Source organism: Sphaerodactylus townsendi, linkage group LG02 (assembly GCF_021028975.2).
Source record: "Sphaerodactylus townsendi isolate TG3544 linkage group LG02, MPM_Stown_v2.3, whole genome shotgun sequence".
Lineage (NCBI taxonomy): Eukaryota > Metazoa > Chordata > Lepidosauria > Squamata > Sphaerodactylidae > Sphaerodactylus > Sphaerodactylus townsendi.
Genome location: NC_059426.1, coordinates 129003587 through 129075500, shown reverse-complemented (window position 1 = coordinate 129075500; position 71914 = coordinate 129003587). Strand labels below are relative to the sequence as shown.

The 71914-nt window shown below is 41.6% G+C and overlaps 2 protein-coding genes across 3 annotated transcripts; both read left to right on the top strand.

Moving 5' to 3' along the window:
* The first annotated feature begins 20749 nt into the window (after positions 1-20749).
* Positions 20750-42756, top strand: ARHGAP11A (Rho GTPase activating protein 11A). 2 transcript variants are annotated; one of them, XM_048484287.1, is made up of 12 exons: positions 20750-21172; positions 23434-23504; positions 23962-24058; positions 27994-28247; positions 30520-30680; positions 30774-30920; positions 32589-32663; positions 34034-34201; positions 35896-36022; positions 36628-36733; positions 39088-39232; positions 40228-42756. In XM_048484287.1, the coding sequence occupies exons 1-12, from the start codon at positions 21032-21034 to the stop codon at positions 41730-41732; spliced, it is 2997 nt and encodes a 998-aa protein (XP_048340244.1). In that variant the 5' UTR covers positions 20750-21031; the 3' UTR covers positions 41733-42756. The 2 variants fall into 2 exon arrangements, with proteins under 2 accessions (XP_048340244.1, XP_048340245.1); XM_048484288.1 differs by lacking the exon at positions 32589-32663 and having other exon boundaries at positions 20756-21172.
* Positions 42757-47074: 4318 nt separating this feature from the next.
* On the top strand, positions 47075-66511 carry SCG5 (secretogranin V). The gene is made up of 6 exons (XM_048484289.1): positions 47075-47313; positions 49202-49441; positions 56006-56155; positions 59322-59434; positions 61793-61846; positions 65773-66511. Exons 2-6 carry the CDS (start codon positions 49228-49230, stop codon positions 65866-65868), a joined length of 627 nt encoding a protein of 208 aa, XP_048340246.1. The 5' UTR covers positions 47075-47313; positions 49202-49227; the 3' UTR covers positions 65869-66511.
* Positions 66512-71914: the final 5403 nt, after the last annotated feature.

Genomic DNA, 71914 nt, shown 5'->3' with positions numbered 1-71914 from the left:
TGGCCCCTCTCCAGCTGTAAAGGTTCAAGAGCCAGATCTGCTATAGCCTCCTGAGCCACTGTGTGCAAAGCCCTAAAAGCTCAAAGCTCCCAGTGGCAACAAAATCAAGTCAGCACCTCAGGAGAGAGCAAAATCTCAAATCAGAGTTACCCAATCCTCCCTCAAGAATTTACACTTCTATATGTATTGCTCTGTATGCCTATGTCATGTCTCTGTATGTCTTGCCCCCTTTCAAGAGACCCCTAAAGTTTTCCCCTCATAGGGGGGATTTTTCCTATTAGCTTCTCTAAGCTATGCTCTTGTGCTTCATTAAAGTTTTTCTCCTTCTGATTATGTGTGCCAACGCCTTGAAAGGCTTCGCCCATTACAGCATCCGCCTTTAAAGCGGGACACAGCTTGGAGATGGGTGTTCCCCAGGATACCCGATGGGACCTGCTTCCAAGCCGCCTCCATCTTAGTTTTAAACAACTTCAAAACTTTTCTTCAAACCTCTCCCTTGAGAACCTTTTTCCTTCTGGTCCATCTGAGGCCTACACTGCACATTGATGCGTGAGGCAAGGATTTAGCATATGAAGCCAAAATCATTACTTTCTATGCTCCCACATTCTCTGCTGAGCTTCCCTGGCTAGTCATAGTGCCAAGGGGGGTCTCTCCTAGCCACACCTATCTTACACAGCCTCCGCTGTGAAGGTAGGAAGCGAGCTCAAACCGGCCAAAGTCCCCTTCACGTGAGGAGGGGAAGGTAGAGCTGACTTCCAAACTCCCCTTCCCCTGCCTTCCTTTCTGCACACCCTCCCTCTTTCTAATGGGCTGACAGCATGCCCCACCTCTAGATCTAGGGATCTGATAAAGGGTTTTGCAAACCCCTCTCCAATTTGCTCCTGTGGATCAAACCCTCAAGCCCAGGAACTGTTTTTTCTTTGCATCTTCTCTATATATCTTTCCTATAGATGTGCTATATTACGATAACTTGACTATAATTGTGAATTGTTCAAAGATTGCTGCTTTGCAAAAAAAACCCACACCTTAGGACGGGGTGATTGGGATTGTTTTTTTCATACAAACAAACACATCCGACCTGGATATGACCTCCTCCCTTCTCCTAAACGCCTTTGGGCAATTCCCTGCCTTGTATCTCTTAACGCCTTGAATGTTGCAGAAGTGGATCATTGTCGGAATGGGCCAACTAAGCTAACGTAAAGCTTGCTTGGCCAAAACGAAAGAAAGGGGAGTAGTTCCCCATCGACCCTATCGAATCGGTAATCAAGGTCTCATCCAGCAGACCATATCCAAAGTACTCTTCTCTATTCCCTCTATCTTATCAAAAAAATTGCCCGCCCCCCCACTCAGGGCTCTGGGCTTTCCATCGTCATCTATAAGGACTAACTCAGCCAGGCACGCCATAAACCCCTGGGGGAAAAGCGTTTGCTTGTCTTTTTCTCCCTTCCATACAGGAGTCCAGCGCTTGCGCCATGCCAGGCCAGCCCCATCCACGGAGATGGAGCCCGGGGGGGGGGGGGGGGGGGGGGGGGGGGGGGGGGGGGGGCCTCCCTGGAAGGATCCGACCCCGCCGCCCTGTGTCGAGAGGGGCCCGATTGCTTCCTGTGCCTGGGCCGAGATGGGAGGGATCTCTCTGGAGCCAGTGCACACCCATTCTTTTCCACAAGGATCACAGCCCCCGCTGGGGCTACCCCCCTGGGGGCGGAACGGGCAGCCCTGGGCCAGCTGTGGCTCAGAGGTTGATGCTGCTGTAAGTTGCTGCTCCTCATCTACAATCGCTATTCTCCTCCCTTCCCTCTCTGCCGCCCCCTGGCTGAAGCTTGGAGTTGCAGCCAGGGACATTCCTGGATAGATTAACCCTTGGAACTCCTCCGGCTGTTTCTCCAGCGGCATTGAATATTGTTGGAACACGCCTTCTCTCACCCAACCTTGCTGCTGTGAGAATCCACTGAACCTGCAATGCTAAAGACTATCAGTAGCTCTCCCTACGCTCCTTGAGAGAAATCCATGGACTCCTAAACGCCATGCGGCTCTGCTGTAGCTTCTTGGTGTAGTCAAACAGCAAGAAGCCATGCATTGGACAACTAATGCAACCACGGGTTGCCTTCCTTCCGCATACATCATCCAGCCTATGTATCGCTTTAGGCCAAGTGTTTTATTGGGCTTACTGTGGAACTTAAATCTATTGCTGAAGTTATTGCATGCGCTTAATTTTAGAAGTTATGTTATTTGTTGTTTGGCTGCATTTCCGCCTGTGTCTGCGGGAACTCTCTGCCCTACCGCCTCACCATGCGTTCTGCCTCAGGCTTCACCCCGGAAGCTTAAGCACAGCTTCACCGCTCCGCCCTTCCCCTCGACCCCCCCCCTTGCCGGACGGCCATGACGGTTCAAGGCTCTAGCTATAGGCGGAGTGTGTTTCCCTCGCCCAACTTCCCTTGTGGGAGTCCCCGGACTTGTTTCCTGTAACACCAAGACTATTGGCCGGCTGGCGGCTGTGCCCTTGCGAAGTCCATCAACTCCCACCTCCATTGCTTCTGGATGCCCTGGCCTCCGAGGCAGCAGGAACTCTGGCTGTCAAGCAGCGACTTTAGATAATCGTGCGCATCATTGATTATTTGTTGTTATTGCATGCACCAAGGTTGTGAGAATGTACATAATATGTGTTGTTTTAATCTCTCCTGATAATTCCCAATTGATCCATAAGGGAGAAATGCGTGAGCTGCAAAGAAGTTGTATCCTAATCTGAAATATGATGTTCTTTGCTCCCATTGGGTGGTCAGCCCTCTGGAGCTGGGCTGCCGGGAGGATGGTTAAAGTGCTATTGTGCAGCTCCTGCATTGGTTTTAATTCGTTATTGCCTCGATTATCGGATCTTGCTTCGGGTTTCAGTGTGTGTCTAATATTATTGCCTGTAGCGTGTGTAAGAAGCTCCCTCGAATTCCTTTCCCTTACCCGCAACCAAGTTCTAATCGTTACACAAGCAGCTTTCTGGTCGAAAGCTTGACCAGACGGGCCCGGAGGAGACAAAGCGTCCCTTTAAATCACCCCTTAGCATTTCGGTCCCTCTCTTCACAAAATGTAAAAAAAAGGAGGAGATGTAGTAATGCACTGCCTGACCCAGCAAGCGCCCGTGGTAGAAACGTTGGGAATAGCTTAAGCGGGGACCCTAGCTGACCTTCTGGTCGCACCGCACCCCCACTCCCTCATCCCCCCTATGAGTCCACGGGTCATGAACTGTCTGGCTCAGTCACCGGGCGCAGGGACAATGGTCTTGCCCCCAGGTGAGGATTAGGCTCAGACGCTTACGCTCCTCTCCGCACGTAGCCAGGTGAGATCATGCATCACATGATGATCTCCCAGGTCTCCCGGTCATCCCGGCCTCATCTCCCTACCCACCTCCTTTGCTACACGCCCACAATGAAACTCCTAATAAAGGTGCCAGAGACCAGCACAGGGCAGAGTTGTCAGGATCCACCGAAACTCCAGCGCTTCACTGTTGCTGACGCTCCTCCACCAGATGAGAACCTCACTCCGGCTGGTCTCTGGGCCTGTTCGCTGGCAGCGACGACCCTGCGGGGATGACTACACTCAGCAATGGTTTTTACTCCACTAGGTTGGCAGTCTTTAAATATTTCTTCTTCAAGCACTAGTTATTCTCACTTAACATTTAGGTGGCTGGCACCCAGGCAAGGCTTCCACAGCTTTTCTCAGTGCATGGAAAAATTCTGGAGAAGGTATATGCCAAGATTCATGAGTGAGTATATAAGACAAAACTTCTTTCCACATACAGGGTCTCTATATCTTTTGGACAATCATGTTTCCAGAAAGAAAGAAAAATTAAAGTCCAGAGATCTATTACCTATGTCCAAAAGCACCAAACTATATCAGATCAGGGAAACTGGCTAATTATTCAGTTTTTCTTTTAAAATAAAAATGGCATAACTCACTGATTTCTTAAGAGCAGAAACTCTTTTAGGATCACTGTGCCATGAATTAAAAATTCAAAACGTCCCACTTTTTTTTTTTTTACAATGAGTCACACACTTAATGTTTCAACAACATTCTGGTTGCTAGGGTACGTGTAATCTGTGTGACATCTAAATTTCCTGTTAAAAAGGATTTTAGGTTTTGGAATGCAAGGAACAAAGCTCCACATTTATTACCTTCATAAATACCTCTTAGTGTTTAATTATGCAAAGCAGCTTGACATTTAAAGTCTTCAAGTAAAATAGGTCTTTAGAGTTCACAGTACCTGATGTATGCTTTAAAATTTTCTGGATGGTTTTCCAGATCTTGTTGTTTTTGATTTGGACAATTCCTTGCAAAATTTCATTTGGGAGTTTAAATTTTTTTAAATTTCGCTATAAGCAGAAAAAAGTAACACTTGTCTCTTGCTTACAAAAAGATGACCTAGTATAATAGATAACTGGAGAACAATCCAACCAAAGGTTATTTCCTTTGCTTTTCAAACACAAAATGACATAATTCAATTATTTCTCAGATACACTGAGTTCTCTAGGACAGAGCTAAACACATCATTATCTCTCCAATTGAAACAGTACAGCTTAACCATTTAACAGTAGTTTATTTGGTATTTAATAAGCACTAGCCTGCAACCTGCAGCTAAAATGTACAAAAGTTGTTTTCCTCACAGGAACAGGTTTATGTGATTCCCTAGTTTCTGCTGTAGCAGCAGGGAACAGTCAATGGGAACCAACTTCTACAGGGCAGGTTTTCCCACACTTCCGCTGGCTCAGTCCCCTGCAGCCTGCATTTCTCTTCTGCCACAGGGCATTTCCATTTTTCACAACTGGCAAATAATATATCATTATAGTGTTGCAACATTGTAATAATCTGTTGGTCAGCTTCTCTGAATTCTGAGATTTCATTTTTAAACAGTACATCTCTAACCATTTTCTGTTGCAGAAATATATAGAAAAAAGCACAGGGGTTTTCCAGGTTTTCAGAAAATGGTACCCAAGTCTTTGATAATCTGCATAGTGGACCACTCATTGTTCTTAGATGTATGATGGTATGCATGCACTTCTTACCCCACAGCTGAGCAGTAGCTGATTCTCTAACTTTGATCCTTTTCACACACGGGCGGAAACGCACCTCTACCAGCATGAATCATGCCGGTGGAGGCTCAGGGACCGTTCTCATGCTAGCACGCAAGCGGCACCAACTTCCCCTCAGCCAGAGAGGTGGCTCTGTATGGAGCCGCCTTCGGTCGCCCCCCTCCAGTCACCGTCCCATCCAGCATCAATCTGAAGGGATGCAGGGACCCACCCTCGCTGCCCTCCGACCTCCAGGGGTCAGAGGGCAGTATGGGCGGGGCTCTGCAGCCCTCCAGAGCAACACTGGATGGGACGGTGAGTGGAGGGGAGGGGGAAAGCAGTGTCTTCTCGCCGGTGCTGTTCACACCGCGCCCACAGGAAGACGGTGCTTTGGAAGTTAACAGGGACGGCTTCACGCTGCTCCTGGGTGGCCAGGATGGCGCTGCTGCGATGCAGCAGTGCCTCCTGTGCAAACAGCAGCCCAGGGACAGTGTTTTTGCCGTCCCTGGGCCGTTGTACCACGCCTGTGCAGAAAGGGCCTTTGGTTCACAGTGGGTTTTTCCTGCTTATACCATTCTTCCCCCTCCCACACACAGGGTTTTGTTTCCCTTCTCCAGTTGATTTGCCATTTTGACCACTCCCACCTTTATCATGCAAACTTCATTTGGAAGTTGCCTGCCACCTCTTTTACTTAGCAATAGATTGATGAAGCAGCCTTGTCAATTTCACTGGGTTCACTGATTCAGTCTCCTGCTCCATGGATAGACTTTAAATGCAAAAATAAAAAGAAGCCAGTGGGGATATTTCCCCAAACCTTTTGATCGTGCTTCAATTGTTGGCCAGAAGAGTGGAGGAACTACTGTGAGGTGGGAGAGGAAGATGGAGAGAAGCAAGAAAACTGAAGGAAATGGTATCACATTGGGATCTCATTCACTTTTCCTGTGAAGGGAAAAAATATCACACTTAAAGAGCTTTTGGAAACTGCAGGAATTCTCTGATCTGAGAGCAGAGTGCTAAAGAGGGGTAAATGTGTGTGTAAGCAAGAACTAAACCCAAAGGAAATGTACACTCAAAGACCCCATATGTATAAGTAGCCACCAATACTGAGTATAGAACATTTCAGATATCTGAAATAAAGTCAGAGCTAATTTAATTAACAGAAAGACACAATCTTTTTGCACTGCAGCTATTTTAGAATAATTTGAAAACAAACTCTGGACATTGTGAATATTAATCAGGATGGAACTGTCTGTCCTTTCAATCAGATCAGGAGGTTACAAAAATGATCAAGAAGTAGCTTTCACATCTAATCCATGCAGATAATATAACAGGAACACCACATTTTGAGTTGCTTTCAGCAGCAAATAACCCCTCCCCTTCCCTCTGGCAACAGAAAACTTTGCCATTTCCACACAAGATATTTGCTAAAATACATACGTAAGTGCCATCACATTGCATCCAACTTATGTTGACTTCAGCAAGGGGTTTTCAAGACAAGTCAGAAGCAGAAGTGGTATGATGTTGCCCTCCTCTTCAGAGACTTCCTTAGTGGTCTCCTTTCCAGGTACCAACCTTGCTTAGCTTCTAAGATCTGACAGGATAGGGCTTATACTATGCTGCCTTCCCTCCCATATTTGCATAAATACACAGAAGAAAATAAAAACAAATATTGTGAAAAACTGTACCCCCCCGCCCCCGTAATCTTACCCAAATAAATTTTCTACCAAATAAATTTTCTACATCAATCCTACTATTTTCCATTTGGAACCAACTCTGTCTCACACATTCAGCAATCGCTCATAGGCAGATTCTGAGGAGCAATGCACATATAACATTAGGCGGATAGCAAAAACATGTCCCAAAGTGGTTTTTGATCCCTACCAACAGTCCTACTTTTTCATGATACACTGAAAAGCACAGGCTAAGCTCTAATTATTATTATCTGCCAGTTTGTTCAGAGCTATAATTTTCATACATTTATTCCCTAATTTGAGGTCATGAAAGTTCAAGATATCTGAAATAGCTCCACAAATCACACATTTAAAAAATTCCATTCTGAACTGAACTCTAAGTTTTCCTTTCCCCCTTCCTATACATGCCTTTGGACTAGAGGGAAGCAGTGTATTGAGTCATATGTGAAAATGTCCTCCCCTGAGCCTTAGGATTCTTGTAGGTGTTTCCCACACTGCAACTAGGGAGGCAGGAAATGAGATCAAACTTCCTCTTCCTGTTGCTGTGGAACTGCCCCTTCTGCAGTCCTTTCCTGCCTGCAACGGGAGAAGCAGCTAGTACTCCGAACTTTTTTTCTTTCTCCTACTCAGATTCTTCACAGGTAAGTACCAATGGTTGGTCTATCTGGGCCTCTCATATCTAATCCCCTCTTCCTGCCCAGTGCAATTTAGAGATGCTCCATATCATGTGGAATTTATAATGTGAGCAAGGACTAGATGGGCAGAGGGGAAGATGAAAAACCAGGAAATCTTCAGGCACAGGTACTGAACCTATGCTCTTATTGGATTTATTTTTCTTGGTGGTTTTTTCATTTTTATGTATAGATAGCATTGTTTTGGCCGGCTGGATATTTTACACTGCATCCCCGCCCCCACCTCTGCCACCACCAAAGCTTCCCATCAGATCCTGTGCAATATTAATCAGCCTCTACTGAGGTAATGTTTCTGGGGCAAAACATTACCCACCCACCCTCCATCTGCATAATACCTTACAGATATATGTGTGCCCATAACTCCCATCTAAAACAGATGGGGAGCAGATGCATTTGTATTTACAATTATTTTAATATAATGATGACTTCATGTATTGGAATGGGCAAATAGGCCCTGATGAGAGAATAACAGGCCTCTGGATGGCAGATCCATCAAGTAGGAGTAAAGAGTGTTCAAAAGCTAGTGTTTATGGATGTGTATAAGCAGATTGGCTAAACTTTTCTATTTTAATGGAGTCATGCAACATCTTGATGAAGCGTTGTCAGGTCAATGGACAAAAAAGGAGTTGGAAGCATGAAAAGAGCTATTAAAATGATCTCCTAATTCCTTAAATAGAAGAAGAGGCACTCATATTGAAGTCTAGGGAATATTCAGACTGTTTAAATGCCATAACTGAACTTTTTTACTGGAAACTTTTTAAAACCAGAACCAGAGTCATTATATACCATTCCTGTTACTGAGGACCCAGTTATCTTGTATTGCACTTTTGTAGAATCTAGTTCAGAAGTAAATCTGAAGGACTATCCTCAAGAGGAGTTTCTTTTGTGTAGTTGAAGAACAAGCGGGAAGATTTACAGCAATGATTCTTCACTGCAATTAATATAGTTCTATATCCCCATTCATATCCAACACAACAAGAACCTAAATATGTTTACTCAGGAATAAATGTTGACTTACTGCAATGGGACTAAACTATCTTATCCTGATCTGGGATCCTCTGCATGCAAAACCTGTGCTGTTCCACTGAGTTGTTGCCTTTCCATTTAGCAGAGCTGAAAACAAAAATAAAAATTAATTATGAACTTATGTTTTCCTCTCTCATTACTTTAATTGACCTTTTAACAGAACATGTCCTGATGGCCTGCTTCTTACTCTCTTTATAATCTCAGCTGTTTAAAATATAAACGGTAAATGGACCATATTGCAGAACATTTTAAAATGGCAATGCAACCTGAAAATGGTAGATCGACATTTCCTCTTACTGGGTGCATCTGTAGCACTTTGCCATTCCATATCATTATGTTCAAAGTTAACAAAAATCACTACACTTCAAATCTTTAAAAAGACATGAGGACATCCCAAAAAATACTGGAATGCATTGGTTTGACAATAATGTTTTCTAAATACCATGTGAATAAATTATGTCAAGAACAGGCAGAACCATTAGTCTGTCTTGGGACATGCCTTGATCAATTACTAAAGTGGGCAGAAACTCCTCTTTCTTTGAGGATATTTCTGTATCTGTGCCATAGATACAAGACCAAGGAAACTAGGACCTTCAGAGGGAAACCCCTAACATACAATGCTGAAAGAAACTGTATCCAGGTGGGGATCCAGGGGTCCCCTGAGTGAATATCCTCTGCAATACCTATCATTACCTCTGTGGCCCCAAGAAGTGATAAGTTGAGCAACAGTCTAAACCATAAGACAGAGTTCACATCTAGCAAAACCAGGCATGCCATCTCATAGCCATGCTCCGGAGCAGAGAGTTGACTCTTGCCAAGATCAGGGCAATCTCAAGTCAATAGAAAGCAACTACTGTGTAGTGGGCTGAGGTGCTCTTATTCCCCACCCCTGTATTGTATCAAGTACCAAACAGCCCCACACCCCAGCAGTGTCAGCACCTGAAAAGGCTCTGGGGGAAGGGGGAATAAAAATGCTGTGGTGCAGCAAGCCCTCTCAGCATCTTTAAATGACTGTTAAATGGCAACAGTGTCCTCATGGTGGCCACAAGAATGCTGTCACATCTAATTTGGCTAATGGGAAGCAGGTTGCTAGTTCCTAGGAGTGTCTTTTTTTTCATCACCTTTTGCCATACTAATCTATGCTTCTATAACATCAAGCCTGGTCTATTGTAATGTGCTCTACACAGGGTTGTCATTCAAGATTGTTTCCAATAGTGCAGAATGTGGATGCCTGTCAGTTTAGAACTAGGGGCTATGCATGTATCTATGTTATAACAGCTGCAATACCTACTGATGTTAGAAGAACCTCGGTATGAAATGGCTCTCAAAATGTGCACAGCGGTTGTCTATCAGATGTGGGTCTGAACTCAGTTGCTTCAAGAGCAGAATCTCACTAGTGTTTGTTTTGCAGCTAGCTCATTATTTTTTAAAACAGGAAGTACATTTCAGCATAGTGGTTTTCTTTAGCTTGACATAGCTACTACAGGCCCTTGATTCGCTGTGTCAAACAGCAAAAAACCACCATGCCTGAAGAGGTTGCGCTGTTGCAGCTGCTGAACTGTTCTTGCTGCACAATCAAAGAATGGTTTTGCTGTGCTCTAGACAGCTCAATGCAGAACGGCTTCGGAAACTGACAGAAATGAGATGGCATTTCAATGACATCTTGCAGAAAGCATGTCTTTCCTCACTGCACTTAGTCTGCCAAATTGGCTGTTGAAAAACGTTGTAATAAAATAGAAACATGTAGAAAATTTTGGTTTTGATTAACATATCTATATGCCTAATGTTTAATCTTCTGTAAAACCTATGAAGGTTTAACAATGATTTTACCTGCTAAGTATGGTGATATTCAATGACACATCCAGCCACAGAGAGGAAGGACAGCCCTGTGGTTAAAACCTGTTACTGGGAAAGAAACTAAAAGTAAGTTATTTACACTGGTTGAGAGTAAGAAACTTTCTGCTACAAATGTTCTTGTTCCCCATCTTACTAATTCAGTGATTTCCCTGCTTCAGTTAGTTAAGGCATGGCACTCTCTTTATGAATTGAAATGGGAGACAGGTTTACTTTAACTTTTCGCAGGGTGTTAAGTATGCTATCAATTCATAATTAAATAAAATGATTGAATTCACTAATTGAAGAAAGTATAAATATTCACCTTCTCCATGCATTCAGTGCTGAATTCAAACTTGCAGCTTGAGCCTCAGCATGTTTGGTAGGAAGTAATCAATGTTCATTGATTTCAGTGGACTTGGTTCAAAGTAAGTGTACTTCAGACTGCTATCTTCATGAAAGAAATGCTGAGAAAAGGTGTACATCTGATCCTGTTTTAATTCATATTTAATATATAGTCCTATATTTCCAGGAGAATAGCAAGCCCAAAAGGCAAATTTACCTTACTTACTTACATATTTGGCTTTACTGCTTCAGTGAAGGATTAATAAGTGAGTTTAATTTTATTAGATCCTAGTGTTGTCTGCTGAAGGCCAAATTAAAAATGAAGACAGATGATGGCTTATACATGTGTCCACCAATTTCTTTTTAAACAAAAACCGCCAACACAAGTGAGGGGAGCTGAATTGTGTCCCCTCAGTAGGACTATCAACTCTTACCGGTAATTCTTTTTTCAGAAGTCATTGTAATCAAAGGAAAAAGGATTGAGAGGAAAAGATAATAAGTATACAAACACAATAGATGGATCTGCCTTGATTGTCAGTTACATTAGAAAAACACAAATACAATCTAATGTACAATCTGAAGTCTTGATACATAAATTTACCCAATCTTTTCTGCAATCACATAATTACTACATTTGAAAGTAATTATAAATATCTGTACATATTTTAAAAAAGAAAATTTGAAAGTGAATGGAGAGACAGATTCTAAAGTCGAAAGCTTCTCACACTGACTGATCCTGGATGTTTTCAGAACTAGAAGATCTAAAATAAACCCTAGCTAGTTCACCTGTCAAACTTGAAGGTCTCCACAATTTCTGGAGAGGCTAGAGTCAGACTCAATCTGCTCTGATGCTGGTGACCACTCCTTTCAGTAATGTGCAGCAGGGAGCTTCTGCAAGCTCAAACCAGTCGAATCATCACGTTCCCTAGAAGTCCATCCCAAGATATGTTAGGCTTTAAAGGTTATAACCAACACCTTGAACTGGACTGGGACCAGATTGGAAGTCAGTGTGGTTGCTGTAATATTGTGGCCACGTGATCCCAGTAACTGGCACTGACCAGAAGTCTATCAGCAGCATTCTGCAGTACCTGCAGCTTCAAACATTCTTCAAGGGTAGTCCCAAATAGAGTGCCCTGCAATAATCTAGTTTAGATGTCATAAAGGCATGGATCGCTGCAGCTAGATCAGACTGAACCAGGAATAAGCACAACTGGCTCACCAGCAAAAAATGGGCAAAAGCACTCTGAACCACAGCAGCTAAAGTGTCCCACAGTGCTCCCAAGCTGCAGACCTGATTTTTCAAGGAGAGTGTAACCCCATTCAAGACAAGGGTTGCCTCATGTCCCTGGTCCTCCTTTCTACCAAGCCAGAGCTCATCTGTCTTGTAGGATTTTCATCTTCATCCAGCTTACTAATGACATCAAATGCCAGTTTAGAACATCAACAGCTTCCTTGGAAGCTTCCTTAGAATTAGATGTTAAAGGAAAATAGAGCTGGGAATCATACTTATTGGTGACAACACAGCCCAAACCTCATGATTACGTCTCCCAGTGGCATCATGTAGATATTAAAAAGCTTGAATTTATGCACGTATATTTTGAAGCCATAATAACTTTTAAGCTAGGATGGAACTTTACATTTAAAAAAACAACAGGTTTTGTCCAAAAAGCAAAACTTCTTTTAAATGAAAGGTTTCTATAGCAGAGACTAGTAGAGTTAGGCCTTTTCCACACAAGTTATTTACAATATAGTTTGCTGCCAAATTCTGTGCTTTTGCATTGAATTTTGCATGATTTTTCCTCCATTTGGTTCCAGAAACACTTTCCCTTAATTTTTTCTCCATTATTTTCCTGAGCACTACTGTGTCTGTAGTAGGACCAAGTGAAATTGACAAGAGAAGTTGTTTTTGCAGACAAAAAATGACAAGGAGCTGCCACAGTGCCAATTGCTGCCCTTCTGATTTGGCTGAAAATTGTTTTTTTGTGTCAATGGTTGGGCTACATGTTTCTGTTCCTTAAGGTTACAGCACCTGCTCCAGTAGGGGGTGGACTTTTTTGGCTTCTATTTTGTGCAATCTTTTGGCCCTTATCCATAACCTGTGTAATTCCCAACCTCCCCTTCAGCCAGTTTTCCTTTCCCTCCTCCTCCATTTTCAAAAGGAATTTCTTTTTTCATATCAAACTAGTGATGTAACACTGAAGCAAAAATAGAAACTAGTATGGTTGTTTAGACCAGCTTTGTCAATTACATATAGAACGTGCAATTATATTGTTAGGTTAGAAAGCAATTTTGAAGTTGGTGGCAACTGACAAGAATATTAGGAGTAATTGCTGCATGTAACTTGGGATTTTTTCCCTGCAAACTTGGGGCCCTTTTCAGGTTTGTAGAAAGATATCTATTGCTCATGTACAATCACTAGAATTAAGAATCCAAAGATTTGGCCAATTTTGCTATTAGAATATAACATAAAAATAGTAATAATGAAATAATATTGGAATAATTTAGTATAGCCTGACTTGAGACCTGTGGTTAAATGAGCCAACCAGGAAAGGAAGGGAAAGGAAAGGTAAGATCAAACTGCTGAACACCACAGGTCAACAGCCTTGGGGCAGAGCAGGAATCCCTCAGACCATCTTCTGGGACTGACCCCTCAGATAAGCCTCAAACCACTATAATTAGTTCCAGTGCCAACATGCAGCTTAGTAGGTTACCATGGCTGAAGGTATCAAAGACAGCTGAGAGATCCAGCAGGACTAGCAGGGCCACACTCTAGTTTTTGATAGAGGACATCAATAAAGGCAATCAAATCAGTCTTGTTCTATATACTGATCTGAAGTCAGATTGAAATGGACCTACCAAATCATCTCTTCCAAAAGCCCCTGGAGCTGAGAGGCAACCACCTGCTCAAACACCTTGCCCAAGAATGGAAGATTGAGACTGGCCAAAGATTTTTCAACATAATAGGGCTCTGGGATGTCCCCCCCCCCCCCAGAACAGGTATAACCACTGCCCTCTTGAGCAAGGAAGCTTTTATCAGCCTGGAAGGGCAAGGGTCAAGAGCATAGGTAGTATGGATTCACCTCTCCAAGGTGAATCCACATCCTCACATCCTCAAGTGTAACAATCTGAAAGGTATCCATATAAATCAGGCATGCAGACAACATACGTACATCGTCTGAACATGCATCCTTGTAAGTATCTAATTCAGTGTTGATCAAGGCAATGCAAAGAAAGTAGCAAATTGATCATAGCCCACAGTTGGTGGTCAGAATCCAATTCTCTGGGACTATGATGTAAGTCTGAACCACATGGAACAGCCTCACCTATTTTCCTTTTTAAAAAAAGTCTTCAGCAGGAAAATATCTCAAAATTCTAATAATTTTCATTGTCAGGTCTAGTTGAAGAGTAATTTTATAGCATAATTATTCTTAAGTGCATAATTTGGACATGCTTTTATTCTCACTAGAACTTTCAGTGCACAGCTCACTTTCCTATCTTCTGATCCACGCCTACTGAAAGGATAGAATCAAGCTTTGAAAGTACCTGTCTCTGACAAAACTGAAAGTTCTGTAAGAACAGATATTGTGAATAGCAATACTGAAATACCAATCAAATGAGAATCTAAACGGACAACATGTTGGCACATTATACACAAGACATTACAATGATAGAGGAAAAGAAAGTGACCATCATCGACATAGCAGAACCCGGTGACAGCAGGGTCATTGTAAAAGAACATGAGAAGTTCACCAAATACCACAATTTGAAAATCGAGCTTCAGTGTCTGTGGCACAAATCAGCTGAGGTCGTCCCAGTGATAATTGGCACACTGGAAGCCATCCCGAAAACACTAGGGCAGCACTTGAAACATCTTCAAATCAACAAAATTGACATCTGTCAGATCCCTACTGGGATCCGCATGAATACTACATCGCTACATTACAACTTCCTAGGCGTCTGGGTGAGGTTCAAATTGTAATGAAAGGCCAACAACCAGCTAAAGAACTGGCAGCTGTGAAATCAACTAATAATAATAATTGGCACCATTGGTGTTGCTTTTCAGCAAAATAGTACATACTTCTGATTCCATTTAATGTCTGGTAAGTGTAGTATCCAATCACTCAATATTTCAGTTGCCATAGCAGTTGAAATTCCATTTACTTCCAATCAGTTGCCTAAAAACATTCAGGGTGGATATTTTATGTCCACAATGTATGAAAGGGTAGAGACCTCAGATCAATTGATCTGCAGTTTCTCCTTATCAGTCATCTTGAGTACAAACATGAACGGCGCCCCAGAAGGCCGTGCTCCTGCTGTTGCATGCGCATGCGCACGCAGTGGCAGGAGCACGGCCTTCTGGGGCGCTGCTGTTTCCCGCCCTGTCACAGGGTGGAAGCGGCAGCAGCATGAAAGGCAGTGCACTCGACCCCGTATTGGCCGTGCATCTTTGACCTCAGAACACTGGCCTTCTGGGGTGCTGCCGTTTCCCGCCCTGTCACAGGGTTAGTTAGTTAGTTAGTAGCAGGTCAGAGCCTACCCACTGTGGAGATTTTAGTTGGGCTAAGTTAGGAGTTAGAGGGGGTTAAGTCAGAGGATTGAGGGGGGTTAGGGAGAAATGGGGGCACCTAGTTTGGGGCTGGGGATCCCAGTGCTGATGGGACGGGGTAATTATAGCGGTAGGCGGTGGCCGTACAATAGACAGCGGACGAGATATGGATATGCTCGTTCGCTTTCTGACCTCTGGCCTATCCCTAGGAACAAGGATGGCTTGGTTCAGGGATACCCTGCTTCGTCCCTGGTGTTGATCAATGCCATGTCCATAAATAATAAGACCGCAGTTCTCCGGGATTTTCTTGGGGAACTGCAAGTGGACCTGGCTTGTGTCACCGAGACCTGGGTGCGTGAGGGGGAGACCGTCGCCTTGGGCGAGGCCACGCCACCAGGTTTCGCGTGTCTCCACCAGTCGCGAACACGGGGCCGGGGTGGTGGTGTGGCAATGTTCGTCCGGAATTCTATTCCCTTCAGGGCAGTCCCCGTCCCGGAGATCACCGGCATGGAGTGTGTCGGCCTGGAGTGGTTGGCCTTGGAGAGGTTGGCTGTCCCTACTGGTGTACCCGACGCCCTGGCATAACCGAGGGACAGCCTGCTGCGGCTGCTGGAGGTGGTGGCGAACGGGGCGTTGAGGTTTCCCAGGCTTATTGTTCTGGGTGACTTCAACGTCCATGTCGACACCGCCTCATGTACAGCGGCCGTGGACCTAGTGACTCTGGGCCTCTCTTTACTGAAATCTGGCCCCACCCATGAAGCTGGTCACACGCTGGATCTGGTCTTCGGGTCGGGGGTTAATTTGGTCGTATTCTCTGTTGACAGAGTGCCATGGTCCGACCATTATGCTCTGACGGTTCGGATGGACATGCCGCGCTACCCCAGTCTAGGCGACGGGCCGATTTATGCCCGCCCGCGGAGACTCATGGATCCACTTGGTTTCCTGAATGCTCTGTGGGACCCTGAACCTGCCGGCACACTCGATGAGCAGGTGGAGGATTGGAACTCCCGACTCTTCAAGGCCATCGAGGTTGTTGCCCCCCGGCGTCCTCTGCGTCCCCGTTCACGGCAGGTTCCGTGGTATACCGAGGAGCTGCGCCATATGAAACGGGCACTCAGACAGCTAGAGCGAGTGTGGAGGAAATCTCGTGACGAAGCTGCGCGAACATCCTATAGGACGTTTATGAAAGCCTATGAGATGGCGACGAAGGAGGCGAAGAGGGCTTTCTTCTCCTCCTCTCTCGCATCTGCTAGCTCTCGCCCAGCACAATTATTTCGTATAATTCGAACGTTGACCAGATCCAAGTATGTGAATCTTACTCCTTTACATTTACCCAAACTCCCCGATTTATTTAGATTACACTACTTGCTGGACAATCCTGATCCTTCTCTCTGTATGATAGTGGCAGACTTTCTCCTGGAAATTACTAAATGCCAGTAGATTTCCCTCCACTTAACATTTATTTCCTGTACTGAATATGTTTTTAATCAGTTTTTTTCTATTGTTGTACTGTTGTCTATGCCAATAAAGGCTTGCTTGAATAACAGCACTGACTTTTTTGTTTAGGGAAATCTCTGAACAATCTAAAGGATTTTGGAAACCATGTACCTTCAAGATCACCATCCTACTGTTCTATAGGTTCAGAGTTATCTGACAAGGATAGTGTTTTAGTTGCATCAATACATCACATAACCACAATGTATCACACAAAAGAAAGAAAATAAATCTAACCCATCAGGGAACCACCATAGACAAGTTTGTGATAAAAAACCCAGCTGACTGGAAAAAGAGGTAGTGATGAAAAGATTGCACAGTTTATGTGACAAACTCTTCTTTCTTTCTGTGGTGGGCATCAAAATGCAGGGTTCGTTTTTGGGTATTTTTAATGGTTTTCCGTTTTTGGCCTGCAGGGGACGCAGTTTTAAGGCTAGCGGCACCAAAATTTCAGAGTATCTTCGTGAGACCCTACTGATGATACCAAAACAAATACCTCATAACAGACAATACATTGGGCTATTTGTGACTGAATTTTCCAAATGAAGTTTAAATCCACATTCAGCTGCTTAAAGTCCCAATCCAGATGGGAGCCACATAGGAAAGAGAGAAGGAATTTAAGCCACTTACATAGTTTTATCTATCAAAAATGTCATGCTCACACACCCCATGCTACTGTTAGCCTTGGAGATGGGCCGGGGGGGGGGGGGGGGAAATGGTCACCCATTTTTTCCCTTCCAAGGTGAATAGTCACTGTGGCAAGAAGTTTACTAGTTGAAACCATGTAAGAGAAGAATAAATAAAATCCCTCTCTTTAAAATCCACCAGACCACGGCCACACAGCCCGGAAAACCCACCAGAACCAAAATCCCTCTCTACTCCCACATGACCCTATCTGAATTGTGTGGCCAAAATGCAGCTCTAAAAGATGCTGTCGAGTGCCAAAATGTATCTCCTGGTATTTTGTGAAACCTTCAGAATGCTGCAAATCAGTGTTTAATCCATGTGTCTTCACCTTGAAAGTCAGAATGTTCTTAGGCCTTGCAGTCCAGCCAGTTTGGACCAGCAGTTACCAATTCCTGATGAAATCTATCAGGCATGCCATATGGATCCCATATGCCAATTTAAGAACTGGGATGCCAATTACTCACTTTTTGGATCACAATTTGTTCATAAATTGTGAATGATACAAAAAGGCTACTGCCAAACTACTCAAAATATTACTTGTGAGTCAGTCATCAAGGTGATCAAATTATGTTTGACTATACCTAGTTTACTTTATTCCACAATTCCTCCAATGGTTCTCCCCTCCATTTTATCCTCACAACAACCCTGTAAGGTAAGTGAGGCTAAGTGAGAGAGAGTGGCCCAAGATCACCCAGTGGACTTGATAACAAATGAGGATTTTAACTCAAGTACAACACTCTAGCCACTACACCACATTGATACAACACTCAATGTTGATCTCTTTTTGGGTGACAATAGCAGCGTCCTTACAGTTGAGACAAAAAAGAGTGGATGTACAGCGTATGTGTCAGTGAGGTCTGACAGTGTGATGTCTGGGGGCTGGAGCTAGGGCCTCGGTGTGCTACTCTATATTTCTCCAAGTGGTCCTCCAACTATTCTAGTTGCTGATCAAAGGCATTCATCCATAAAAGTGAATTGATATATTCTAAATGATAATGAAATGTGTTTGGTTGAATCCTCAGACTTCCTTAAAGTGGGCATTGCATTTAGAGATAACAAAAAAAGAGAAGGCAGAGAAGTCTAGTGGGCTTACATTAAATAGAAGTATTCAAAACTACCATTAATGTTATTTTTCTTTTTTAAAAATCCCTAGCTAATGAAAATAACACACACACACACACACAAAAACCAAAACAGGCCACTTTTAAAACAAATTTTAACCACTGGTAACTCTGGGATAGTTTCAGCAGTTTCAATTAGTCCAATCAAAGGATTCCATCTCTTTTATTTATATTTACAGAGCAGAAATACCAGTAAGAAGTTGAAATGCTCCCTGCTTACCTTCAAAAGAAGTAACATAAAACGGCTGTCTTTGAAGTTAAAAGTGGCAATATGTTGAACATATCCAAAGGCATTAGAATTATGGCTTATTGGGTAATATATAAAATGGTGAACAACAAACTGTAGCTAAGATTAGTACAGCCAGAGCTACATTTCTATATTTCAGACCAGGGCTCCCCCTTGTGTCTCTGTGCCTTTTTGCAATATTCGGGAGAAACTTCTCAATATTATCTATTCCAAAGGGTAACTCTCTGTTGCTCGGGTGCTTAAAACTCAGTTCAGAATTTCTACCCCCTTTCCTCTGAAGACTACCAAAGTGCTTTATGAAATTGAAAACACAATGAAATTAATAATGAAAACAATTTACAATGAAAGCATTCCTTCTTTGCCTGTGTTATAACGAGGACAAATGTTAACCAAAATGGTAAAAGGTCTGGAATCCATGCCCTACGAAGAGAGACTTAAGGAGCTGGGGATGTTTAGTCTGGAGAACCAAAGGTTAAGGGGGGACAAGATAGCTATGTTTAAATATTTGAAGGGATGTCATGTCAAAGACGGAGAAAGCTTGTTTTCTGCTGCCTCAGAGACTAGGACACGGAGTAATGGATTCAAGGTGCAGGAAAAGAGATTCCACCTAAATATTAGGAAGAACTTTCTGACTGTCAGGGCTGTTCAACAGTGGAATTCACCGCCTTGGAGAGTGGTAGAGTCTCCTTTGGAGGTTTTTAAAGAGGCTGGATGAACATATGTCAGGAGTGCTTTGATTGTCTGCTCGTGCATGGCAGAGACTTGATGGCCCTTGTGGTCTCTTACACCTCTGATTCTAATCCCACTCAAAAGGGATTTACTAAAACAAATGACCAAGATGTTCACTGGGGAAAAAGGGAGTTCACCCTCTGCTTGTTTAGCTCTTAATATACAGAACCTAATTACACCAAAAGGGTGAACCTTTTGCTCGTTTCTGAGACCCTTATATGAAACACCTGTAAAAGTACCTCTCTGTAGTGTTGTAAGGTGACATGTCATGCCATCTCGTTGCCTTCCTTAGCATTTCTTACTTATTTTTGTCATCATCAAAGGCGCTTGCCTTAGACTTCTTATCTGGATCCAAGGAACAGGATGGCTTTGTTACATCTGGCAGAATGACAGCAGTTAGCACATACAGGCAGCTATGAGATAAGCAGGGATCTGTTACTATAAATAAAACTTGTTTTCTCATAAACATTTATTTAGAGTCTAGCATAATGCTTTCAGCAAAGTTCATAAGCATAACAGTTTCAGATAGGTATGGTTCTTCTATAAAATTCTTCAAACCGACAGAGCCACGAAGGCTTACTTTCTCAATGAATTGCCTGACTCGCCACTTAGGCTAAAAATTTCCACAAAGAATACAGATTTCTCTCCCACTCTGCATTCTTCATCCATTTAACACAACAAACTCTCTTTCTTAAAGATTCCATTCCACTCCTTAGAGCACATCCAGTCATAACAAACTTCAAACACCCATCCAGCCCCTCTTCTTTCTACAGAGGGCTATATTTTAACCCATATTAAATTACAAAAACAAAATAAATTTTAAAAATCAAAGAAACAAAATATACACACATAAACATATGCACAAAATTTACATAGTGAACTGTCACAGGGGGTTTCCAGTTAACAAAAATGTTTCAGGCGTGGAACGGTTCCTTCGTTGAAGGAATGTTCAGCCTTCATGAAGGCTAACAAGGAAATTATTAATAGCGTCATTTAAAATTATAATGAGATTTATGATCCAGCTGATCTAATGAGGTCTGCACAATCCCACCGGTCTAAATCGACTAGATTTCCGCACAACTACAGAGAAAACACCAGTCACGCGCTCCACAGGAAGAACTGCTTCTTGGATTTGCAGCGCCCTGCCTCACGTGACCAAGACGAGCCCTCCATTTCTTTTTGTTGTCTGCCACCGTATTTGTTCTAACACAAATAAAGGGAATGGCCTTTTAGGTGTCTTAGTGATTGCCTGAATTTGCGACCAACTGTTCCGTTCCCATTAGGACAAAGACGTCCAATGTTCGAATAGCAATTAAGCTCCTGCTCCCCCTATCTTTATTTTCCTAGGTCACGGAGCGCAGGCTCAAAAGCCAAAATAATTCGTTTTAAGTGGTGGCCAGCCGTTGGGAGCCGGCGGGGTCCTGAGATTTCGAACTAGGGCGTGAGCCAATCAGAGAGGAGGAACTACAGGCGGGGAGTTCGAGTTGTTGTGTGGCGGAAGCTGTCGATGGAGACGTTGCCGGGTCGGAGGATGGCGGCTGAGCGGTGAAGGCGACTGCGGGAATGGCGACTGCGGGGGACCGCAGGAGAGGCCTGGCCCAACTGGCGGTACAGCAGCAACTCCGAGCCGCCTACGGGATCAAGGTCAAGAGTCGCGCAGCGAGGGGGAAGCTGACGACAGCGGCGGCTGCTGGGGCCGAAGGGGTGAGTCTGGGCCAAACTGCGATGCGGGAGGGCGCTCCAAGAAGAGTTTTGCCGCGGCCAGAGGAGGTGGCGGGTGAGAGCTGGGCGGCCGCATATCGAGAAATTTGCGTTCCCCATCTACCAGGTGGGGGTAGGAGGGGTCCAAGAGCCAGATCCTGTAGTGGTTATAATGTTTGGCCAGGACCTGGGAGACCTGGTTGAAATCCCCACTTTGCCATAATGCTCGCTTGACGATGTCTGGCTAGTAGTCTCTCTGTGAAGATAAGAGGAGCGTTACTAATTTGAGCGCCTTGGAGTTAGGGATATCTGTGTATTAGATAAGTAGATAATAGAAAGGAGGGCTGGTCCAAAGAAACTGAGTAAAAAGGTATCAATGCTTTTGGGGGTGGGGGGTGGGAGTGCGCATCCGATCCTCTGTACTGAAAAATCAGTGAGGGCTTTTGCCCAGGGTTGCAGACAAAGAGAAGGGTCACTGCAGACGTTTCAGTGGCTTTTCCCATGGTGGTGATAGAGATATCGTGGAACACCAGGCATGGTCTGAGTGTGTAAGACACAGCTGAAGATATGTTCACCTTGCATGACTTTTGAAAAAGGAAAGCCTTGTATTCATGCTGGAGAAAATGAAACTGTACGTCATCTGAGCTCCAAAACATTTTCTGTACAAACAGAAGTAATTGACTTTCCCTGCTGTGTTAAGAGGTCATGGGAAAAGTCAGTTGCTTCTGCTTGTACAAAAGGTCTTTTAGTACCCAGCTGAAGTGCACTACCTATTCTATTCCTGCTCCAATCTGCTGCAAAAAAACAACAACAACAACAGATGTTTAAAGTGTATCAGTTTCTTTGATCCTGGTTTATCTGCAAGTTACATGTTACTTCAGAAATGTTAAGTTTCTACTCTAGCGTATTATCAGTTTATCCCTGAGTGATTCTGTTTTATAATAAAGGAAAAGACCCCCTAAGACTTCACTCTCCACAAAGGCATAACTTGAGAGTAAGTGGTAGGACAGTGAGGTCTACAGACCATACAAGCCACATCAATTTTAAAATATAAAATTCCAGCCTCCCTGGAACTTTGGAAATGTTTTGCCTAACAATCTCCTAAAAAGTACAAGAACATCAGTTTAAGACAAACTAGAGCCACAGTACTAGTGCCATTGTTTAACTATTTTAGGACAAAAATAGAATTTATGTTCTAAAAGACAATTGAGCATTCGGTTATCTGTTCTTGATAGACTGACCAAGGGTCATGTTAGGTTACTTAGATAAGAGAGGCCTGCAGATAATGTTCTTAGATACACACAACTTGTAATGGGGCAAGCTACCTCTTGTGAAATTTGATTCACAATAAACCAGTTAGTAGCTTGGGAGGTTTCCATTACATATTTAGCAATTTTCCTTTTCTCCTTAAAAATGTAAAGAGGTATTATATGCAAATAATTGAGAACCTTAGGGATAGGGTAGTATATAAATGTAACTAGTTTCACATAATAGGTTCAGTGATCTAGGGGGGTCTTATTGCTGCCCCAGCACTCTCTGAAATTCATATTATGTTTTGGTTGCACTTCATGCCCAGTAGCAGTACAATTTGATGCACAGTTTTTTCCACTCAGTCAGGGCACACAAGGAGGCAAACAGAAGAAACATTAAAACTTTAAACAGTTAAAAATGGTTAAAATTATGAAGTTCAGTAAAAACACATAAACAACACTAGAAGGAGAGCCAGTAATCATTATTCCAGATGAAACAAAAACGTTTTTACCTGATGGTGGAAGAAACCGATTGATGGAGACAGACAAATGTCCTTGAAGAAGGAGTCCCAAAGATTTGGTGCGATGATAGAGAAGGCCCTTTTTCAGATTGCTACACATCTGACTTAACAAAGTTTAGTTTTGACAGGAAAGTAAGTGTTGCTTATATTTCAATCCCCTCCCTGCCCAAATTTTTGGGTTTTTTTCTGGGGGGAAGTCCCCACCTCATGGGCTCAAAATTTCCATGGACATTTTTACATCTCTGGATCCTACCAGTCCTTTAAACAAATGAGCATCCTCCTGCTGATGGAGTGATAGTATCCAGCAATGAGGAAGCGATTTGTAAATTGCTGTTCGGAATTTATGAATGGATAATAGTGGTCCACATTTTTAAGAATGTTTGACATAGCTTAAAAGGATTCATCATTGGTCAATAATTCTAGCCTTCTATGCCATTTATTGAGAACATATTGTTTTTGCAATGTGCTATTCAAATGTTGCGTTATTTCTCAGGGTAAAGTCTTTGGAATAGCTCTTCTTGAATTACCTCAACAAGTGGTCCCTGAATATGGAAGTATACCTTGGTATGTAATGCCCGTAATCCATTGCTCTAAAGTTGTGAGCAGAATCTTTACAGATATGTTATCTTTACTTTAAATGATATACTTTGTTCCTACAGAAAGACACAACTTTATAGTTAGCAGGAACATGCTGATTACCTGGAGAAGAACGCCAGTCTCATCTCTGTACATAAAATAGTGGTCAAGTTAATGTTCTTGAGGTCCATGTTCATCTTCAGTGCCTTACTAGCCTACTTATTAGAAGCTGGGATATGATACTCATGCCTGGTAGTGTAATACAAAGAAAAGTGCTGAAAATTGTGTAATACGAGGGAAGTATTGAGGGGGAAAGATGTTGCGGACATTTGGTTATTCAAAATGCATGACTGCTCTGTAGAAATATAAAAGGGTGATTTATCAGTTTGGATATAACAATTTTATGCAGTAACTGAATTGTAAATATTAAACACTTTTTGTTCAGCTTTTTAGTTGAAGCTTGCAAATACTTAGAAGAACACATTCACACGGAAGGACTCTTCAGAAAATCTGGATCGTTCGTTCGTTTAAAAGCATTGAAGGTACTGCTTTTTTCCATGTTTCCAGTTTTTGTTTTTATCATGTTTTTATCAATATAGCCTATTTTGTTTTTATCGTGTTTTTATCAATATAGCAGTGGTTCTCAACCTGGGGGTCGCGACCCCAGGGGGGTGACAAATGACCGTTTCACAGGGGTCGCCAGGCTAGGATAAATTTCTCAGATGCGTTTTAAATTTTTAGTTGTTTTTTCACGTTTTGGCCTGCAGGGGGCGCAATTTTAGACATATCGGCACCAAAATTTCAGGGTATCATCAGGAAACTGTCTTGATGACATCCTCCAAGTTTGGTGCAGTTTAGTTTGGGGGGGCCAAAGGTATGGACCCTCAAAGGGTCCCTATCCCCCATTCTTTCCAATGGGAGCTAAGGAGATGGGGGCTACTACTTTGAGGGTCCATAACTTTGGCCCCCCTGAACCAAACATCACCAAACTTGGGAAGTATCACCAGGACAGCCTCCTGATGATACCCTGAAATTTTGGTGTCACTAGATTAATGCTTGCACCCCTGACAGGCACCCCCAAATTAGCCCAAGATTCTTTGTTCTGCATTGAGTTTGTTGCAGTGCTGTCAATGGGGAAATTCTGGGGGTGTCTGTGGCGTGCACATTTCTGAAGGCACAGTCACAAAACTTTCAGGGTGTCTTCAGGAGAGACTCTTGATGACACCATCCAGGTTTGGGGGACTTTGCTTCTGGGGGTTCAATGCTATGGGTAGGTTGATTGGTCACACAAGTCTCTTACTGTTGCCGGCTTAGGTCACCTAACCTTCAAGCACCTCCAGAGATGCCAGCCACAGGTACAGGCCAAACAGTAGGAGCAACCAACTGCTGCAAGTGTTGTGTATGTTTTCTAGGCTGTGTGGCCGTGGTCTGGTAGGTCCTGCTACTGTAGTTTGGCCTACACCTGTGGATCCTAATGATTTTTTCACTTGGTCACCCCAAAATCACCACCACATCATAGCTGGCATCTTCAGAGGTACATCACAGAGAGAAGTCTGTTATACATTGTGTCTATTGGGAACGAAGGCTTCATGCCTACAATTGTTACAACGGTGGAACCCAGCAGGCTTCATGTGGAGGAGCGGTGAAACACACAAACCAGTATTTTTAAAACTAGTGACACCAAAATTTCAGGGTATCATCAGGAGACATACCTCCCCCCCCCCCCCCCAGTTTGGTGAAGTTTGGTTTGGGGGGGCTTCCAAGGACAGGCTGGCTAAGACTAGTCACTAGTCACTTTTTCCTCACCTCCCCATCCATCTCACCGCCTCTCCACCTGCAAACTCGTCTTCCACACAGCCCGTCCCCTGCCTTCTGCCATTCCTACTTTTAAACTTTCCCATCTGTTTCATGCCCTCCCACCAATCCCCACTGCTTGCCTCTGACCCTGCCTTTTTGCAGTCAGCCTCAGGCTTCAGGGGGTGAATGCCGGGACATTTAAACTGTGCCCCGCCCCCCGCTTGAAGTTGTGTCGCTGCTGCGCTGCAGGTGTGGGGTCAGCAAGGCATCCTGGCTCCACCCACCTCGCTGTCGGTGGGCTCGTAGCACCACCATTTCTGCTGGCTATCCCGGCCACTCCTGAGCTTTCCCTGTCATCTGGGCACCTTCTCACCTCTTGGCTCTCCCAAGAGGCCTACCCTCCCACCCCTTGCTATTTCCCACACCCCTTGCCACCCTCCTAGCCACTCCTAGTTGGCCTGGTTCTCATTCCCCTCCCATGGTGAGGTTGGGTCTGTCTCACCTGGCCCCAAACAGGGGGCTTGTGATTTTTATATCATCTCCCCCCTTCTCTTCCCCTCTCTCTCTCTATCTTATCTCTCTCTCTTTCTCTACTTACTTACCTATCTATCTCTCTTTCTCTCCCTCCCTCCCTCCCTCCCTCCCTCCCTCCCTCCCTCTCTGTCTCTATCTATCTTTATCTACCTCCCTCCCTCTCTCTGTCTCTATCTATCTTTATCTACCTCTCTGTCTCTATCTATCTTTATCTACCTCCCTCCCTCTACCTCCCTCCCTCCCTCCCTCTTTCATTTCCATGGCCCCTCTGGATTTGTTAGATCTACCCCCTCCCCCTACAGACACACTTGTTTATGTCTGATTCCATAGTGAAAAAGCTGCTGGGTTTCCCACAAGTCAGAGTGGGAAACAGAAAGGGAACATCCAGTGGGTGAGGGAAGAGCCTCCATCCTGTTGAGATACATAGAAATAGCTGGGGCAAGGTGATGAAGAGGGGTGGGTGGGGATGGAAGGCTCCTTTTGCCCAAATGCCACATAGACCCCTAACCTTGGACCTTGCAGGCTTGTATAATATCAATATTTTGTTCATCATTACAGAAGCACCTTTGGTGTATAAAGGAGTTTTTGTTTGGATTTTGTTTTTGTTTGGATTTTGGGCCAGTCTCACCGCCTTGACTTAATTAGATCTGTGGTGGTGCTCAAAACAGAATCCCTTCCTGAAATATAGTCCATGTTCCATGAGTTACTTTCCTATTCATATCTTTGCAACAAGGCTGAAGGGAGGGGGGCAGCTGTTCCAAGCACAAGTAAGAGGTCGAGTCTAAGGGGTCTGCTGCTTGGGGCCCCTGCCTAGCCAGGTCCCAGTGCACCAGGCATGTCACTGGCCCTGTTTTTGAGAGGAGGTGGAGGGAAGAGAAGAGGAGATCCAGGTTCCCTTTTTAGAATTAATTCATTTCATGCTGGGTCTTCTTTTCCTGATGCCTTCTGCTTTTCCTAGTATTGTCTTTCTCATCTTTTCCACTGAGTCTTGTCTTTTCATGATATGGCCAAAGTCAATCACTTCAGCTTGGTCGTTCTTAGCTGCTAGAAAGGATTCAGATTTGATTTGATCTTTGTGTGCATTATATGCAGCCAAGTATCTTCCAGTTTATGTCAACCCTATGAATTAACCACCTCCAAAACATCCTGTCATTAACAGCTCCACTTGCGTCTTGCAAATGGGGTGTGTGTGTGCAAGGCTTCCTTGATGAAGTCAATCTGTCTTGTGTTGGGTCTTCCTCTTTGCCTTGGGGGCCCACCAGAGGCCTTCTCTCTCCCCCCACCCATCCCAAAAGGCCAGCTGGGTCATTGAGGGCCCAGCAGAAGTCTTCTGTCCCCCCCCCCACCCACCCCAAAGGCCAGCTGGGCCCGCGGGGACCCGGCAGAGGCCTACCCTCTCACCCTTTGACACCCTCTGCCACTCCTAGCCATCTGCAGCACAATTTCCTGGGCAGAGTATCACCCTATTTTGGGAAAATGTGTCTGTCTGGGAGTGCCTGAAGAGCAGAAATAAACAGTGGTTAAGGAAATTATGATATTTTATTGTGTAAAGTTAAACATTCACTTTACATATATATTTCTATTCAGCTATGGTCAGGACACAAGCATGGGACCATGAGAGAAGACAAGTGCATTTTACTGGGAGGTGGGGTATCTGGCCTGGGCAGCAAGCATATCATTTTAAAATTTCCAAAACAACACAGGACTTTTGTTCGTGGTTCATTGGATGAATGGAATGGAGTCAGGCTGAACTGCAAGCTTGTATTGGTCCCTGGGAAATGATTGTAATATTACAGTACAGTGGAGGCCAGTTTCTCTGGATCTCAGTAGAATTTATGCTCAAATGCCTTATTACTAATATGAAAATTGTTGGTATTGTATTTTATATGACAAATTACACTTATGAAGTAGCAATGAAAATAATTTTATGGTTGAGGGTCACCACGACATGAGGAACTGTATTAAAGGTTCCTGGCATTAGGAAGGTTGAGAACCACTGCAATATAGCTTATTGAAATGTTCCTTAACAGATCTGAGCTTCTACACAGCTTTCTTTCAACACATGTAATTTCTAAAATTTTATGGCTCCTTTATATAACTTTGGTTTACAGTGGCTGTATCCCCCCCCCCTTTTTTTTTTTTAAAGAATAAACTTGATCAAGGTGAAAACTGCGTGTCTACTGCCCAGCCCTGTGATGTTGCCGGACTACTCAAGCAGTTCTTTAGAGAATTGCCTGAGCCCATCCTCCCAGGTGATCTCCAGGAAGCTCTCATCAAGGCTCAACAACTAGGCAACGAGGAGAAGAATTCTGCCACTCTGCTGCTGTCTTGCCTTGTGAATGACAGAACAGTTAATATTCTGAGATATTTTTTCAGTTTTCTCAAAAAAGTTTCTCGGAGGTAAGCAGAGGCATCCAGCTGCCTGCAAACAAGGTATATTGATTTCATCTGCATTCGTCCTCCTGCTACAATCCTTTATACCCTGTTTCCCCAAAAATAAAACATCCCCTGAAAATAAGACGTAGTAGAGGTTTTGCTGAAGTGCTAAATATAAAGCATCCCCCGAAAGTAAGACGTAGCAAAGTTTTTGTTTGGAAGCATGCCCACCGAACAGAACACCAGAGCATGCAGCTGTGGAGCAGAAAAATAAGACATCCCCTGAAAATAAGACATCGCGCATCTTTGGGAGCAAAAATTAATATAAGACACTGTCTTATTTTCGGGGAAACACGGTAACTTCTGGAAAGATGATGCCGGAAGTTGGAGCACAGAAAGCTATGGGTGTCAAGAGGCTACAAGTGAGGAATAAGAGTTAGGTAAAATCACTTCCCTCTTCCACTTGTACACAACAAAACAATTAAAAGTTAGGTGGAAGGATATAAAGTGGTGAAGTCAAAACACTATCATACATTCCATTTATTCTCAATTGATTCTTCCCTTGTACAAAGTGGTCACAGCATTCTAACTGACACACTGAGGTGAAATTCTGGAAAAATTTGTTATGCCTTTTAAAATTTAGCTTGTAATTATTTACCCCTTTATTAGAGATCACTGGAAAAAAAGAGAATATGTCAGCTAAGCTGTTACAATTTTTTCATTTAAAAAAATTGACACAAACATCCTTTATAAGCACAGGAATACTGTAAAGAAATATATTTGAAAATATTTCATGAACTATAATTAAAAGTTAATTAAATATTTTCCCAGCTTTTTCAGCTCGTAACCTGAAGGCAAGGAAAATATTAAAAGGCATTAATTTCTTAATGTAACAAAAAAAACTTCAACTCATTCATAAACAATAGTAATAAAGCTTTCTGAAATTCTAAGAAGAAATTTCAACGCATGAGTGTTCAGCGGAAATACTGTTTTCTCTTAAATACCATCTTATAACGTTTTGTTGTAAAATATTTATGTTATCTCCCTTTTTGCAAACAAAAACATCATGGTCATTTCATGAGTTTTGCACATAAAGTTCTGTCCTCGCACAAGAGAAGGAAGGATTGGGTTTTTATTTGCTTGCCTTTAGGGACCTCCCTGCCCTGTGGTACAGAGTGGTATGTTTTGCTCATGGCCTGAGTTTGATCTCACCAGAAGTCAGTTTCAGGGAGCTGGCTCAAGGGTGACTCAGCTGTCCAGCCTTCCAGGGCTGGTAAAATGAGTATCCAGCTTGCTGGGGGTAAAGTGTAGATGATTCTGGAAGGCAATGACAAACCTTTCTGTAAACATCTTCTGTCTAGTAAGTGTCGTATGTGATATCGCCCTATGTGTCAGTAATGACCCTGTGCTTGCATAGGGGACAACCTTTACCTTTTAAGGACCTCCACAAACGATCATATCTAATTTTACTCAAAAGGTTCTCTTAAGAGGCCAGAGAGAACCTTTTGAGTAAAATTAGATATGATCTTTTGTGGAGGTCCTTAAAAGGTAAAGGTTGTCCCCTATGCAAGCACAGGGTTATTACTGACACATGGGGTGATATCACATATGACACTTACTAGGCAGATGTTTACAGAAAGGTTTGTCATTGCCTTCCAGATTCCTTATTTTGTCCTTAAGAGGAAATCAAATAGCAGGTTTCTTCATTAGTCAAGAATCCTCCAGAATAGCAAAATATTCACTCTCATTCCTGCCTCCTTTGTGTTGGGGGGGGGGGGGGGGGCATAATTTTCCCCATTTCACTCTTTCTGTCCCTTCCCCTTTTTCTCTTGAGCCCCAGTAGCAAATAGTAAAGCCTCTACCTTCCTGATCGCATGTCCACAAATGAAAAACAGTTGGGAGATATCCATTATGTTCTCTGTACTTGATTCACACATGACACTGAACTCTTTAGCTTTTAGGAAGGTGGGCATGATGGTGTTCCAGCTGCACCAAGTCTAGGCCCTTGCTGTCATCAGGAACTTTGGTCTGGATTTCTCTTCTTTTGCAGGGATCTGATTTTTCTTTAGTTTTACATTTTACAGCTTGTTAAAGTTATTGGTGACCTTGAGAAAACAGTGCTACTTTGAAGGCTAGATTCTGTTCTTAATTAACTTGTAAAGCCAGAGGAGAAAGGAGAAAGTTGCTGATCAGGATAGAGGTGAATAGAAAATGCAATATTATTTATATAGCACTGAGTATTGAGATTGAAGATTAAAAGTATGAAACTTCTGAAGTTACCTATTCATGATTTCAGATCCACCGAGAACAAAATGGACAGCAGTAACTTGGCAGTAATTTTTGCTCCAAATCTCCTGCAATCCTGTGATGCTGACAAAATGTCGGCTCACACAGACAGAAAACTTCGATTGCAAGCAGCAGTCGTGCAGACGCTTATTGATCGTGCAGAAGAAATAGGTAAAGTGACAGTATTTGTCAATGCGATTTAACACTTTTATGTAGCTGTATTATTTTGTATATAACACACACATTAACTGTTCCCTGATTCAGGACTCATACCAAAGTTTATCCTAGAAAAGACACCTGCTATATTTGACATTGATGATTCTGTCTCTACTCCTTCACTGAAAAATTATGAAGAAAGTGAAGGTGAAACTCCTGGGGAACCCAAGAGAAGGAGAAGGCAGAGCATCGGAGGTAGGCACACTGCCCTTCTGAAACTGCTTGCTCAAATTCCTTTTTCTCTTTGATCCGTTTGATACTGAATGACAGAACTCCACAGTGGCTCTTTAGTAATAAGGTTGTTTGGTTCTAATAAGTACCTTGTGTATGTTTTGGCTGTTTGACATGAGCTTACAGGCATACACAGTCCTATGTATGTTAACATGAAAGTAAGCCCCACTGTGATTGTGGGGCTGTGGACAATAGAAGATAATAGCTTGGTCTCACCCCAGGATGCTCTCCCAGTGACTTTTTATTAGCTTGAATTACAGATAGTTGGGCATGATAAACCATCAAAACATTTTCAAATGTTTCTGTGTTGTTTCCAAGCAGCCCTTGACCAATAGCCAATCTGTCTTTTGAAGGCAAAAGCATTTTCAAACTAATCCTGAACTTGGTGATTGAACATACCTTGGTAAGAGTTGATCTGCTCAGTTTTTAGCTCTTTGATCAGGCTTCTAATGCAGTATCGGAAGTCAGGTATATGTCATGAGAAAGACAACAGGAATTCTCTCTTATTAAGTGTACTATGTTTGTAGGGATTCAGTATGCAGCGTAAAGAATATCTTTTATCTGTTGTTAGTTTCACATTATGTATATTAAAGGTATTCCTGGGAATTCCCAAAGAACAACACTCTGGGCATTTTGGACTACCATGGGAGGGGAGAATTGGCAAAGGTTGCATGAAAATTTTTGGCAGAATCCAAATCATCTGTTCTACTGCAGTGGGGCTCCAGATTGAGCCCCACTGCAGTCGAACATCACCTTGGACTTACCTGAGGGTATATTCTCTTCAGTGGGGTAAAGTCATCCACTTTCCCACTACCACCCCTTCCAAAAAGTAAAAGTATATCCATGTAGATGGATATAGGAATGGAGTGCACAAAACAGCAGAGCTCTTAAACGGAAGGACTAGCCTTCTAATGTCCAGGAGAGCTTTCCTGTGGCAAAGGGAGCATGACCCAACCAGTCTGGATGACTTCGCCCCACTGAAGAGAAGAAACTCTCATGGTAAGTCCAAGGAGTTACTCTCCAGCCTGCCAGACAGAGTAAGGATAGTAGAAGGGATAAAATGACTGAATTTTCCACTTCTAGAGGAATCAACAAAGGAGCTTCTTGAATAGCAGCAATTTCTAACCACACAGCCTGTGCCAAAGACCAAATGGCTCAACTGTATAGTTGAATGACGAAGTTTTAGTGAAATACTACATTCCATCTTGTTACTTACTATATGCTAAAGCAGAAAGTGGAACCTTGAGTTGACACAGATGTGCTTGTCTTGCATGTCTTATGGGAATCGATCAAAACTTTGAACTTCTTACCGAAATTTTGTAAGTGATGGTTCTAATCAGCAATACTTTAATTGATTTTCCTGTTAATTGGAAATACAGAATTGGATCCTTGGTCAGTTTCCATCATCAGAAGACAGGGATAACTTTGTCCCTTGTGATGCTCCCAAGGGTCTTCTGGCAAGGAGCTCAGTGGACTGCAGGAGGCAGGAAGAGGCAGGAAAGTTCTGTTCCTGTGACAGAAGTCTAAACCAACTTTTGGGTCCAACTCCTTAAAACTTATATTCTAAGAGAGAAATCATGGGATCAGTTTCCTGTTCAGAAGCTTCACTGTGTGGTGTGTCTTCAATTTCAGATATTGTTAGTGGGGCTCTGAATAAACTTAAATCTAATAGAACACCCTGTGTCACACCTCAAGGAGACGGCAGTGGTAGGTATGGTGTATTTGCATGATGCCCTTATTGCATTAGTCTAACAAGACTGTGAGTGAGTGATATATTTCCCTACAAGCAAGTCTGTAATATTGATTTGCTTGAATTTATCCTTATGCTTTCTGTCGCGTTGACAATAGTTGACTGAAGAACTGTTTAAGTGGAACTTGGACTACATTCGTTTGCTGCATACTAAAGCATGGGTGCAACTACTATAGATTCATATGCTTGAATATGTGCTGCTTTGGAAATATCGCTCTTTCCCCATAAGTTTACTGAACTCCTTCCTTTGGTTACCGGAAGTGCAGGTTTAATCATTTACAGGCAGAGATTAAAGGTTTTTTTCTTTTCAAAAAATGGCGTTTAGGAAGGAAATTTGGAGGACACAAAAAAGATTTCAGATATTGGCTGCTAATGCTGAAACTAGTTATAACTTTTGGGATCAACAATATATATTTTTTAATTCCATCCAGCAGAAGACCTGTTTTGATAGTGAAACAGCAGAGAAACCAATGTGTGTGTACCCAAATAATGCAGTTATGAATATCAAAATATAGTAGACATAATGATTTAGATACCATGCTGCTAATGCTCTGCAAAATGGATCTTAGGATACATACCCATGTCATTGAAAGTATTTACTATAGCCAAGGCACTTAACTCAGACTGGTCTATCTACTGGCATGCAAAAAGGGTTGTCTTTCTTTAGCAAAAGGTTTTGAGGCCCTGTAACAAAACCAGATCAGCCAAAGTTAACTTGAAAGTCTAGGGCTGTTTCCGCATGGGCCAAAAACAGCTGTGTGAAAATGGTGTGAAAACAGTATAAACCCTTTTATACCATTTTAAACCCTTGTACACCATTTTCACACCGTTTTCACACTGCTGTTTTTGGCCCATGCAGAATCAGCCCAGGATTCAGATATAATACTACTGGATGCGGGGGTTTTACAATCAAGCATTTGATTTGTTTGTTTGTTTTCTATTTCCCCATGTTCACTGTCATATGGGATGAGCTCTTAGTTAGCTAATTTTGATAGCTAGTCAAAATTACCTTAATGACTAGGTAATTATTTTTCTTCCTTTGGGGAAGTTTCTCAGTTGATCAAAAGTTTCCAGTTTTTCCATTTTTAACGAGGGCAGAGTTGTTTTGTTTTCCCTTATAATTTTCTTAATCTTTCTCATGGATATTCACATCACTAACTGCAAGGAGAAGGCAACTATTACTTAAAATCTTTGCTCTGTCACGTGTCGGGTTTTCACATCTGCTTTAGCTACTGCTGCATATATAATATGGTTTCAATTGTGTAACTGTCATGGCTTTGTCTTTGTCTTTGTTTTAAGGCTTTGACAGCTGTTACTTTCTTTACAGTATTTTCATCAGTGACCCCAGTGATTGTTACTCCAAGTATAAAGCGTAAATGCCCCGCTGATTCCTGTCAAGGTTTCTCTAGCAAGAAAAGGCGATCTCTCAGGCATAACCTGGCTCTTGAATTGCTACCAAGTAGCCTTTTTAGCATTAGCTCAACACCTGCATCAGGTAGAGTGATACTTACACAAATAATTTTTCTGGTTGAATCCATTCAGATTTCTGCTCATTAACATTTCATTTTGTTGGTCTGACAAAAGTGTGGAGTTATATCAGTCAAACACTCTGTAAAATTAACCAACTTTGGCTCCTTAATAATAATGATACAGCTTTGCATTTCTGTAACATTTTCAGGATGAGTTGGGACAATCTAGACCAGGCCAATTGGCCACGGTGGCAGGGACTGATGGGAATTGTAGTCCATGAACATCTGGAGAGCACCAGGTTGCAGACCCCTTATCTAGACAATTATGAGAATTTTTTCCCTGAATTATACTGTACTAGGCTATTTGGGGTAGCTGGACTAGGACTAACTGACTGCCCCCGGCTTTTAAAAATTCTTTTGCATATAGAAAAATAGCATGTCGGAGAGAAGAGTGCCACCTAGCCTTATCCCTGAAGTACAACAGAATATTTTTAATGGGTAGGAGCATTCTCCAATATGTAAATTTCAGCATCACAACTGCTATCTTCAATCTGAGAGAATATGGCTCAGGGAAAGCTTTATGTCTTGATTCTACTGATGCCTCTGTAAGTCTACTCTTAAATGCCATTCTGAATCAGTGTTCCGCCAAGCCTTATCCCTGTAGTACAGTGGAATATTTTTAATTTTTTTTTTTTATGGGCAAGAGCATTCTGGAGGTTGGCAGTCCTAGCAGCTGAACACTGGGTTGATGTTTTCATCAAGCTATCCACCTACCAATTAATTTTCCCATATTGCAGTGGGAAGTAGACCGCAGTAGGAATTTAGCTTTTGTAGGGCCACCTGATGATTTCATGTTTGAGCCAACATTCTGGTCTTTTTAGCCATTACACTGTGGAATCATTGCTTCCACATACATGCTAGTACTTGTGGTCTTCATGGGCATCATAGAAAGTTCTTCAGGGTGAGTTTATCCTGACTCCTGCAGAAAAGCAGCACAGTAAGCTCTAGCTATCAACAACGTATCATCCCCAGGAGTTGATTTGAGCAAACAATTGCACTCTAGTCAAGCCTGAGATGTGTTAAATATTCTAGTTGGGTTTGGCTAGTGCTAACCTAAACCTATTCAACTAAAATTTTGTTTTGTTCATTTAAAAAAAAATCTATGCTGCCTCTCTCTGAAGTATCTTATTCAGGCAGCTTATCAAACAAAACATAAATCAGTAAAAGAAGTTAACAATGCAATATTTTTAAAAAATATTGAGTAGCTGAAAACAATTGTAGCTCAAAAAATATTGAGTAGCTGAAAACAATTCTCATAAATCAGTTCTCAGACTAGAAGCAGACTGTAAAAAAACAATTTTAAAACCTCAAACTCTTAATTAAAAGCCTGGTTAAAAAGAAATGTTTTTTCTAACACCTAAAAGTCTGTAAGATGTTTTCCAGGTGAGCCTCAAGTAGCGTGCACAGGTGAGTTGCTCTGCTGAAAACACTTATTTATATTTTTAAGCTTAAACAGAATATATAAGGATAGGGGCACGAATTGAGTCAAACAGCATTTTTTTGGTCTGCTAGAAATATATATTCTGAAATAATAAAATATTGAAAAAAGTATTGGAGGCTTTTACTTCTAACCAATGGAAGCTCAGGTGCTAGTTTTTAAAAAGTAAATTACTTTGCAGTATCTTTGCCAATTTGTACTTTGCAATTTTATGTTCTTCAGCTCAGTTTGAAGCGAGTCCTCTTGAGGCATCTCAGAGTTCACTGCCTACCTCAGTCACTAGTGACAAACACTTGCCTAGTATAGGAAGTCGAAGAAGCAAAAGGATTGCCGGCAAAAAAGTTCACAGGTAATTTTTTTCAAAACACTGCCTCCAAGATCTGCAGCTTTAGTTCTTTGAAAGCTGGAGCTGAGATCTTTTAGGTTCTCAGATTACTTTCTGTGGATTGTCAGATTTATTTTTAAGAATCACTTTTGGTTTAAGAACTTGATGTGTGTGTGTGTGCTCATGTGCCATCAAGTCACAGTTGACTTGTGGTGACCCCATAGCACTTTCAAGGCAAAAGTAATTCAGAGGTGGTTTGCCATTTCCTGCCTCTGCATGGGCTGAGAGAGTTCTGAGAGAACTGACTAGCCCAAAGTCACCCAGCAGCCTTCATGTGGAGGAGTGGGGAATGGAATTTGGTTCGCTAGATTATAATCCACAGCTCTTAACCACTAGGCTATGCTGGCTCCAAGAATTTGACACAGTCTTACATATTAGGTCTCTTTTTCTAATTTAATTATTGTTCAAAAAAACCTGTTATCCAGAAGGAATGCTTGGTTGTATTTAAACTGATTGACTTCAGTATTAGTAATATTCAGCATATTTAAATTAATTAAAATTAACATATATATATATATTTATACACAGCCACACACAGTCAAGTTACTACTTTCTTTTCTTTCTTTCAGGGTTGAGTCTGGGAAAACGGGTTGCTTTTCTCCTAAGATTAGCCGGAAAGAAATTGTGCGCCGGTCATTGCGATTAAAGTTCAGTTTGGGAAAGAACAGCAGAGAGGTACTACATACGTTTAATTAATGTATTTCATTTCATAATAGAAGCCTTTTCTGTGGTGGCTATTTTCATGTCTTTTGAAGCACATTTGTTAATTTTAACAAAAAGTTGCTATTAAAATTATACACACTGTGTGTGTACCCATATTCACACAACCCCACGCACATGAAAATATGGTTTCTCTGTATCAACATTTAGCGGTTTGTTTAGGAGTGATTCTCTTCAATTTTGGTAATCACAAGGCAGCAAAGAAAAGTCACCTTGTCTAGAGAAAGCAAAGGGCTGAGCTTACTTGAGGTGATAGGGGCTGGGCGATCCACTGCATTGGAGCAGCCCCAACCTACTGCCCCCTCTTCACTGGGAGCACTGTGACCTCCCAGGCCTAGTGAATCTGAAGCCAGAAATTGAGCTTCCAATGGAGTCACCATGGAACACTCTGCCGTCTGGTGAGCTCCCTCCACCTCCAGGGCAAATTTCATGACAGGAGGTTGGAATTTGAGCTCCTCAACACAGGAAATCTTGTTACAAGGGACCCCTGCTTTGAGGGGATCTGTGTTGTTAACAAGCCCCTGAGATGTGATTTTATCAGGAAACCTTAACATAGTGCCACTGCCATTTTCTCCCAAATTCCTACACAAAACCCCAACTAGGCAGGATCCCTGCCATTGACTGTGATACAGCTGCTGCTGACACAACAGCTCCAGGGGGGAAGAGAGTGTGGATCCAGTTGGATCCACAATATCGGGACCCTTAATCACAGCCATGGGGGAAGCTGACTGCAGACATGAGTGAGATCTCATTTGCCACCCCCCCCCCCCTTCACTGGGAGTTCCAGTCATCGGATGGATCTTCAGGCCAAGTCATCCATCCCAGACTACATGCCAACAGTGCAAAACAATTGCTTTCTCCCAAGTACCTTAGCAGAGGGGAGGAAGATGACTCTGTCCGCTCTGCTCTCTCCCCCCCCCTTCCCCCGCAGAGCCAAAAAAACCCTCACTAAAAATCATCATTTCCAATACTGCAAGAGAAGCAGACTGAGAGTATTCTTTCTCTGGCCAATCTGATGCTATGGAATCAAACATAGGAGAGATGAGAATGATACTCAGGATAGATCATCTAGGCTTTTTACAGTGAACATTACCAGCGTTTACTGAAAAAAGTAATCATCACTCTAAATTATCAAGGAAAGACTTTTGGCTCAACAGTGCCACCTGATGATTCAGAACAATATGACACCAGAGTCTTTAAACATCTGCAAACCTAATTTTAGGCTGCCCCTTTCCCAAGGGCTTCCTAAAAGCCATTAATAAAGAGTGCACTGTGTCTGGTTAGGGCAACACTCTGAATGCAGTTGCCCAAAGACACTATTCTTTGACAGAGGAGGCCATGGACGAACTAAAAGTGCCCCTCATTGATGGTTTTGCGACTATCTTGCACACAGGGGTAATATTACCCAAAGATGAAGAAAATTCCCTCAAAGACTCCTTTGACTGAAAGAATAAATTAGCTCCCAAGGAAGTCTTTGAAACAGCATTCTTAGAGCTACGGGGGTCCTTTCTTGCTTTGCCAGGGTTTCCATCATCTGGACTGACAACCTCACAAAAGAACCTGAGGTCGATCCAGTAGCATTAAGGAGCTTCCTGTTTAAGATGCAGCACACCTCTCAATTTATTGTCAACACATCCTAGGATGTGATGCAGTTTTGTGCCAGATCCCAGATGGTCGTGGTGCACAGAAATCTGTGGCTGAAGTCCTGAATGGCTGATAACATGACAAAGGCTGACTTCTTGGCTGAGAAGTTTTCAGGCAAGCTGCTCTTTGGTGATGTGACCCTAGAGAACGTCTTAGTGAGACTCAAGAGAAGAAAAAAGCTATGTCATCTTCTTCCTCCTCTACTAAGGATAAGGACTACCATGAGACCCTGCCCATTTTCTTGAAAACACTTGGTGGGCAACAGAAAAGATGTTGAGTACCTTGGTGCCCATCATCACCATGTTGGGTATCCCTGCCATAGCCCATTAATACAACAGATCTTGGTCTCAAGGGCCTACAAGCTAGATTTCTGGTAACACAGTTTCTGTATGCTCCCAAGTATCTAATTGGAAAGAAGCTGGAAAATGGTAAACACAAGCCTTCTCTGGCACTTCTAGCATACATGTATTGATAAAACAAAAGTGTAATCATGCTGACTGTGCATTGGTTACTTTTTATTTTTCTCTTTTTGAAAATGTGCTGGTCAAATGATTGTAAATAAACTGAACTGGGGCAGCATCTCTTTATTCTGCTCTGCTTCTTTAAATTGTAAAAAACATTTGAAAATTTAACATGCAATTAACTTCTTTTTTTAATCTAAAAAGACAACTGCAGCACAGCACACAGTTAGCAGATCCGAAAATATTGGTCGTCGACTTGCAAATCAACAAGACACAGAAAGTGGAGCAGACTTTCTAAAGACAGTTGTGTTATTGAGCCCATATGCTGGTGATTGTGTAACAAAGAAAGGTAAGCATGTCTTACTGCTAAAATGTCATGCTGCTAAAATATCATGTTTCATTCATGGTAGACAAGGAGCTAGAATCTCAAGGAAAATAAAATGCCTTACAGAAGACAAAAAGATACTGAGTCCCTTGGAGGAAGAAAACTTGCAAGTTGGTAGAGCCACTAGAGAAATAGTTATACAGATTTCGCTTAAGATTTCTGACTTAATTGTATCAGGTGTTTCATAAAAGTTTGAGAGCAAGCTCCATAGTTTAGTAGTTTAAAATGTTTTGTATGTTTCTAGTACTAATGCACTGCATTTGATCTGGATACCTAGGGAAAGTGTTCAACCTAAAAGATTAATGTTTTGCCTGCAAATAATTTAGGCAGAACTCTCACATCTCTGTTCCACTTGCATGAGTTTTTGCTCCCTGCTTCTCTTGCTGCTGCCTGTCAACCACCCTCTGCACTGTTTTTCTGATTTTATGGGGCTCTTTACCTTCTTGTCTTAAGATGGGCAGTTATTGTGGCTCACTGTTTAGGTTTCAGTTCATGGCTCCTTTTCTGCTCTCCCACCTTCAAATTAAAAGACAGGGAAGGTGTTGAAGTGACCCCCTAGTACAGAGTATGCAGCCTTATCCTACTCTGTTTTCCTTTGGGCCCATCAACAGCATGTGCAGACAATAGACACAAGAATTTCTATTTAACAAGTTGAATGAGACAGACTGCCAGTACTCCCTGTATTTCAAATTATACGTGTCTATTCCTCAGTGGTCACAAATGCTCTGAATGTGTTGGGGGACTTTTGCATTCTAATGGGGCCAGAGTAGAGCCGCTGCTGTATTTCGGCGTTCTTCTTCAGTTGAGTGCTCTCCTGAAGGCAGTTTCACTTCCTGCATGTAACCTAGTGAGCACCTAATTATGGTGCCCCCTTGTGGGATTGTGGCATCACCATTTGTTCTAATGTATGTAAGATTATAACTGGCTGAAATTTTAAAAATAGGATTGCATTTCTTTAGGTTCTAAAAGCATCAGCAAGTCAGAGGAGAACTTGCTGGTTCCAAATCGTCATGATGAAGCAAGCTACAGAATGTCCTGGACTGGCCTCAGTACCAATGGACCTCAGGAAACCAGTAGAAGTGGTGCTACTTTGCTCCTCAAAGAAGAAACCTGTTCTTCAGAGCCTGCTCTTACTGCTAGAAAATGTTCAGCCCTTACTGCTGTACTGAGGCCCACCAAAGCAAGTATACAACAGGACAGCAATAAACAACAGACTTCCTTCTGTGAGGAAGAAACCAATATGACTACAGACACTTTATTAAAAATAAAAAAAGCATTTTCCGAATCTGGAAGTAACCTTCATAAATTATGTGAAACAGAACCTTCAAAATTAAATTTGACACAAGAAACTGGATCTGTTTCAGAAAGTGGTGAGAGGCAGTGCTTAAAAGTTCAAGAAATTGTAAGGCTGGAAAAGGGGAGTCAGTTTGCTAGCTCTACTAATGAATTTAGTTCAACTAAACCTCTGTCAAGTATGGATGAAATAAATGCTGCAGAGAAGCCCTCCTGCAAAAATACTACATTGCCTGATCATTCAGTCCACAAGTTAAGCAAAAGTGATGTGTCAGTACAAGACCAACTAACTGAGCTGGTCTCTCCAGGTGGCCATTTGAATAAAATACCCACTCTGCAAAAAGAAATTCTAGAATCAAATTGGCAATTCACCCCAGAAGGTGTTGATGAAGATAGCACATTAAAATTCTACAATTCGGAGAAAAAGACTGAGGAACTCCTTGAAAAAAAAGGAGAGCTGCTTCTGTCACAGTTGCCAGAAGATGAGAACAGCAAACAGCACCTGCATATGGAGACTTCTGAAAAATCTAAATCTTCACCTTCAGGAAAAGTTGCTGATCATATACATTGGTTCAACAAACTGTCATTGAATGAACCCTGCTCTGCAACCAAAATCAAACCACCTCTGAAGTTTCAACGTACTCCCGTCCGGCAGTCTGTAAGGAGGATGAACTCCCTGTTGGAGGCTAACAAGCAGGCAGCGACTTGCAAATTAATGAAATCTGGTGATGGCTATCCTCTTGTTAAGTCGGTGAGTTTTGAAACTGCACTATCTTCCTGCACAGAAATTATTTCCAGTACATCTACAACTTCACTGCCGTCTGAAACAATGAACAAGCAACTATGTTCATGTGATCACTTGGCTTCATCTTCCAAATCTTACCTGCAAGTAACAGATCCAACAGAGCAAGCTAAAAAACTTGATAAAACCTGCAAAGAGAAATCGATTGCTAATAACCAATTCAAATCTGTCCTTGAGGACCTCACAAATCATGAAGCACCAAAACCAGTTGTGAAAGCAAACACAAATGTGAATGTTTCAGTTGCTACACCTGATAAATGTGTTTTTAGAAAGACTGTGGCAGAAAAAAAGCTTCGCTATAGAGGGTCTCCAAAGAACCCAATGTCTACAACTCAGCTTCTTCCAGTTATTAAGCCTCTTGACTTGTAGGTTTTACAGTCAATCCTAAACCTGCTTATTCAGATGTCCTTTCATTTTGGTGAGCTCTTGGATCAAGGTACACATGTTAAGAACTGCAGCCAAAGTCTGTTAAATTGTTATTTCAGTTTCTTTTTAGAAAAAATTAATGGTTTAGTTCTCCTTAAATGTATCTGTGTCTTGAATGTTCAGCAAATATCAGTTGTGACTGCAGCTGAAACTAGTAAATTCTGTTAAGATAAAGGGTAGCTTTACTGCTGTGGCTTGTGATAGGTTCAGTTCTGATTTTGTATTTTGACTGAAATTTATGGGGAATATTGGCTAGTGCTGCTGACTACGGTAGTTTCTGAAATTTCAGTTATTAAGGAATGAGTCTGTCTCCTACAGAAGTGTTAGTTAAAATTCTGCAGCCCTTCTTAGCAAAGTATAGACCTTATATTTGGGAAGCCTGTTTTCACAGCTGAGAATTTTGCAGCATAGCCAGCTTCTGCAACATTTGAGCATCTCTGAAGCAGCAGTCATGCTCCAGTTCCTCTGGGCCACAGCAATGATGTGGGGAACGAGGAGCTTGTGAACTTCTTGAAGTTCATTTTTGTTGACTAAAGTAATCACCCACTCAGTAATGTGTTAGAAGCAGTTAAGACTTTTTTTTTAGGTACACAGCTATCTAATTTTATGTACACTGGGACTTCTAGCACGATAAAATAGTCTGCAGCTGGAAGTGCATGGTTTTCTGTACTGCGTAATTGGGGAGATGGGCTAGAATAACCTGCAAGTCTTAATTTTTATAGAGAAATACAGCCTATTGTATAATTCTAAAATATGCTGATTATGTCACTGAAATAAAACAAAACTGTAATAAGCCATACTGTTCATTTGCACAAAGGGATACTTACAGTGGTCTGTTATTTTATTGAAAATGCTCATCTGTTATATGTGGTCCAGTGTAAAAATTATTTAAACTTGAAACTGTATACTTTGATCTGCAATAGGAGTGCTAAACACTGTCCTTCAAATAAAAAAGTTTTTAACTTTTTATGTACCTTTATAAATGGTTATGTATATGTAAATCACAGTTTCTGTATATGTATAAATCACAATTTCCGTCCTTTCTCTAAGTTATGTGCCAAGTAAGCCAATGTGATTCTGGACTGTAGCAATAGGAGTATAGTATCTAGATCACAGGTGTCAAACTCACGGCCCTCCAGATGTTATGGGCTACAGTTCCCAACATCCCCTGCCAGCATGATGCTGGCAGGGGAAGATGGGAACTGTAGTCCATACCTTCTGGAGGGCCACGAGTTTGACACCTATGGTCTAGATTGGGGGATGTACCTCTATTCTGCATTGGTTAGATTTCACCTGGAATATTGTGTACAGTTCTGGGCACTGCAATTCAAGAAGGATATTGACAAACCGGAACAGGTCCAGAGGAGGAGCAACCAAAATGGTAAAAGGTCTGGAATCCATGCCCTACAAGGAGAGACTTAGGGAGTTGGGTATGTTTAGTTTGGTGAAGAGAAGGTTAAGAGGTGACATGATAGCCATGTTTAGATATTTGAAAGGATGTCTTGTTGGTGAGGGAGCAAGCTTGTTTTCTGAGACTCCAGAGACTAGGACCAGGAGTAATGGGTTCCAGGTGAAGAAAACGAGATTCCACCTAAACATCAGGAAAAACTTCCTGACAGTAAGAGCTGTTCGACAGTAGAATGCACTACCTTGGAGTATGGTGGGGTCTCCTTTGGAGGTTTTTAAAGAGAGGCTAGATGGCCATCCATCAGGAGTGCTTTAATTAGTGTTCCTGCATTGCAAGGGGTTGGACTTGATGGCCCTTGTGGTCTCTTGCAACTCTATGATTCTATGACTTGCATTCAAGAAGCTGAACAATAATTTTTGAGAGGGGTCTGTTAGTAGAAAAACTCTGCCCCAGATGCCAGCAGATCAAATATTAAAAATAAGGACACTGAGGAGGGACGCATGAAGCAATTGCAAGAAGTGGGTACTAACTTCAAAACCAGCTTTTTCTATGGTTCATCCAAATTTGTAAATGAATTCAACAAAAGTTCTAAGAGAAAGGGTCTGCCAATAATTGGCCAGTACTGCTTACCCTGTGTGCCAGGTTTAGAATCTTGGCAACCAACTCCTAGAATTAGCCCCACAACAGTACTAGCCTTTGCAGGGATAGAGTGGATTTTATGTGTTTCAAAATGCGCTGGCCTAATTCAAATTCATTTTTCCTCCATAGAGTTTAGAAACATGCGTAACTAATGAGAGGCTTAAATCAGTCTGCCTGGAACTGTAGCCTGCTGACAGTCCTAAATGGTGTTCCCAAATGAGGTAGTAGCAGGTGAAGTAAGAATTGGAGGAGAAAGCAGCTGAAGGTCTGATCAACACAGGCAGCAAAATGAAGTTGTAGGTTCTGAGGTGGTGGAACAGAATTTCAGACTGCAGTTATGAGGTACCACTGTAATATAAAAATTCAAAGCACATTAAGATGTCTCAATCCAATTATCTCCTTCCTATGCTAGTAGTCATACAAAATTTCCTTATTTTAAACAAGAATGGGGTTGGTACCTACAGTATGAAGTAGTATGATCCATTCAGTTCAGAAGATATATTCTGGCAATCTAGGCTCCTTGTATTAAAATATGTCAGGCAACTGCAGAAAGAAGTGATGTTCAATCTATTAAGCCCTGAAAAACCTTCACTGAGGTAAGATCTTAAGTGTTGAACTGAGATTTTCTGCTTCTGTATGTGTGAATGGTACAACAAATGGTTTGGAGAAAAAGAGGACTTGGGTTAATGGCAAACCACTTTCTAAGAGGAGGGCCCCCAGAACATCCTGGGACTGCTGACTGCCTCCCAAGCACCCTCCAGTGAAGGAGAGGCCTTGCTCTCTGAGACCAACCAGGACCAGCTTATGGTTAGGGTATTTATTTCAGATGCTAATTGGTACATGATGACTTTTAAATTTGGGAACAAATGGGAATGATGGCTTTGTATCTATCTAAGGTTTTGCCAGGACCTGAAGCAGCAAATGGCCTTTTAAGAGCTGACTTGTGCTGGAACCCCGGGAGCCAGCACAGAAGTGTAACTTCCTGAATGCAAACAGGAAGAATGCTAAGCAATGAAGGGATGCCAGACCTGGGCTGTTTCCCTTAAATATCAGAACATTCTGGAGAACAAACAAAACAACTTTGTGCTAAAATTGAGAATTAACTTTTGTACTAGGAGGGTTGTTGCTAACAAAATCTGCTAGATCCAGTAGTCAGATATTCCTGGATAAATGAGAACTTAAGAGAAACCCTACAAGACCTACTGTAGGTCTTGAATACTTTTGCAATCCCTTTGAAAGAAGAGTGTGCCAATTAGAAGGGATGTATCCTGCCAGGAATTTGATTTTGAAAATGACTTTTGTTTTAGGAAATACTGTAGGAATACATAAAAAAAATATTAAACATAAATGAGATTGACATCAGTTTTAGTCCAGGGGAAAATAAATAGAATGAAATTCTGAACTCTGATGATGAGCTTAGGGAGATTCACCCCAAAGAGATCCCTTGTTGAGGCTTGTATTGTATCCTACAATCTTATTTGTTATAGTTAAGATTGCAGATGACCAAAGCAGATTATGCTGTTAGGAGCTTTGTGAAAATAAACAAGATCACTTCTGGATTTGCCAAGAGCTGGAGGAGTAACAAAGGTAACAGAATGATAGATGAGAAGGAAAGTTTCCAAAACCAAGCCTCACCTTTCTTAAACTCAACTGGGTCATTCTGAATACAAATTATGCCTGGTAGACCAGTGGTTCTCAACCTGGGGGTCGAACGACCCTTTCACAGGGGTCGCCTAAGGCTCTCTGTATCAGTGTTCTCCATCTGTAAAATGGATAAATGTTCGGGTTGGGAGTCACCACAACATGAGGAACTGTTTTAAAGGGTCGCGGCATTAGGAAGGTTGAGAACCACTGTGGTAGACTAAACTCATACCAGTGTCTCATTTCAAGACAGTGCTGTGCCTTGTGGAAGAGACTGCACCAACTGCAGTGCTTATGAGGTTAAACAGGAAAATAGTTTAAGTTAGCAGTGTTGGTCTAAAGGAAAGTCCTAAACAAACAAAAGTAGTCTTGCGATTTCCAGAACTATTCATTTACCTTGATCTTTTTTTGAAGAGGAAGAAGTAAAAAAGATGTTTTGGGTTATTATTTCTAAGACCTTCTGTCTATCCTGCATAGAATGTCAGGTGGATTTCAATAGATGTTGGTGGAGCTGTTATCTAGTTGCAGTTTGACCTTCTGGAAAGGGCAGGTTATTGGAACTTTCCAGCAGCAAATATGTTAAAAGTGGTTGATTAGGTGTCTAGAATGCCAAAAGGAATACATAGGTCACATTGATACCTTTAAATGGCTGAGGGCACATGAAAATATGGTCACATTAATAATACTGGAAAATCAGTCAAAGTGGGTGGTCATATCTACAAGGAAGGGCACTTCCACTATAGTGTATCAAAACTTGCAGTTCAGTAAAGCTAAAGAAATGCTGGAGCAGGAATTCAACCTCCAGGGTTGTCTTGAGAAAAGAGTATTTTAACTTTTGGGGGAGGGTGAGTGGGCTATAAATGTGTAGATGTGTGTATGTGTTATGTGCTGTGAAGTTGCTTTGGACCTACAGTGACTTTGAGTGAACAACTTCCCAAATCCCCTATCATGAACAGTCTTGCTCAGGTTTCAAACCAAAGGCTAGGACTGCCTTCATTGAGACAATCCATCATATCTTTGGATCTTCCTCTTTTCTTGGCCTGATGTAGAGACATTTTAATCTTGATTTCCCTCCAGGGAGGTCACAGTAGTAATCAACATGGTTTAGCACAGTGGTTCTCAACCTTCCTAATGCCGCGACCCTTCAATACAGTTCCTCATGTTGTGGTGACCCCCAACCATAAAATTGGTATATATAAAATATTTAAAAGACCATTTTTCGATGGTCTTGGTGACCCCTGCGAAAGAGTTGTTGGACCCCCAGGTTGAGCACCACTGGTTTAGCACATACGTGGCTCTTCTATTTTAAAGTGGTCTTTGACAGCAGACAAGAGTGACAGGTTTTCTATGCGTTTCATACCTGCGTGACCATTTGAACCAGGGTTTCTCCTAGTTTGGATCCCCTAGTTCCGAACACCTCGCCGCAAACCTTAATGCAGTGCTTTGTACAGGAGAGACAAGAAGATGCAAATGAAGGAGTTTTCAGTCAACTAATGCTAGGTAGGATTCCCTCCCTGCATGAAAAATACCGAGGGGGAATTAGCTGAAGGTTGTCTCCAGCGCGAGCAACGGGGAGCGAAATGTCCATCTGCGAGGGCTTGCTTGCGTCTGCCTTTGGGACTCCTAGCAACCGTTCATGCACCTGCAAATGACAGAGGAGGGAGGGCAGGATTTAGCGGGGGGGCTTCGCCGCCGGCTAGCAACGAATGCATGATTCATGAGCACGGCACACCGGCAGCCGGAGCGCTTGGCCAAGCAAGTGACGCTGGAAGTCCCTGTGCGCGCTAAAGCACAACGAAGGCGCACACGCAGCAGCAGCTTCTGCAGGCCTGGGCGGTGAGTGGGGCGCAGTCTTGGGCGAGAGCTCGAAATACTGTCCAGCTTGGCTGCAGAAGGGGAATGAAAGCAGCCAGGAGTGCGCTGGGGGGGTCAGGAAGACTCGTTTGGGGACGGACTGAGGCTGCGGGGAGCGGAGGTAGAGAGAAGGCCAAAGCACCATTATGCGCCTCCGCTTTCTTTTATGATGGTCGAAAGACCAGTTTCGGAAGGGTCGGCCTCGCAGGTGAACACCTTAAAGGAGAGGCGGACGGGGATTCTCAGCCCCTCTCAAAGCAGAGGAGTATCCCGATGGAAAAGCAAACGGGAGGCCTAGCCGACCTTTATTTGTAGCCTTTGTTATAGCGAGCGGGGTGGGTGGGGAGGTTGCTGGGTTGTGGTGGCGGGGAGGGGAGGGGGGATTGTAATAAGACGAACTTCCCTTCCGATCAGTAGGATATCTTCAAAAACATACACAACGTCATTTTGTGCATAGTAATAATGTGCATGGCATGCTGTATTCACTATCAGTTAAATTCAGAAAATCTGCACACCCTACCTGAGAACAGTAAGCTTTATGGAATTCAGTGGGATTTACTTCCAAGTAAACGTGCATGAGCTGGAAGAATTTTCAGAAGTAAACAGGATGTTAGTGTATGTTTAAATGCAGTGACAATCAGCTGTTGTTAGATTGTCTGTTTAATCTCTTCAGCCAGTTGGAGGATTCCATCTGACATGCATAAAACAGAACTGCTTCCTCCATTATGAAGCAGAATGTGTGCAGAATTGTGTCAGAGACCCCCCCCCCCTCTCTGAATGAAATAAGCTGGCTTTGCAGCCATGTTTAAAATGAAATCATTTTGGTTCCAAAACACGATTGACACCCATGATCATTTTGCCCTTCCCACATCAAATCCATGGATAGGAAGCACTGTCCAGCATCACAGAATGTCATTAGGAAAGCAATAAACCTTCTGCATTTCAAACCCAGAAAGAAACCTGAACTTGAAATCATGTAAATGGATAAAAAGTCTGTCCAATTCAGTGGTCAGAGAACAGATTTCAGCATGAAAGTTTTGGAACCAAATTCCAGGTCATTTCACTCAGCCATTTCTTTCCCATCACAGAATTATTAACTCCTATTTATCTTGAGAATCCTATGGGAGTTTTGAGGTTTGTGGAACTTGGTGACATGCAATCCCATTGAGCCTATTGGATTCTCTTATAGAGTACCTGATGGAGGAGAGAAAGTGTATCTCTCTTAACCTCTCACAAATTTGAGGAGGGAAAGGCCCCAGAGTGTGTACCAGGCTTTCTTCCCTCAAGATTCCTCATAACTGGTTTAAAGATGAACACACAATTTTTTACCTGTACTTATTAATTGTAAGCTGTGCATACAGCAAACAGGTATATAGGTGCCTATAGGTAGCCCTGAAGTGGCCATGAATCCCTACCACCAACAGACAAGCACATTTTCCAACTTTTATTAATGAGTGAAAGGGGGCTCAGTTTTTCTAAGTTATTTGGAATCTTTGCAGAGAATGTTATACTCTAATTTTCTGAGAAATAATTATGAAATATTAAATAATTATGTGATAGAAATAACAGTGTCTTGAAAGGTTTACTGAAGTTGTAAAGGGGGTCATGGATATATGAAAACAAGGGCATTTAGCCCATCTTTTGATCTGAGATGCTACCTGCAGAACCACAAAACTAAGAAACACATAAGACAGTAAGAAAAAGATGCATTGAGAAGTCAGGATGGTCACATTTTCTCTGTGCATTTAGACACATAGTGATATGAGCATGTGCAGTACCAGTCTATTTACTCTTCCATAGACAATTCCACTGAAAAGGGGTGTGACAAGTCATGCCTTTGTTAATCAATTTCTTTGTTGTGTTGGCACAGGTTGCAAGACATAGCCTGACAGCATCATGGCCACCACCTTGCTTTGTAGTATGTTCCTTCTGCTGGCCATCAGGCTAGCTTTGACTTCTAGTCACAATCCTAGGACACCAGACAGAGTTTCTGAAGCTGATATTCAAAGACTTCTGCATGGGGTTATGGAGCAACTGGGCATTGCCAGACCCCGTGTTGAGTACCCTGCACACCAAGCAATGAATCTGGTTGGTCCACAGAACATTGAAGGTGAATGTTTATCACTCTGAATTGCTATCACAATTATAATTAGATTTTAATTTATTTTTATAGTTCTTCAGCTGATTATTCAAATCATCTTCATTAAATCCATCATGCTAAGTAGCATATTGGGCAACAAGTGCTTTCCAGCATTTCTGGTCTTGGGTGAGTGTAGCTCAACTCTCTTCCTTTTGCATCTGGGCTTGGGATCGGCAATGGCGAAGTTATTCAGATTATATGAAAAAAATAAAAACAAATTAAGATTTTCTGCAAATTAGTGTTAGGTGGTTTATCTTATAACATTTGTTAATTTGATTTGCAAGTGTTTCTGTTTTTTAAGGTTATATCACTAAGGATTCTTCTTAGAAGGTAAGTGCAGTTTCTTTTCATATAGTGTGCCAAAGATGCTCTTGCCAAACAGAACTTCCTAACCCTTGTGATATTCCACATGAGAACATCTTGCGAGAATTTGGGAAACCCTGCTGAGCAAAATTAGAAATCATTCTAGTGTATGACTGTAACCATTTTCAAAGAGGATGCTTAACAAAGCCTGTCTTATTTTTGCTTATATAATGTATAGGACAGATTACCATTTTCAGACAGTACCAAGAGTAATAGATGTCATCAAGGTGAACTTTATGGCCAGTTCTCTATCTGCTGAGTCGATCATTACATTATCCCAGCACTGCTGGTATGTAAATCAGTCACATGTACTATTATAAATGTTTACAATCAAAATTTCAAGATTTGATCTTCTCCTATGGAGCATTCAAAATGGATACAGGATAAAAAAAGTCCTCAAATGATTTCCAAAATTGTTAAAAATAAGTTTAAATGTTAATTTGGACCTTTTTTTCTGTGAATGGAGGAGCTTTCGTAAATATATATACATGCAGAAAGCAAGCAAGCCATGGTTCTTTGCTGGCATGTTATTCAGGAGCATGTTGTTGTTTAAAAAATACCTTTGATGTTCCCCTGTGCATCCTCTGCAAAGTGCAGAAGCAGATGGAGGTCAGCTCCATTACACAGTCTGACCACTGGCCCATCCTGCTGTAATCCCCAGTGACTGTCAAGGGTCTGATCCTCTTGGGAAGAAGGCAGGAAATAAAAGTAACAAGTATTACATAAATGTAAGATAAATTCTTTGTGTGATGCTTAATCAAGCTACATTAGAGGTATTGCAATAAATCAGTGTGAAAATTTTGCAACTGGAGAAACTTTTAGTAAAATAAACAAGCCTTCTTTGCATCAGAAGCGGAAATCCTTGTTCCAGAACTGAGGCAAACTCATAGTTAGCATGGAGGCTCTACAACATTCCTGATTCTGCTGGTATGGCTTTAGGCATTATGAATTATATGGGCAGAAACCTTGTTATTAAAATAAGTTTCAAAAGGTGACCTCAATGAATGCTTTGCCATTCCTTGCTTAGACATTAGGTGGCTGCTGAGTGCTGGATTGACATTCCAGGAATCGGTTTAAGAGTATTTATACAGTTCAGTCAGCAGATGGTGCTGTGCAAATTAGAAGCCAAATGCATTCTTAAGAGTGTAATGGAACATCATCCAAGATATTAGTGTTACAAATCAAAGTTCTGTGTTAACAACAATTTATTTGCTTCTGGCCAAGTTTCCTTTGAATATTTGCTATAACTCCTTAAAAGAACAAAAAGTATTATTGCATTATCTGAGGTCTTCCTGAATTGTTTCTTCACATTGCTTTACTTCGGCTGCATTGAGACATCACACTAACCTGTAATTGAATTCCCGTTCACCACAATAGCTCTGACTGTTCCTCTTACCTCTCCCTCCTTGCTCGCAGTGCAAACTGCAGTAAAATGAACTCCAATTGTCTGTGATGCCTAAGTGCAACTACTTGGGCAAACTACTAAGTGCAACTACTTTTCTCCTATGCAGACTGGGATTCATCCTTCATTTAGAGTTCTGGCTTGGAGCTGAGAGGGCAAACTCACTTTTGTTTGCCCAGGCTCTTGTGGTCAGATATCATGGGCAACTGGGAACTTGCTTTCAATCAGAGTTTTGTTGCAGAGGGAAAGAAATAAAGGGAACATGCATGGCAAACGATCCACATTTGTCCTTTTCACATGGTTTGGAGTTTTATTACAGCCTGGCATGATATCAGAATACAGTCTTGATGTCACTTGATCATCCACACCAGTATGGTGTGAATCAAAAACTTTAAATCAAATATAAATGTTCTGTGAGTAACTGTTGAGATATGGAACCATAAAACAGTGTTTGAGTGCAGAATAGCAAGCATTCATCTAGCACTTCTGTTAAAAAAACTCTTGAGCATTTTGATTGAGCTTCTTAATGCAGGACCATAATTTGGAGGGTTATACCTGAAATCCTGTGTTCTATTCTTTGTATGAGTCAGTTCATTAATATCAGAATGCATGTCAGTTCAGGATTGGATACCTTACTGGTGCAATCAGATGAGTAGTTTTGGAGTCTTTTGTGGGAAAGAGCCTGGGGGGACACTAGCTGATTTTACTGTTTTAGTACTTTTGTACTTTTTGTACTTCTAATTGATATATTGGGGCAAAGTGACTACTTAAGAATAATAATGGATACCTTAAAAGGTGTAACTAAAATTTCAATTTCAGGAATACAAGTCATATTCAGCAATTAATTTTATATGGATTGTCTCTGAAATTTTAAAAGATCTGTTTTCAAGTATAACAGCTTCTGTTTGAGAAAGAGCTTAACAATTAAGCTATAGAGGGCCCATTTTGAAACTGAAATAACTTTAAAAAATCAGATACATCCTGTCTCACACATTCTGAGAAATTAGTTTCTGAGAATACCAACAGGCTTACTCAACTTTTCATCCCACTAGAGTAACTTTATTCTCAGTTATATTTTTTCCATTACTTTTTCCAGCCAAACTTCAAATGATGGTTGTTCAACTTCCTTTAGTGAATGAGTTAATTAGTCCAACAAAGTTGCTGGAAGTAACACTATCTTGTCTATTCTGTAGAGCAGGAATCTTCCAGACCTTGGTACCCACTGAGTATAAACCACAAGTCATGTGGCAGGAAGCAGGAGAACCAGAGTCTTAATTGCATCACTGTTGAGGCCAGGACCATGGGCAATAGACTCTGATCTGAGGACAGGAAATGTAATCCAAGGCTCATTCCGCACATGCAGAATAATGCACTTTCAAACTGCTTTCAGTGCTCTTTGAAGCTGTGCGGAATAGCAAAATCCACTTGCAAACAGTTGTGAAAGTGGTTTGAAAATGCATTATTCTGCATGTGCGGAAGGGGCCCAAGTAACAGGAGGTATACCATACAGAGAAACAAGCCAAAAACCTGAGCTGTGGAGAATCCTCTTCACTAGGCAGTGACCTTTGCATGCTGTCCTGCTTCTCTTATCAGTTTGCTTGCAAGAAAAGGCACGAGGCATGGTGCCCTTGTTCTTTATGCAGCAGGTTCTTCCAAAATACAGTAAAAAAGATGGTTCTGTATAGACTCACAAGCCTATAGAAGGGGTTTCTAAACCTGCCCGAGGGTTCCAGTGAATGGGTTGAAGGATGGTTTGGTAGTGACATGGTTCTGGAATAACTTGTTTGAAGAGACCAATCACCAGCCATCAAGACACATAATATCTGAGCTTATGTTATCACAGTAATTATGTCATAGTTCACTGTTCAGCCATAGACATCAGTATGAACATTACACACAAATACCATACATTTCAAGTGGCCTTTATATCTCTTGAGAAAGTATGGAATGTGACAGAGGTTAACTGTCCAGAGGTTAAGCTTCCAGATTGGGAACGGAGGAAAGAATATGAAAGCACTCTTCTAGAAAAGCACCATGAGCCCCAATGGCCAAGTTAAAATACACCCTTCCAGAGAACCTGCCAAGGTGCTAGTAGAGTTGAAAGTTCTAGTTACAATTCCTGAACACTGCTTGGCAGCCTATGTAAACTCCAAGAGGCTGGGTAAGCTGAGTCCAGCATGATGATAGTTGCCTGCATAGTTGCTACACTTTCCCTTTCTTTGTATTCTTTCCTATCTGTTGTTATCAGTGTAATCAGGAGAACAGTCTCCTGTTAACTTTCCTGGTTTTACGGTGCACCATGTTTATAATGTGTCATTTTGATTCTGGAACTGCCCTGCCAAGTAAGACTTAATGTCGAAAGTACAATATCAGAATTAATGGCATGTTTGAATTACTGTCTTCAATATACCAGTCAGTACTTTGTTTCTGCCACTTCAGTCCTTTACAAGGTAAACAGTTCATGAAGGTTTATAAAGAATACAATTTGCAAACACTATAAAATCACTCAAAAGTACAAAAATAAGGCATTAAAATCAGGGGTTTATTGACTATGTCTTTTGGGAGAAATGAAGCAGCAGAAGGGGGGAGCTGAACTGGAGGAAACAATAATGTGTATTACTATAAAATATTGCTTTGTATTTAGTCCAAGGAAATTTTGGCAGGCACTTGAAATTTTAACCATATACATACAGTAAATAACTATATATGGAGACTGTGAGGTCCCTTTTTTTCTTAGTAGGCAGAGTTTTGATGCAAAGAGATGTGTACAATGTAAAGGAGCTGATCTGATAATGGCTGATGAGTTTTTAAAAAACTAAGTGGAAAATATGGATAGCCATAGCCAAATACCAAATGGGAATATATTACAGAACAATTAAATCTTTACTGACCCCAGAAATTTTAACCATATCATAACGTTTACAAGGCAGACTGCATTTTATGGGGTGGATTGCCATTGTCTTCCCCAGTCATCTACACTTTACCCCAATCAAGCTGGATACTCATTTTACTGACCTCGGGAGGATGGAAGTCTGAATCAACCTGGCGCCTGCTACCTGAAAATGACTTCTGTCAGATCAAACTCGATCGCAAGCAGAGCTTTGACAGTAGCACTGCAGCTTACTATGCTGCATCCCAGGGCTTTACTAAATCATAAAATAGCAAACTAGTTCAACGGTTGCAACTTTCATTAATGAATCTTTTGCTTCATGATTTGATGAAGGTGCTGAGAGTTTTATGCCAGATGACCCTAGTTTCCCTTGCAGAACTGGAGTTTTCAGGTATTCTTGGTGAGAAAGAATATCTGTTAATAGAATTCCAGCTATTTAGGGCCCACTGCATCCTTCAAAGAGGACCTCCAATAGCCGTGAAACTGACTATGGCCTAAGAAACAGTTGCCCTTTTCCGGAGGGAGGGAGGGAGGGAGGGAGGGAGGGAGGGAGGGAGGAAGGAAGGAAGGAAGGAAGGAAGGAAGGAAGGAAGGAAGGAAGGAAGGAAGGAAGGAAGGAAGGAAGGAAGGAAGGAAGGAAGGAAGGAAGGAAGGAAGGAAGGAAGGAAGGAAGGAAGGAAGGAAGGAAGGAAGGAGAGGTCTGAGGGAAAACTACTGCTAGGAAAAGGCATAGGGCTAGCCACTGACACTTGGCAGGGGTGAAAATGGGTGGGGTGGGAAAGTTGGAGTTGTGCAGAACCAAATTTTTACTTCAAGCAAATGACTGGAAGTGATGTCATGATGTCATTACGATGGATCCCCACCCCCACCCCAAACACTATGTTTTGCTACAGAATCTTGGGGAAATCCTAAAGCATCAAATCAATGCACTGATGTAATGTCTGCTTTTTTCACTGTGACATGCTGTGGCACAGCTCTTTCCTATTCAGTTTTGCTCCAAGAGGACAGAGGGTGGGAAGACTCCTGCTCACAGGCAACCTAGGCTTACGAGGGCTGGAAGGGTACCAGGGAAGATTGTCGAAGCTGGAGAAGAGGATTTGGAGGCTTGCTGTCAGATTGAAGCTCAAAGTAAAAATAGTTTAATATTGACAGTCAGCAAACCCCAAGGAAGAAGGACTTGTAACCATTCAGCTCTTACTACTTAATTAGTAGCACAAAAGGCCTAGTTAAACATTGATGTTTGGAGCAGAGTTACTATTTCCTATCCCTTTTAAGATGAAGTTTTCTTATTACTTACTTTATTGAAGTTCTCGTTGTTGTAACCATGTATCATTGCAGTTGTTGGAACCCATCAAGGTTAAGAAAAAATGGCAAGTATCTTCTTTGCACAGACACATTACTCATTTGTTTTGACTTTGTAGACCCTCTTTTTCTGGGACTGTGTTCAGTGGTGGGATTCAGCAGGTTCACACCACTTCGGCAGAACCGGTTGTTAAAATGGTGCTTGTAAACAATCAGTTATTAAATTATTTGAATTCCCACCACCAGAACCGGTTGTTAAATTATTTTAATCCCACCACTGACTGTGTTGTTTTTGAAACCTTATTGAAGTTCAAGTATAGCAGTTCAAGTAGAACAGTAAGGTAGGAAGTGTTTGAGAAGTGATTGCAGAATGGTTTTGAAGGGAAAAAGAGGGAAATGTTGGGAGCAATCCTAAGCAGGTCTGCTCAGATGTCAGACCTATTTTGTGCATTTAGGCTTATTCCCAGGAAATTATTCTTGAAATTGCAGCTTTAATGGTATTTCCTAGTACTGTTGGTGCAAAAATAAACTGAGATCTTGACTTGCAAAATCATATGTATGCTTTTGTCTTTGTTAGGTGGTGCACATGAAGGTTTGCAGCACCTGGGCCCATATGGAAATATACCAAACATTGTTGCTGAATTAACTGGTGACAATATACCTAAGGATTTCAGTGAAGATCAGGGATATCCTGATCCTCCAAATCCTTGTCCAGTTGGAAAAACAGGTAAATAGCAAGATTTGCAGTACAAGCTCATATTTTTCAGAATTCTTCTTCTTCTTCATCATCATCATCATCATCATCATCATCAAATCCATTATGCTAAGTAGCGTGTTGGGCAAAAAGTGCTCTCCAGCATTTCCAGTCTTGGGCGAGAGTTTCAGCCTCTTTCCATGCAATATTCAGTTCCTTCAGATCTTGATTGAATGTTCTCCAGGTGTTTCGGGGGCATCCTTGCTGTTGTTTGGCATCCGGAGTATTCACCTCATTCCTGTCTTTGGGATCCGACCGTTCTAAAAGAGTACTTTTAAAATTCTATTGATTTGAAGTTGGAGGATTTTATGTACCTTTGCATTCAAAATAAATTTAAATTCTACACAAGGATAACCTAAGTATTCCAATCAAAATAAACAAATATATGCTCTCCCGTATTTTTCACAATTCATTCTCCTTCCAAGATCAAGGTTTAAAAAAATGTTATCTTTTACTTTTTGCAAAGAGAGATACAGAAGTAGAAAAGGTTATACATATTATAGATAGGGTTGACAACTCTGGGTTGGGAAATTCCTGGATATTTGGGTGGAGTGTGGGAAGGAAGGGATTTGAGCAGTGGCGTAGCGCCAAGGGGATGGTTTGTGGGTGAATCACCGTGTGTGTGCTGGTGTGGAGGCGTGGCCAGGGCGGGCTGGGGCATGGCAGGGACGCATGCATGCCCAGGTGCAGTCCCCTCTCGCTACGGCTCTAGGTTTGAGGAAGGGAGAAACTGGGTATAAGGCCACAAAGTCCACCTTTTTAATTCAGAGAGATCTGGCCCCACATGGCTGTTGACAAATCCTAATTGGAGATCATGTGGGGATGAGGAATGATAAGAGTTGTGTGAGACAATATAGCCATAGTCACTGGAAATTCGTGAGTACTACCTGGGTATTGATATTTCCCAAAACATTACCTAAGTATATCTTTTCTCTTTTCATACATGGTTTTTGTTTGCATTCCTGACAAATACTGAATTCAGATGCTGATCATCATGTTGGTCTGACAAAATTAGAGCCACTGAGTTGGATTTGAAGACCACTGCCTGAGCAAATAGTAATGCTGCTCATGCAGGAGAGGGGTGTCTGTGATCTCAGTGGGTTTCCTTTCTCGGGCTGATCTGTCTGTGCTACATCCCATAGTGTTTCCTAGAGTCTCGCAACTCTCAGGAGTAGTTTTTCAGTTGGTACAGGAGCTGCAGTAGACAGGTAGAGGCTATGAGAATAGGTCTGTTTGTGGTGTTTTTGGAGCCATTTCTTAGATTCCATGAGATATCCTTTCCTGGTTCCAGTCCATGTCATCTAAGATACAAGCAGAAGTTCCTTGTGGTATGCATGACAGTAGATTAATGTTGTGCAGTCTCTTCCCTTAGAAATAGCATCTAAATTTTCTTTTCAATAACTTGGTTTTTTAAAATTCTGACTATAAACTTGGACCTCTCTCATTCTGTTCTAATGCTTATTCTCCTGTTTGTTTACTCCAATAGACTCTGTTAGTGGTTAAGACATCAAGATTGAAATCATGACTCCAGTGGAATTTATTCTATTTAAGAAAGAAGGTTTCCGGCCTCTTTTCTTTGTCCTTGATTTAAAAATACAGCAAAAAATGGTAGTGGTGGTTCAACTAAGATGATGTATCCAGATATGAAAATTGAGAGCATTCCTTAGAAACTGCTGCTGTCTGTGTAAAGCTACTCTCTTTCATGGATATATTCTCAATGGAGATCATATCTTACTAGTATCTAAATGTAGTGGTTTCAGAGATTTAAATATTAACTACAGTCTGTGCCTAAGCAGATACTATAAAATATATTACATGTTAAACTTATTAGAGAATTTCCTCACTGAGGTTTGTGGACTGGCTTACTGAAACACAAGCCTTTCTTTGCTGTTACTTCCAAAGCATGTCATTAGTACCGCAGTTACTTCCAAAATATGTTCTGGCTGGATTCAGTCATTTTGGCACTTACCAGTGGGCCCTTACTGCTATGCTGAAGACTCTCCCCTTTCCTAAAATATTATTAGAAGGGGTGGTTTATAAAGGTTTGCCTGAAGCGATGAGGCTGAGTGGTCAGATGGCCCAGCAGGGCCCCTTTTGTCTCAGGCCAAGTGGACCTGAGGGAAAGTTCTTCTGTAAGGTCCACAAGTCAGGACCCACCCTCTGTCCATTCCAGCCCACACCTGATTGACCAGGGGAAGAGGCAGCAGGGAGTCTGCATAGCTGCACTTGCTGTTGCCTACACCATTGATAGTGAGCCATTGAAAAGCTGTATCACCTCTGTTCCCACCCACTGTGATTCCACAGGGGAAAACCAGGATGAGTCTTGGGTCTGTGCTTCTTTTCAGGGATGGGCCACAAGACTTTTCCATTTTGTAACACCTTGTAGGAGTTGATGGATTCAAATATTTGAAAGCTATAAGCCAGCAGCTCACAAATCATGAAACTCACTTAGAAATACTATGGTGTTGCAGTATCAATGAAATGATCCGTCTTATTGATTAACAAGCTTGCGGGAAGAAGAATAGATCAAGTCATACCTGTGTTGAATAACAATCAAGGGAATATAAAAAAAATACTAGTGAGATTCCACTTCCATCCAATAATTATTATAAAGATATTATTCACTGACCAATTAGAGTTATTGTCCCATTGTTACCAAGGAGATAAACTTCATGAGTATAAACAAAACTCTCCCATTACAATTCATTTTGAAACTTTCCTTTGATTTTTTTTACTTGGTTATTTTCAAGCAAAGCCATGGAAAAAAATTGTCTTATCTTATGCTTTTGCAACCAAACAAGGATTATGAACCGACGTTTTAAATGACAAGCAACTACAAAATAGTAGTTTTAAAGGTGCTGTGTGTGTGGCTACAAATACAATTTCTGGGTAAATTTATGAATGACAGTTTATTCCAGCTGCAAATTAATCTATCACCTTACTGGAAGAGATTAATTTAACTTATTTTAAGATATTGACATTGTGAAAAAGTATACCAAGAGAGTTTTCCAGAAAAAAAATGTTATGCTAATGTCCCATCCTTGGTGATAAAATTCATTGCATGGGTTCTTGATGAGAAGTTCTTGGTTATTTATTACAAGTTGTAGTGGAACTCACATTTCTGTCAATGTTTTTGCAGTTGGTGACGGATGCCTTGAAAACACACCAGACACAGCTCAATTCAGCAAAGAATACCAACTTCACCAACACCTGTTTGATCCAGAACATGACTATCCCAGCATGGGCAAATGGGTGTGTAACTCTCTTTGCTCTGTAGATTTTTCAATAATCATTGTCAATTGAATGTGATATTACCGTGCTACCAAGGAAAGTTTTCTAGGTCAATAAACTTTAACAGGCTCTTTCTCGTAGAAGACTTTGATTCCGAAAGAAACTTGCAAACTTCTGATGGGCTGATTTACTGAAACCACTTTGTCAAGCATAATGTGGATTTGGATATAGATAACAGAGAGCCGTCAAAGCTGCTGATTCATTCTACCATCTGTATGTGCAAAATTATTATTTCAGAAAAGCAGCACTGACAGCTTATAAAAAAATATTTTTGGATAATTTCATGACTGCCTAATAGCTATCCATTCTAGAATACTGATAGATATATTTACTCGGCAGTTCTTTTTTCTTGCTGCCGTCATAAGATAGTGGTTCCTTGATTGCAAGTGATCCGACTTAGCTTAATTCATCCATGGAGTTATGATCTTTTTCAGTGACTGAATAAATATCATATATTTCGTACATATATACCGGGAAACTGTTGCTTGTTTTTATGAACTCTTGTTGTGCTTTTTATGAATTTATGTGTGGTGTACCTTGCTTTGGCAACAAAATACCTTGTGCCAGGTTGCATATGGGAACAAAGGATGTTAATTATTTCAACAAAAGTGTACTTTCTACTTGCAGGACTTGTGGAATTTGCTGTAGTTTGAGATTTACCATTGTTGCATGAATAAATTCCTATATCAGATTTCATAACTTTATCTGCACACCACTGCTTAGTATATTAACATTAGTTATGGTCTCAAAATACCTTCAGACAAAACAAAATGTAATCGTTGTTGATTGTTGCAACCCTTTAAGCTTCTATAGTAGGGCAGCTTTTAAAAATGAAGTCTACAATCTTTTCTTTTAAAGACGGTGCTTGGGTAAAACAGTATGTTCAGAGAAATTGTAAGTAATGGTCTGCTTCTGGGAGGAAAACATCTATACTTCTGTATTTTTAGTGTTAAACAGAAGCTTTCCCACGTATAAATGTGCACAGATAGCTGTAGTCAGGAATGTCTATCCTTAGCTAAATTTCACCTTCCTTCTACTGTCTCTCGGCTCAGCTGAAATAGCTGAGTCCAGTCAACAGATATGTCATGTGAACTTGAGATTTAAATTTTAACATAAGAAGTACTAAGCAGATAGCACTTGGCATAGATCATTTTAGCCTTCTAAAACATTCATTCCCCAGAAATCAAGGTTTCAATTTGGAAACAAATGCTTTGTTCATTTTTTTTACACTACTTCTTGATAGAACGGATACCCAGTTCATAAAATTTTCACTGTATAGTGTTTAACTTCATATCATATAATTTCTCTTAAAATATAGTTCCTCTTGTCTATTTTCGTAACTCTTTTTTTGTCCCGCAGTGTAATCTCAATTGAAATAAAATCTGTTAAGCATGTGTCTGATGTTCCAGACCTTATTTGAGCTCACAGTGTCTATGAAATATAGCAGTATGTGGAAACATTTAAAAGGCTGTGGTCATAGTTATCTCTGTCTCTGTGTCTCTCTCTCTGTTTCGGTTTTGTACAACTCTTCTGTCTGCCAAAGCAATTTTTGGCAGTTTTTGAAAGGTTCACTCTATTTAAAACATTATGGACCAAACAGTTTTATTTCAAAAATGAAGTTTTATGAGGGAGCTATTTAAATGACGGAAGAGGGAGGCATTGAAAAAACTGGGAACAGAATTTCTTTACATTGACTATATTTACCAGCTTGAATGAAATACAGAAATCAATAGGGGAACAAATGAGGTAGGAAGAATTGTTTCAAAACACTGGAAATAAGTACACAAAGAATCAAAATCCATCATAAGAAAGGTTTCTTCACACAGGAAATTCTAGTCTTGCTTGATGTTTTAATGTGATACGTGAGGCTGCTTTATATAGAGTCAGACCTTGATCTATCTGTCCCCATAATGTCGTCTCTGGTGACACTCTCCATGATCTTGTTAGCCAGACATGGAACCTGGGATATTATGCAAGAAAAACATATGCTCTACCATTGAGCTCTTTTTCCACTCTTGACTTTTCTCTTGCTAAGACTGTTAAGATTAAAACCATCGTGCAACTTAAAAATCATTAAATATTCCTGTTCTTATAATGGTTGATGACACGGAGAATCCCAGAAGAATAGCAAAATATTTTATTAAGAGCTGCAGTAATTCAAATGTTTTCTTGTGGTTTATCTTTCCGACAACATGACATTCTCTTCTAAACTTCTTTCCAGAATCTTCATATGCTAATATTTAGATGGCACAGTCTTGCTTGAACGGAAGAGTTAGAAAATTTGATCCATACTTGTATTTCTTTCTTTCTTTTTTTCAGAATAAGAATTTACTATTTGAGAAAATGAAGGGTGGACCGAAAAGAAAGAAAAGGGTAATTTTCATAACACAACTTGTTTTCATTTCAATGTCTTAGTGCAGGATCAGTCAAGAATGCAAAGTAAAATCACATTGTTAAAATTACTCTAACTAGTACATCTGTATTAAAACCTAGACTTACACTTTGCTTCAAGAGAATGTTTATGATAAGCAATGCACTTTTTGCAAAAGTTTCTTTGTTCTATTTCCCAGTGTTCAGATACCTGAGGCACATTTTTAAAATTAAATGAAAATTAAAGGCTCACTTCACTGTTATACCCAAAAATACTTATTTTCAGAGTCTAGAGCAGGGGTCTGCAACCTGCGGCTCTCCAGATGCTTAACATTTTACTCACAGTACACGAATGTGGAAATTACAATTCTAAATTCTATTAATCTGTACTGTAACTAGTTACATTTTAATCCAATGTGAAATGTGTGCCATCTGAAGATTGCTTTAACCAACATTGCGCTAGCCTTAGCTTTGAATGCTACAGAAATTTCATATTCATATACCATTTAAGTGGTTTGGGTAACATCTGTCTATCAACATTTTCTACCGAATGCCAGTAGGCTGATGAATCACCAGTATGCAGTTGGCACATGAAGAGTAGTGGCCATTTTGAGTGTGGCTGTGGTCAGTGGTAGGATTCAAATAATTTAACAACCGGTTCCGAAAGGACTCTGTGGTGGGATAACAACCATTCTCTGAACTAGACTACTACCAAATAGGTGTGAATAGGCTGTATCCCACAACTGGCTGTGGTGCTAGTCTACTTGCTGACACATCCAATAAGAGGCCTGATGGATCAGACCATCTAGCCCTGTATCCTGTTTCACACAGCAGCCAACTAAAAGGCATAGAGACTGAGACTTCTGAATTACAGTGTTAGCAAAAGCACATTCATATTCTTTCATATTCACATATGTACCAACACAAACATTGTCTTTACAGATATTCCACCAATAGCTGTCTGTCACTCATTATGCTTCCTTAACTACCGGTATATTTTATTAATATTGTCATCTCAGAGAAGGGAACTAATTAAGTCTGGCCCATCCATTGAACAGATCGTGGTTGAATAATTATTGCAATTATGGAAGATAGAAGGGGAATAAGAACTAATGTCTACAAACCAGATGTTAATAAATCTTTTTTCCCGTGCCAGGCCAAGATGAGTCAGCCTTATTAAGCAGGAGGATTGGAGATATCATGAACTGGCAGCAAATAGGCATTTAGTTACTATATTTTAACTACTGCAAGGCCATTGCTGCATGTGAGCATAGGATCTATTCCAGTGGTGGCAAACCTATGGCACGGGTGCCAGAGGTGGCACTCAGAGCCCTCTCTGTGGGCAAGTGCAAACAGAGTTTGTCATCTAGGCTGGCCTGGGCTGCTGGGCTCGATTATTAGCATTAAACCTAAGACCTAGTTTTGGGGAAGCAGTATAAGTAACCCTGTTAAGCTGTTAAACCTCACTGATTTTCATGCGAAGAACTAAAGCGCAGTCCTTTACCTGGGAGTAAGCTCAGTTGCTGGCAATGGGGCTTGCTTCTGAGTAAACCCTCCTAGGGTCGTGATTCACCCGTTGGAAGAGTTGCATGGTTGCTTCAAAGCAAAGCCACCGACTACCAGCAAGCTTACTCCTGAGTAACGCACGTCTCGGAGCCAACTGTTTTTCTAAACTAAAACCTCAGTATTCAGGTTAAATTGCCGTGTTGGCACTTTGCGATAAATAAGTGGGTTTTGGGGTTGCAATTTGGGCCTTTGGTCTCGAAAAGGTTCGCCATCACTGATCTATTCCCATAATGGGAATGTTTGAAAAGTATTGTTTCTGATCATGAAATAGATTACCATGGGATATTACTGTGCACACTATTTGTTGCAGACTAGGCAAGCACTTTCTACCCCCGTTGTATGCACATTGTTCATGTTTACAGATATGTTCAGTGTAGCCCTAAACAGAGTTATAACTAGGATGGCTAGCTTCAGACTGGGAAATTTCTGGAAATTCAAGGGAGAAGCCTGGTGAATGTGGAATTTGGGAAAGAAATGGTCTTCAGAGGTATATTCATGCTACAGAGTCCACCCTCCAAAGCAACCATATTTTCCAGTCATAATTCTGAAAAATCTCCAGGCCCCACTTGGGGTGTGGCATCTCTAGTTATATCCTTCTCACTCCATTGAAGTTAATGGTCTTAAAGCAGTGGTGGGATTCAAATAATTTAACAACCGGCTCTGGTGGTGGGATTCAAATAATTTAACAACTGCTTGTTTACAAGCACAATTTTAACAACAGGTTCTGCCGAAGTAGTGCAAACCTGCTGAATCCCACCACTGGCTTAAAGGATGTAACTGTGCTTAGGACTGCACTGTATGAATAATGAGCTATGATAGGCTCTGATGTGGGAAAGATTTCAATACAGAACCTGATTTTTAAAAAGATATTATTTGATTACCGTAGCAATACTGATAGCCTTCTACTTTTCAACCAGCTGTTGTGTTGTGGTGGCTGGGCCATGATGGACAGAGTAGGCAGAACCAATTGCATCTTCAAAGCTGAGAGTGCTTATCATAGCCTGTGCTCATCTTAGCCCAAAGGGCAGGAAAGAGCAGGAAGGAACATGGCTGGAGATTTTGACTCAATATCTGTGGAACACATCTTCACCCCTTTGAAAGGACTGAGCTTTGTCACACGTTCCTGGGCAGCTGGTGAAGTTGGCAATGCCATCAGCAATCTCCCTCCCACAAAGATCCCAAGCAGGCCTGTGGTCCACATGGTGCAAAGGGTGCCTTGAAAATGGCATGGGGCAATGTTGAGAAGAGTGTATGCAGTTGTAGGTGTCCTCTGCTCACCAGTGACCACATCTACCATCAAACCAGACTCACTGCTGAAGGAGCTCTGGGCCAACCCCAGCCCATTTAGGGGCCCGTAGTGCCAACAATCCCCCAGCATCCTGTCAAGGTGCACCTGCCCATTCCTGATGTCTCTAGTGACAGCAAGCAGCCCCTCCAGGTGCTCAGCAGCTGCCATCACAGACCCTGCAATCCCTTCCATGCACTAGTGACCCCTTAAGAAGGCTTCCCACCACTTGCACACGGTGCTCCCTTCTGCCTCTCCCACCTCTGCTAAGGTGCACCAATCACTAGCCCTGTATGTTTTGATGGCACTGCAATGGCAGAGAAGGCAGCATGTTTGGCAATACAGGCAGCACATCAGGACAGTGTAGCTGTTAGATGGCAACTGCCTGGGTCCCTTCCCCCTGAGCAGGGTGGCCATCCATCAGGACATAACTGGTCTTTCCACCAGTATCTCGAAGATATACCAGCATAAAGGTTAGATAGCTTCCTGAGCACATTCACCCCTCACCTTAAGATTGCACTGTTGGTGGACCATAGAAGGCAGGAACATCCTGTTCACCCATCTTTACTCAGCTGGCAGCAATTTTGATCCAGCCTGACATTTAAAAGAATTCAAAAGGTTATTTTGTACAGACACACTTGATGAGGTTATATATTGGGAACTATGTTTGTAAAGTGGCAAATGTATACTTCATTTATTAATGTGCTATTAGAGTACTGAATCTTAATTTGTTTCTGGTTTAATGACATATAACAGTTTGCAATACTGCTATTTAATCTGACACGTAAGAGAAGGTTGTTCCATAGAGCCTTCTGATCCTTCTATAAAATCTTGTTGAGTTCTGATGTGTGAAATATGGGCCATGGTTGGCCTTAATTGTATTGTGTTTTTTCCACTTCAAGTGGTGGCTAAGTTTATTTCTTGAACTATGTGAAAGTGGGATTTTTTTTGTTATGAAATGTACAAATACTAACAATGCTGGACTTGCTAAATTTAAGGATAGTGGCTATTTATTTTAGTTTCGTTTCCCTGGACTATCCTTGTTTATTCCTAATATTTTCCCAAAATTTTTTTTCAGAGTGTGAATCCATACCTTCAAGGACAGAGACTGGACAATGTTGTAGCAAAAAAATCTGTTCCACATTTTTCAGATGAAGACAAAGAGACCGAGTAAACACTGAGACTGCAAATTGTTCTTCTATATAATTACTGCTTCAAATTCTTATTTAGCTGCTGCATGTTTATTACTTACATAATTACCACTAAAAAGCAACTGCATTTAATACTTCTGTTTTCTGAATAAATGAAAACCCAGTTCTGCTTTCTGTTATGTTATGGCAATAATTCCCTGTTGTTGTTTTTGCTTTAGTCCCAGGACAAGCTTTAAAATTAATCATTTTAATATCCAATGCGAGTTTAATGGCTTTAAGAAGAAGCATGTAAAGAGAACATGATTTTAACATTTTTAGTCATTGTGCTTATTTACATGATGTAATGTTTGATGTTTGAGAACAATAGTTTCTTATCAAATTCTGTTCACAGGTAATAGCCCAACCCACCATAGATGTCTAGATTCTTGTTGTTTATTTTAATAAACACTGAAAGCAATCTTCAGTATTTGCATGGAGATGTAAATGTGTTTTAGAAGATTTTTGAGAAAACAGCTTGTAATAGTTACTATGTCAGACTTTAAAACTTGAAAGCTGTGAATGGAGTCTACAGAGTAAAGCATTGGTTACTGTTTTTATCTGCTCTCAGAATTGACACCCTTATTCAAAATAGTGGTTGGGAATAAAAAGCATTAAAACTCTAAAAAAGTTATGTGAAAAAAATTCACTTTATATTTTTGTATGATATTTACATTTTATGGTATTTTAACTAACTAACCTACTGATCCTGACCCTTCGAATTAAAAAAACCTCAGCTCCATTTTGGTGCACATTGCTTACTTAAAAGATCATGTTATGGCAGGACACTGGAATCCCTACCTAGTGAACCTAAATTTCAACATAGAGTGCCCTTTTCAGACTTGTCCTACTAACACCCCGTTATAGAACCAGAATGCAGGGAATTGGCTTGATTTTGCATAGATGTAGATAGACATATATACTTTAATATTTCTCAAAGTATTTAAATAGGCCAGACATTATACAAGCGTTCAAAATCAGCAAGGCCTCTTTCTATGGGTTAGCCAGCAATATTTGGTTTCAAATTGCCAGGGGATCTACAGAGTTATGATCAAATCACCACCTCTTTTGTTTGTTGCTAGGGGGAAAAAACCAATCTGCAAACTTTGTAGGCATCACTATATACATAAAGGAGAACCCAACTGGTATTAGTTAAGCAATACAATTTTCCATAAATATTTGGAAACTCTGGCCAAGACGGGAAGGATTTTTTAAAAGCATAAGCAATATTCACAGCAGAAGTAGCACAGTGATACAATGCTTAATTTAAAAAGCTAAATGCATAAAAAATCTTCCAGTTTTAAAAAATATTTATACCTCACATTTTTCATCATCAAACATAGCTCAGGGCAGTGTACAGAGGCAGTAATATACCTTTCTGCACAAAGCATATTAAAACCACAATAAATGACAGTAAGAAGATCCTTAGATCTAGCTATACAACACGTACATAACTGTGCAGCACTATTTCCTGTTCACAACTTATTTTCAACATGTTCTTTAAATAAAAAGGCTTTACAATGCCTCCAGAATTGTGCCAACACAGGCATTTGTGCCAACACAGGCATTTGCCTTAGCAGACCAGGTGCTCAGCAGCAGCAGCAGCAGAAGGCCATTGCTTTCACCTCTTGCATGTGAGCTCCCAAAGGCACCTGGTGGGCCACTGCGAGTAGCAGAGTGCTGGACTAGATGGACTCTGGTCTGATCCAGCAGGTTAGTTCTTATGTTCATTTGCTTGACACCTTCTGAGTAATTGTTCTAAATAATTTGAGCCACATCTGAGAAACGGTATTCAGACTATGACTTCAGTGACAGACACTACAAGAAAGCCACAGAAAGACCTAAGTTGGCACACGAGTTCATACTGGGAGAATTGCTCCTTGAGGCTAGCATACCTTAAGAACCGCATTCTCCCATATGAACCTGCCTGTTCACTCTGGTCTTATTTGGAGGCCCAGATCTGGGTGCCGGTGTCATCTGAGTGTGTAGTCTACAAGAAAGGGCGTTTTTAGGCGTTTAATGGTGAACTGGGTTTGTTTACCTATCCTTCAGATGAAGCCTGATGGGTGACCTTGGGCCAGTCACAATTCTCTCAGAACTCTCATCCCTACCTACCTCACAAGGAGTGTGTTGTGGGGAGGGGAAGTAAAGGTGATTATAAGCTGCTTTGAGTCCTTACAGGTAGAGAAAAGCAGAGTATAAAAAAACAAACTCTTCATCTTCTTGGTTATGACACCAGAACTTTAGAACTCCCTCCCAAAGGAGATTTGCCTGTCTCCCTTTTGTTCTCTTCTGCTGGATAGTGAAATATATTTGGTTTGGTTTGGCTGGCATACTCTCAACAATTGTTATTGGCCTCCTTCCTGGGTTATGTTTGTTTATATGTTTCTATTGCATTATTGTATATATACCTATTTAAATGGTTTTCAGTGCTGAAATGTTTTGATGTTCATTGCCTTGGAGACTCTATTTGGGGGAAACAGTGGCATAGTACAATGCAATTGTGTTCTTGGGGTGGGGGGAGGGGAGTACAATGCTGTCATATTTCTGAGATAAGTCCTTTCCACATAAATCACCTAGAATGTTTCCAGAACATTTTCATTTCCCCACCCCTTTACCACATTATTTGTCCACACTCACCTCCTCCTTGGCCACCAAGAGGGTTTTTAAAAAGAAAAATGTGTGTGTGTGTTTGTTATGCATAGAAACCCAAGCTTCATTGATTCTTTGCCTCGATTCTCTGTAGTTCCATTTAATTGATGCTTTATAGATTCAACTAAAACAGCAACCCCCTTCCTACAAATGCTGAAAATAAAGAGGTGAGGGGGGAAGGTCAGGAATGCAAAAAATGGCACTGAGGGGGAATCTGGGCGATGGCACACAGGCATGGAAAACAGCAGCAGGAAAACTGAAACATTATAAGTATGATTGCACAGTGAGGGAAGATGTCTTGGAAACGTTTCAATCAGTCACCCCAACAGCACCATCTCCCACACTAGAGCCCAAAAGCATTGCAATTGAGTGGAAGTGGCAGGAGGTGTGACCTCCAGGCATCCTGGCTCTTCACACACAAGGGGGATTGATGTGTGGGAAGTGTCCAGGAGAGCTGGCAGGGGAGGGAGCCCAAGTTTTCGGCTCTATACTAGCCTCTAAGCTCATTCAGTTCCTTGATTCCCCTGGACAGGCACACTGGTGGGGAGATATGCTGGAGCCCATCCATTCTCAGTGGAGCAGGCTGCCATACAACCCTTGAACTCATTCTCTTGTAAAAACAGAGCCTTTTGCAGCAGCAGTTATGGTGACTGGATCATGAGCAGTCACTGAATACTGAAATGTAGGACAGGTGAATGTCATTCAGTTTGTGCCAATCTGAACCTTATGCCCAGAAACGTGACCTAAGATTTTACAAAGGAATGAGATAATAGCACTTGTTCAAAAATCACACATGCCACACCATCTCAACCAGGAAAACTGATAAAAGGCTTTCTTCAATCATTACTGCAGCAAGTATAACAATGTATTGTGCCCATCGACCTCCTCCTAATAATCAGACGCAGATTCACGGAAATTGATTTACTGCATCAGTAAGCGAACAGGTACACTCCATAGGGGTATTGCTGGATCTGACATTCTCACACTAAGCAGCAACACTATGCAATTTTTCCAAGGTCAGAACCCTGATAAGGGCCAGGTGCTGTCTGGCTAAGGATCACCTCCAATTTCTAAACAAAGCAAGCACAAGCATAAGCAGGAATTGTTTGGTGTCACAGTCTCCCGAACTCCCACACATGGCAAGACCCCAGGGGTGCTGGGACAGGATCTTGAAACAATGTGACCAAGAGAATACCAAGGTTGTGAACCCATCTTTGTGTGGAAGGGTCATAAGTTAATGGCAGATGCACTGGCATCTCCAGTTCATTACATACATTGCAATAATTTGTACACTGGGATATGCAGAAGTCACAGATTCAACCCCAACAAATCCAGTTAAAGCATCTCAAGAAGCATGTGGTGGGAAAGTCCTTTTCTCTGTCTTTAACACTGGAGAATCTCTGGCAGTCAAAGTACATAATGTTGGACTAGATGAACCAATAAACATTCACCAGACTCGTTGGCTAAGAGAGCTTCATATATGAGACAATTCTGTGTTCATTCTCACACACACTATGATGAACTATCAATGTGTTTTGTCCACTAGGTATACTTATCAGTGGAATAAATAAAGATGACACTGATGGGTTAGGCAGGCAGTATTTCAATTTGTGTAGTTCTTAAGCACTTTGGAGTATAACTGGATAAATTTGTTTCTCCACGCAAGAACAAAAGCACATAATTCTCCTCTGACATAACTACAGTGCAAGCATTTTCCTGCTGGATTGCTGACATTAGTTGAAGAATCAGCTTGAATTCCTGTGCTTTCTTCTAATTCACCATGAGAAGGAAATCTGTAGTAACTGCCCATGCTCCTTTTATTTATGACAGCAACTGCTTTCCATAGACTATGGAGTTCCTCACATTAGAACTATCTGGTGGCCATGTGCTGAACACATGGGAGCCTTACAGATCTGAAATGATAGTAAATGCCATAGCAGAAAGATCAGCAATTATAGCCAACAGAACTTTGAAGATCTTGCTCAGCAAGCGCTATCTAGTTTGTAGCTTTGAGGGCATGAGGAAGAAAGGGAGGGCTAAAGGTCACTTCACTCTTGAAAGACTGGAGTCATCAAAATCATTTTTCCAATACAAAGACAATAATTGCTTTCTAGGGAAACGTGTATGTCCTCATCCTCTCTTCCCACAAAAACAGCAGTGAGAGTTGGTGGCACAGCATTCCCAGAAGAGTGAAATTAGGATTTATTGAAGTCAAAGGCATGCAACAGGCTATTCTGATACTTACCTCAAAGGTTTTGTTACTGCTCCATTTATCCTCTCCTCAGTCTTCACGGAGAACTTTTGTCTCTAGGTGAAACAAACGAATAAATTGGTAGCAGTTGCTATTGTGGAGGCTGTAGTCTCCTGCTGTTAAATCTTCAGTGCTTTCAGTGATGCAGAACAAAGGGAAGGTCTATTGCTTGGCTGTTACAGAACTGAGGCAGAGAGTAGGGATGCCAGCCCCCAAGTGAAACCTGGAGATCCCCCAGAATTACAGATCATCTCCAGATTATGGAGATCAATTGCTCTGGAGAAAATGGATGCTTTGGAAAGTGAACTCTATGGCATTGCACCCCATTGAGTTTCCTGTCCTCCCCAAGCTTCATTCTAAAAGTCCAGGAGTTTCTCCATCAGAAACTGGCAACTCTAGGAAGGAGACTTGTCTTAATTCATACAGGAAACAAACAACATATTTTCTCAGCTATCCAATACAATCTGACGTGCAATCCCTTTCCTCATTATTTCGTAATTTTCTAACTCTACTACCCTCTGCAACCTGAAGGTCTTCTACTGTCTTAATCCATTCTGTCTATTGTCCCCTCTGGTCCTTAATACCTGATTTTCATGGGGCCACCTCTGTCTTTTCATGTTTTTCATGAACATCTTCTACAAATTGTTAGACCCTAGCCCTTAGTTTTCTTCCATTACCAAAACACAGCTTAATTAAACAGAATGACAAAAATTACCTCACCAGTCTCAGCCAGAGGTGGAGCGAGGGGAAACTACGCCTGGGGTGCGCACGTGCCCTGCGCCCCTGCCACAGCGTCACCTGCCCCGCCCTGCAATGCCCCTGCAAAGCCATGCCACGCCCCCCTCAATGGCCTGGCCACGCCTCTACCGCTGCTCTGCCCAGGGTGTCGTGCCCCCTCTCCCCGTGGGCACTATGCCACTGGTCTCAGCCAGTGGTTAAGAGCTGGAGGACTCTAATCTGGAGAACCAGGTTTGATTCCCACTCCTTTACATGAACAACAGACTCTTATCTGGTGGACTGGATTTATTTCCCCACTCCTACTCATGAAGTCTGCTGGGCGACCTTGGGATAGTCACAGCTCATTCAGAACTCTCTCAGCCCCACCTACCTCACAAGGTGTCTGTTGTGGA

What these genes read in the sequence shown, in the direction of transcription:
- ARHGAP11A (XM_048484287.1), top strand. Translation starts at nt 21,032, where the DNA reads ATGGCGACTGCGGGGGACCGCAGGAGAGGCCTGGCCCAACTGGCGGTA. An exon ending in GAGAAGGCAGAGCATCGGAG is followed by an intron (nt 30,921 to 32,588) that starts GTAGGCACACTG and finishes CTTCAATTTCAG; the next exon opens with ATATTGTTAGTGGGGCTCTG. An exon ending in ACCTCAAGGAGACGGCAGTG is followed by an intron (nt 32,664 to 34,033) that starts GTAGGTATGGTG and finishes CTTTCTTTACAG; the next exon opens with TATTTTCATCAGTGACCCCA.
- SCG5 (XM_048484289.1), top strand. Translation starts at nt 49,228, where the DNA reads ATGGCCACCACCTTGCTTTGTAGTATGTTCCTTCTGCTGGCCATCAGG. An exon ending in TGGTCCACAGAACATTGAAG is followed by an intron (nt 49,442 to 56,005) that starts GTGAATGTTTAT and finishes TGTCTTTGTTAG; the next exon opens with GTGGTGCACATGAAGGTTTG. An exon ending in ATCCCAGCATGGGCAAATGG is followed by an intron (nt 59,435 to 61,792) that starts GTGTGTAACTCT and finishes TCTTTTTTTCAG; the next exon opens with AATAAGAATTTACTATTTGA.